This window comes from Saccopteryx leptura, chromosome 1 (assembly GCF_036850995.1).
Source record: "Saccopteryx leptura isolate mSacLep1 chromosome 1, mSacLep1_pri_phased_curated, whole genome shotgun sequence".
NCBI classification, from domain to species: Eukaryota; Metazoa; Chordata; class Mammalia; order Chiroptera; family Emballonuridae; genus Saccopteryx; species Saccopteryx leptura.
Genome location: NC_089503.1, coordinates 382,892,728 through 382,955,862, shown reverse-complemented (window position 1 = coordinate 382,955,862; position 63,135 = coordinate 382,892,728). Strand labels below are relative to the sequence as shown.

The 63,135-nt window shown below is 52.6% G+C and overlaps 1 protein-coding gene across 2 annotated transcripts; it reads left to right on the top strand.

The window, feature by feature from the left end:
• Window positions 1–2,635: 2,635 nt before the first annotated feature.
• FGD2 (FYVE, RhoGEF and PH domain containing 2) lies at window positions 2,636–30,040 on the top strand. 2 transcript variants are annotated; one of them, XM_066361435.1, is made up of 17 exons: window positions 2,636–2,671; window positions 3,201–3,337; window positions 6,443–6,674; window positions 8,564–8,644; window positions 9,312–9,460; window positions 11,119–11,275; window positions 11,435–11,573; window positions 12,127–12,185; window positions 12,396–12,542; window positions 13,239–13,331; window positions 22,896–22,975; window positions 23,056–23,086; window positions 23,568–23,660; window positions 24,202–24,333; window positions 27,601–27,747; window positions 28,975–29,121; window positions 29,472–30,040. In XM_066361435.1, the coding sequence occupies exons 2-17, from the start codon at window positions 3,270–3,272 to the stop codon at window positions 29,685–29,687; spliced, it is 1,971 nt and encodes a 656-aa protein (XP_066217532.1). In that variant the 5' UTR covers window positions 2,636–2,671; window positions 3,201–3,269; the 3' UTR covers window positions 29,688–30,040. The 2 variants fall into 2 exon arrangements, with proteins under 2 accessions (XP_066217532.1, XP_066217533.1); XM_066361436.1 differs by lacking the exon at window positions 2,636–2,671 and having other exon boundaries at window positions 3,115–3,337; window positions 8,567–8,644.
• The last annotated feature ends 33,095 nt before the right edge of the window (window positions 30,041–63,135 follow it).

Sequence of the window (63,135 nt, the reverse complement as noted above, 5' to 3'; positions counted from 1 at the left end):
CTCTGCTCAAGCTGCCATGACGAAATACCACAGACTGGGAAGCTTAAAAACAGCAGAATTTACTTCTCACAGTCCCAGAGGCTGGGAGTCCCAGACCGAGGTCTGGCAGGGCTCCGTTTCTGGGGAGGGGTCTCTTCCTGCTAGCACGCAGCCACTTATCCTCATGTGGGGGCCACCCCCCAGGGGGTGCGGTGAGAGAGATCCCTTTCACGTCTTATAGGGCCACCACTCCTATCAGATTAAGACCCCACTCTTATGACCTCATTTAACCTTAATTACCACCTAAAGACCCTATTTCCAAATACAGCCACATTGGGGGTCAGGGCTTAAATATGTGAACTGAGGGGTGTACAATTCAGTCTACAGCAGAAGACCTAGATGAAGAATTGGCTCTCTGAATGCTGACTAGGTATTTAGTCTATTGAGGAACTATTGCTAAGTATCTCTTGGGTATGATGATGGTAATACTGCTGATATACATGTACAGTCGACTCTCGAACAACGCACGGGTGAGGGGCTCCGGCTCTCCATGCAGTCGAAAACCCAGATGTAACTCAGGTCGGCCCTCCGAAAATACAGGTGAACCTTGAACAAAGCGGGCTTGATCTGTGAGAGTCAACTGAACTGCGCAGGTCAACTGAAAATATCCGTGTAAGAAGGAAATCTTACCCTTTGCAACAGCATGGATGGCCCCGGAGAGCATTCTGCTGAGAGAAATAAGCCGGTCAGAGAAAGACAAGGACCATATGATTTCACTCACATGTGGAAGCTAATGAACAAAATGAACTAACAAAAAAGCAGAAACAGACTCACAGATACAGAGAACAGACTGACAGCTGTCGGGGGGGGGGGGTTGGGGGCTGGGTGAGAAAGGTGAGGGGATTAAGGGGAAAAAAAACCACAACAATGACAAAAACCTCACAGGCACAGACAACAATGTGACGACCAGAGGGAAGGGGGGAGGTAGAAGAGGGTATGGGGGGTAAGTGGTGATGGAAGGAGACTCGATGTGGGGTGATGAACAGGCAGTACAATGTACGGATGATGTATTCTAGACTTGTACACCTGAAACCTATGTAACTCTATTAACAAACGTCACCCCAAAAATTCAATAAAAAAGGAAAAAGGGATGTAAGGAAGCTACATGGAAAAGAAAACAAGCATCGTTTCTTTTATACGCTGTTTAGAAGAGACCCACTTTCTTTTTTATTTTATTTATTTATTTATTTATTTATTTTATTCATTTTTAGAGAGGAGAGAGAGACAGAGAGGGAGAGAGAGGAGAGAGAGACAGAGAGAGAGAAGCGGGGAGGAGCTGGAAGCATCAACTCCCATATGTGCCTTGACCAGGCAAGCCCAGGGTTTCGAACTGGCAACCTCAGCATTTCTAGGTCGACGCTTTATCCATTGAGCCACCACAGGTCAGGCCAGAAGAGACCCACTTTAAATTGAAAATAAAAAAGTGTATGTATAATTGAACCAGTGCAGTTCAAACCCTCATTGTTCAAGAGGTAACTGTATATAACATGTATAAAAGATATGAATGTATGCATATATATTCATATCAATAGAATGCATATCCATTACGTGTGTGTGTGTGTGTGTGTGTCCTTATTTTTCAGGCACACAGGAAATATTTACGGGTAAAATCGCCTGATGTCTCGAATTTGCTCCAAAGGATGTGGGAAGGGGAATGAACGCAGCTGCGATGGAGAAGGACCGGCTTTCTCCATGGGTTGATGGCTGCTGGGTCTAGGTTATAGGTTCAGGGGCTGCATGATATTATTCTGTAATAAAAATTAAAAACAAAAAATGAGGAATCTGAGTAAAATTTAGGGTTGGGGGAGGAGCCAGGCATCTGCTGGCAGAAATTGCTCAGGCGAGGCGCTGAGAAAATAAGGCTGTTGGCGTGTGAAGTCCCCGGGGTTCACAGGTGCCGGAGCCTGAAGCTGGGCCAGGCACTTCAGGGACCAAGTCCCTGCGCTGCAGGACAAAGACCAGTCTCAATGGAGGGCCCTGGCTCAGGACAAGAGAGACCAGAACCCAGTGGGACAGCCCTGAGGGATTAGGAGGCTTGCAAAGAGGAGCAGAGGCAGTAGCTATTTGTTCTGGAAGGGCTGGGAGACCAGGTGGGAGAGGGGACATCAGGCAGAGACCCCCGTGCGCTAGGAGCAGGGAAGGCTGAGGATGGAGCCGTTGGAATGTCGTCATCCGGCTTCTGCCCAAAGCCTCGCTAGTATTGTAGGACATTCACCTTTGCTTTGGAAACATGACTTTGTGTTCTTACTGGGTGGCTTTGGGCAAGTTGCTTAACATCTCTGATCCTCACTATTTCCTTCTGTAAAATGGGGATAGTAATAGGACCCATCTCACAGACTATTATAGGATTAAATGAGAAAATACTTGTAAAACACTAGAAAGGGTGTGTGTTCGCTATTATTATCGTCAGTTTCAGGGAGGAAGCTGCCCTCCCCTGGGGCAATGAGGTGGAGACAGCAGAGGCAGTATGAACAACACACAGTCCTCCCTGTCAGCCCTTAACAGGTTTGAGATTTATTTTTAATTTTTGTTGTTTTTAAAAAGCTGTGTTTTTTTTTTTTAATTTATTGATTGATTTTTAGAGAAAGGAGCGCAAGAGAGAGGAGAGAGAGAGAGAAGGAGGGGCGGAGGAGTGGTAAGCATCAACTCATAGTTGTTTCTTACATATATGCCTTGACCAGACAAGCCCAGGGTTTTGAACCGGCGACCTCAGTATTGCAGGTTGAAGCTTTATCGGCTGCACCACCATTGGTCAGGCAAAAGCTGTTTCCTTACAGCCATGAGCAGGGTCAGATGCAGAGAAGAAGTTGAGAGAGGATCACACAGAATCCATTGCACCTTGTGAGAGAGTCCAGTTGACCAGAGATGCTCTGGCCAAGAGTCCAGCCAAGGGCCCAGCCCCAGAAACTACCTCTGGGTCCCCATGCCCCCTGCCCTGTGGCTTCTGGAAGTGGGGGTCTATAGGGGTGAAAGGTCAGCCCTGTGAGGGAGGGGAGGGGCGGAGCAAGCTCCGCCCTCTGCGGGGAGCATCACCCTTCCCCCTTCAGGGCTGTGGCTCTGGGACCACTTCCTCCTTCACTCTGGAGCCAGGAGTGGGCCTGCCGAGTCCTCCAGAGAGGCAGAGGCTGATTCCCGATGCCTTAGCTTCTTTGTGACCCCAGGTGCGGGTGGCTGAGTGTGCTGGCTGGCGGCCTCTCTCCCGGGCTCAGGGGACCCTGGAAGCCTGAAGCATGGAGGGGATGAGTAAGGAGAAGCTGACATCTGTGTCCAACCTGGTGACTGTGTTTGAGAACAGCAGGTATGGGGTGATGGGGACGGGAAGGGTCACCATGGCCACCTGGCAGCCTCCCTCCAGCTCTGCTGCCCACCCCTGGCCCCTAGGCAGCACAGGCCCTCCCTGCCTCCAGGTGGAGGAGCAGGACCAGGGCCACGTGGGGCCCTCTGTGGGACCCCGTCCTGGGCAGCTCCTCCCATCCGGGCAGTGGCCACGTTGTTTGGTCACGGGTTCCTCAGAGCCTGGGAGGATGTTATCAGGGGACCGAGGTTGAGAGTGTGTGCTGACATGCTGGGGAGAGTCCAGAGGTGTGTAATTGTGAGTGAGAATGTGTGCGGAGCTCTGCCACTGTCCCTCCAGCAGAAATGACAGCCGACACGTATCAAGCTCTCGCTCCTTATAACCGTATAATTTATCACACAAACCAGGACATCCTTGACACTGAACGTGAATGGCATTACATCGTTTTGGTCGGGGCCGTCAACAGGAAAAGCTGAGGCTGTGTCAGGCAGACCAGGGTGTATGGTCCGTTTGCCCACGGGGCACTGTTCTGGGTGTTCTGTTGCTCACTGAGTCATCTAACAGCCGGGGCGGGGATTCTATTCTATTCTCAGAGGTGAGACAATAAAGGCACAGAGAGACCGGGAGGCTTTAAGTGATTTAAGTTCACGGGCAAAGGGCAAAGCAGAGGCTTCCGCCTGGAGGGGAAAGACTGGGTCAGATGTGAGGATGTCATGGGTGGCCCTGACTGGTAGTGCGTGGGGGCAGGTGCGTGTGTGTGTGTGTGTGTGTGTGTGTGTGTGTGACATTAGTCCACTCCGCAGGCATGTTAGGGGCTCTCAAAGGTGGATTATCTGGAAATAGACTCTGAGGTAGAGATTACCCTCAGGAGCTTTCTGGACGAGACTGCATGCAGCACTGGACAGAGGGAGACACGGGAGGGCCACTTGCAGCCGAGGCCCCAGCCTGTCCCACGGAACTGTGGACTGGGGTGGCCCTCAGCTTGTTCCAATTGAGGCCAAGGGCTAGGTCTTTTTTACCCAAAGTGGACTAGTCACTGGATGTGGACTTGACCTTTGGGGAGGCAGGGCTCTTCCAGCGGGTGGAGGGCAGTTCGCAGGAAGGAACTGTCAGTAACCCATCAGCCGCCACGCTACCGCAGCAGCGGGGAGAGGGCCTCCGCCTGAGGGCTGTGGGTGGCGTGGCTCCGCGTCAGGCAGAGACTGTAGTAGATGCGGGAGCCTGAAGAATGAATGACCCCTGTCCAGAAGATTTTTATTTCTGGGTGCTGGGCCCATAGAGTCAGCATGATGCCAGCTCGTGGACAATAAATATCCTGGGAGGGGCCCAGACCCTGTGCTGAGGGCGCTCAGAGCAGAGGAAGCCTCGTGTGGGCTTCCCGGAGGAACTGGCATAGGTGTGGACCTAGAGGGCAGTTTAACTGCCTGAGCCGGTGACCTCACCCTGCCTCTCCCAGAGTCCTTTGCCAAGCACGCTTTGTTCAGCACCGAGGACAGCTCTAGGAGCAGCCTTGCTGGCCCACCACCCCCTTGGGGATGAGAAGATGGCTTCGCCTTACCCGGTGCTCCGGACACCCTTAGTGGAGAACTTCGTTCAGCTTGTGTGCTCTGCCCAGCAACACACCTGGCAGGAGGAGGCAGCCCTCAGACCAGAGTGCGGTCCGAGGAGACCCTGGCAAGAGGGTGGAAGTCACCCCTTATTGTGCGAGGGGGCCCCTGTCAGCTGTCTCTTGGCCTGGGCTTTCTCGTGAAGTCTTCCAACGCTGGAGCTGATCTGAAACTGAGGGGTGAAGAGGAAACAGAAGCTCGCCTGGGGCGCTTGGAGGGAAATGCAGAAGCTGAAGCCACATGAAGAACAGAAAGCCGGAGGCCCGGCCGCTGCCAAGAGCAGCAGCCCCGCAGGCTGAGCGACTGGGCATTGGGCCGGAGAGGTGTGGGAGAGCCACGAGGGACCACCGGGGACGGGCTCACCGTCCTTTCCCTGCTACGAACCAGCTGTGTAAACTGGGACAGGGCGCATTGATCTCGGGCCTATTTCCCCGGGGACTCAGATGGGGAGGTGCAGTTTGAGGCAAAGGCTCTCTTAGCAGCCAGCCAGCCGGATCTGAATCCCACCAATGCCACCCCTCGCCGGAAGTGACTTATCCTCTACCTCAGTCTCCTTAGCTGAGAAATGGGCGCAATGAAAAACTTTCTCGCCGGGCGTGGTGGCGCACGCCTGTAGTCCCAGCTACTGGGGAGGCTGAGGCAGGAGGATCGCTTGAGCCCAGGAGTTCTGGGCTGTAGTGCGCTATGCCGATCGCGTGTCCGCACTAAGTTCAGCATCAATATGGTGACCTCCCGGGAGCGGGGGACCACCAGGTTGCCTAAGGAGACTGTGCACCTGGCTGGTTGTCGGTTTCCCAGCCTTTCCTCACCGGGATGCCTTTCTGTGTTGTCGCTGCAAGCTTTTCCCGCATAGGGAATGGGGCACGGCCCAAGCTGCTGGATACAGTCAGCGAGGCTGGCCTCTGCTATTGAAAGACTCTAACTGGCTTGCCGACCCAGCAGGAAGAGGGACAAAGCTGCCCTCCAAGGCCCATCTCTGGGAGCCCAGGGGAACTGCTCCCAGACTGGCTTTCTCCCCCGGCGCCCCACTAGAGGAGTGTAGGGCGTAGACCGCCAACATCACCCTTCTTTACCGTGTTCTGTGGCTCCCACCTGCCCTCGAGATATAGTTACTAAGGTTCTAAGGCCGTTCCTGCTGTAGAGTCTAAACACAGGAGTGAGGTCCAAAGGTGAGGGTGGTTGGCAGCGGTGGGGTTTGGGGCACTTAAAAACCTCTATGTGCAGAAGAGGGGGTTCCTCGCAACATTGTAAACAGGGAAGTATGTAGTTCCCCAGAAAACAAAACACAGTCCCTGCTGACTCATTTTGAAAACTGGAGTTCCCTCCAAGAAAGTATTGGGAGGGAAGTGGATGGTTTGCTGAGCAAATGCTTCCAGGGGCCAAGGATTTGGGGGGCCATTGCACCCCGTGGTTTGCATTAATTATCCCAAAATGCCCACCAAGGAGGTGCTGTTCTCCCCACTTTACAGACAGGAAACCTTCGGGTCTGCTCTCTTCCCAGGACGCCGGGAGCAGCGCCCAGAGCCCACCCGCTGGAGGCTGAGCGGCACCTCCCTGGGTGCAGGCCTCCGTCACCCGCAGGACCGTGGGAGGCACCCAGTGTGGAGGAGGCCCCGGGGCCTGGGCCCAGGACCGTCAGTAGGCGGTACCTGAGCTCCTTGAAGAACAAGCTGTCCAGTGGGACCTGGAGGAAATCTTGCCAGCCCAGGACCTGCCCTGGAGCAGGGACACAGGTGCCCGAGGGTTGGGGTAGCAGTGGGGAGCCGGGGCCCCTTCCACTGACCCCCTCCACACACACCATCTCCCATCCAGAGACAGCACTTCCCCAGCTTGAAGCCAACTTCTCTTTAAGGGCTTTTGGTTAAGAGTCTAGTAGTGTGCATCCTGCTACTGATCCTATTTCACATTTCCCTCCTTTTTTAATTTATTATGTGAGAGGAGGGGAGATAGTGAGACTGACATCTGCCTGCACCCCGACCAGGATTCACCCGCCAACCCCCATCTGGGCTCGATGCTTGAATCAGCCCAGCTCTCTTCAGCACCTGGGCCAACACTGGAACCAATCAAGTCGCTGTCTGTGTGTGTGTGTATGTAGGGAGGTGTTGGGGAGGGGGAGGGGGGAGAAGCACATGGTTGCTTCCCCTGTGTGCCCTGACCAGGGATCGAACCCAGGACATCTGCATGCCGCACCAACACTCTATCCACCGAGCCCGCCAGCCAGGACCCATGGAGTAGTCTTTTAGGCAAGGAAATCCAAACTCAGACAGTGTAAGGAACTTGTCCCAGGCCACACAGCTTGGAACAGTCTCCACCTTGTAAACCAGGTACCCCTTCCCAGATGTGGCCTCAGTTTACCCCTGAGGGAGGCAATAGTCCCAACTAGAAATAGAAGCCTATACTAATTCCTGCCCTCAGGTTGATCCTGGGAAGGGCACCACTTTTTTTCTGGGTTTCAGTTTCCTTGTCTGTGCAATTCAAAGGCTAGGCTGTTTAACACTTGGACCTGGAGCCACACTGCCAGGGTTCACATCCCGGCTCTCCTGCGTACTGACTGTGTGACCTTGGACAAGTCCCTTTAACCTCTATGGACCTCAGTTTCCTCACTTGCAAAATGGAGATGCTGATCATAATCGTATGCTCTGGTTATTAATTGCCATATAACAAACCACCTCAAAATGCCATGGCCCAATACAACTTATTACTTCTTACAGTTTTGGGAATTGACTGGGATCCTGTTAGATGCTTTTTCTATTGCTCTCACGTGGGGTTTGTCCTAGTCAGCGAGGGCTCCCATAACAAATTACCACAGACTGGGTGACTTAAACAACAGAAATGTATTTTCTCACAGTGCTGGAGGCTGGAAGTCCACCATCGAGGTGTTGGCAGGGCTGGTTTCTGGCGAATCCTTTCTCTTTGGCTTGCAGATGGTGTCTTCTCACCGTGCCCTCACGTGGCCTTTTCTCTGTGCACTGCTGTCCTGGGGTCTCCCCTTCTTTCTTTAGAAACACCAGTGGATTAAGGGCCCACCCTTATGACTTCAGTTAACCGTAACTACCTCCCTAAAGGCCCTATCTCTAAACATAGTCACAGGCGAGGTTAGCGCTTCAACAGATGAATTTGGGGGCAGGGCACAACTTAGTCCATGACAGGGCCTCTTATGAGGCCCCAGTCAGCTGGTGGCTGGGGCCCAAATGCCCAACAAGCTCAGCTCTCCTCCCTGGGGTCTGGCCAGGGACAGCCAGAGGCTAGGCTCAGCTGGGACACAGCACAGCCAGACCCCGGCTCTCTCCCCACGGAGTCTCAGGGAGTCTCCTCTCCACGCGGTCTCTCCACCAGGACACCCAGACAGACCTCCAGCTGTGGTGGTTCAAGGCTCCCAAGGAAGCCCAGGCAGAAGTTTCCAGGCCATTTGAGGCTTCGGCCCAGACCTGGCATAGCCGCACTTTTCCTGCATTCTCTCAGTTAAAGCTACCCTGGCGTCATCCACACCCACCCCCGATACATCATGGAGGGGCACGAATGCCCGGAGATGCGTTTCACTGGGGCCTTTTTGGAGACTATGCCCCAGGTCCCATCAGAGGAGACCAAAGCCACACCTCTCCTTCTGCCCCAAACCCTGCAGGAGCCGGAGGAGAAGAGGGTCGTCCAGGAGCTGCTGGAGACGGAGCAGGCCTACGTGGCACGCCTCCACCTGCTGGACCAGGCCAGTACCCAGAGCACCCCTACCCGCGCCCCAGTGCCAGGGTCTCCTCACCCCACCCCTGCTCTCCCTGCTGACCCACCTCACCAGAGCTGACAGTCAGGACCCCTCAGTTTGCTTCTAGGAAGCCCGAGTCCACTGACCCCCTTGGCTGGAGTGGGGGCAGAAGTCAAGACTAGCCCATCAGCGCCAGTCCCAATTCCCACCTTGGCGCTGGGCGCTGCACCCGGGCAGAGCACACACCAGCGGGTCCTGCCAGGCCTCGCATAGTATCCTCATCAGCCAGCCCAGTGCAGACACCTCCCCGTCGTCACCCCTTCACAAGGAGCCCCAAGGCTGGAGGGTTAGGTCACTGAACATCAGCAGAGGAATCTTTAGCCTGGCGAAGTCTAAGACCCTGACAGACCCCGGCCCGGCCCATTTCTGACCTTCATCGGCTGTCAGCCTTCGGCCAGGTCCCTGAATCTGTAGGCCAGCATTTGCCCGTCTGCAAAGCGGCCACAATACAGTCTCCCCGGCCATGTCTTCCGGGGTCGTTCCGAGGATGAGAGATTAGGGAACGCAGTCAGGAAGCTGGGAGCTGCCCCCGCGGCTGTGCTCGTCTGCCCTGGGATGCTGTGGGTGGCTCCCTCCGGGCGCAGGCGCGGTGACCCCGGGCGGGCGGCTGCAGGTGTTCTTCCAGGAGCTGCTGGAGGAGGCCCGCCGCAGCAAGGCCTTCCCCGAGGACGTGGTCCGGCTCATCTTCTCCAACATCTCCTCCATCTACCAGTTCCACTCGCAGTTCTTCCTCCCAGAGCTGCAGCGGCGGCTGGACGACTGGTGAGGTCCCCTTGGGAGCCCCAAGTCCCCTGACTGCAGCCCTGGCCAGGTAGGGGTGCAGCCCCCAGGGCATGTGGCCGCAGTGTCCTGCTCTGGGCTCACTGTCTGCACAGCAAGGGACTTGGGTGAATGAGCCGCGTGCGCGTGCGCGCGCACGCGCGCGCCTGTGTGTCTGTCTGTGTGTCTGTCTGTGTGTGTGCGCGCGCGCATCTGTCTGTGTGTCTGTCTGTCTGTGTGTCTCTGTGTGTGTGTCTGTGTGTGTGCGCACACTCGCGCGTCCTGGGAAGAGGATGGATCAGGTCCTCACCAGACTGGGTGATTGAGGAGGTGATTCTAACTGGAGGTTTCCTATGTGCCCTGACCTTGGGCTTTACACCTGTTAATTCATTTAATCTTCAAATCAGCCCCCTGTGTGATGGAGGGATCATGGTCGTGCAAGAAACCCTCTTTGTTTTCTGAAATGACCATTCAAATATTTTAGAGGTAAAATTACTTGCTTTATGTATTTTGCCAAAGAAATGCCATGATGTCTGGGATGTCCTTTAAAATTCTTCAGCAAAAAAGAATGTTAGTAATTGTTAAATCCAGTGGTGAATCTAGAGGAGTTTGTTAGTATATTGTTTTTGCTTTATGTTTGCTTAAAAGTTTTCATTTCTGTTTGCTTATAAGGTGTTGTGTTTTTTTTTTAAGACAACCCTATGAGGTCACATACCATTATTTTCATTTTTTCAGATGGGAACATTGAAGTATAGAGTACACTTCGATTTTATATTGTATAAAAGTACAGAGAGCCCTGGCCGGTTGGCTCAGTGGTAGAGCATCGGCCTGGTGTGCAGAAGTCCCGGGTTCGATTCCCAGCCAGGGCACACAGGAGAAGCACCCATCTGCTTCTCCAGCCCCCCCTCCTTCCTCTCTGTCTCTCTCTTCCCCTCCCGCAGCCAAGGCTCCATTGGAGCAAAGATGGCCCGGGCGCTGGGGATGGTTCTGTGGCCTCTGCCCCAGGCGCTAGAGTGGCTCTGGTCTCAACAGAGCGACACCCCGGAGGGGCAGAGCATCGCCCCCTGGTGGGCGTGCCGGGTGGATCCCGCTCGGGCGCATGCGGGAGTCTGTCTCTCCCCGTTTCTAGCTTCAGAAAAATACAAAAAAAAAAAAAAAGGTACAGAGAGGCTAGCTGACTTGTCCACAAACACTCAGCTGGAGTAAGGGGCGCAGCTGGGAATCGAACTCAGGCGGGCCAGTCCCTCGCCGCTCTGTTCTAACAGTCCCCGGGCAGAATGACATTCAGACCCTACCACAGGATGATGCTGGACACGTTTTTTTTCCCCTCTGAGTCTCAATTTCCTCATCTCTAAGTTGAGCCAAGGACGATCGCCCCTGCAGGGCTGTAAGAATTAGGAGGAGACACGCAGGGCTGTAAGAATTAGGAGGAGACACGCAGGGCTGTAAGAATTAGGAGGAGACACGCAGGGCTGGGCATGTGGCCTTTGTTATTGTTACGAAAACAAGTATCCAGTGATCACTGAACACCTGCCCCGGGCCCAGCACGGTGCTGGCCATTGGGGGAGGTTCGGGGAGCTCGGACTAACCCTCCCCGGTCTGGAATCAAGAGAGGAGGTCCTCAGGCCGCGGGCAATACCTGGGTGCCCTCCTGCATGCAGGACAGCCACCCCCCGCCTCGGTGACGTGATCCAGAAACTGGCCCCCTTCCTGAAGATGTACAGCGAGTACGTCAAGAACTTTGAGCGAGCCGCTGAGCTGCTGGCCACCTGGACCGAAAAGTCTCCCCCCTTCCAGGAGGTGCTCACTCGAATTCAGGTGAGGCTGGGAAGGGGGCGGTTCAGAGCCTATACTGCCACCCCCATGTCCAGTGGCTCCGTGTCCCCAGTGATTTGGGGCACCTCCCAGGCTCAGGGCTTCCATGAATGCCTCGCCCCCTCCCCACTCTCACCACACGCCCTCTCGTCCCTCCCCAAGAGCAGCGAGGCCTCGGGCAGCCTGACCCTGCAGCACCACATGCTGGAGCCTGTGCAGAGGATCCCCCGCTACGAGCTGCTGCTCAAGGAATACGTCCAGAAGCTGCCCGACCAGGCCCCAGACCGGGCCGATGCCCAGAGTGAGGACATGGCCAGGGACCTGGGGGGGGGGCTGGGGAGGCCTAAGCAGCTCCTGTATATTTAATGAGCCCCCGCTGAAGTGGTTACAATGAGCATCGGCCATCAACACCGATGGCTGGTACTTGGTAAACACTATCTACACCATTTGCCATTTTTCACAGACGAGGACACTAAGGCCCAGAGAGGTTAAGTGACTTCCTCAAGATCACACAGCCAGAAAGGAGCAGAGCTGGGATTTGAAGCTGGGATTGTGGCAGGGGGCCAAAGCCCATGCCTGTCCAGTGCACCGTCTGGGTCTGGCTGGGTTTGGGGAGCAGTGAGAGGCCCAGAAGCCCAATGCCTAAGCCCTGCTCGCCGTGGCTTCCAGTCCCTACACTCTGGGTGGGCCATGGCCCCCTCCATCCAGACACTCCATGTGCTGGGCTGCAGGGCAGGGCGACTTCCGGAGTGCTCCCAGCAGGCCCTGAGGCTGCTTTGTCAAGCCTCAAGGCCCTCCAGCCTCAGCCCCGGGTTTTCAAGGGATAACTCTGGCTCTACCCCACTCCCCTTCAGAAGCCCTCGACATGATTTTCTCAGCCGCCCAACACTCCAATGCGGCCATCACGGAGATGGTGAGCAGCCCGGCCCTCAGGGGAGACAGCCAGGGGTTGGGGGGGTCCCCTGGGGCCCTGCCACTCTCAGCCCCCCACTACCACCACCCAGTCCCTGTCACCGGCCCCACTGCTGCCCACCCCCTCACTCCCTGTCCCTTCCACACAAGGCAAACCTGCCAGGGGGTGGGCCCTGCCTAGCCTTGGCTGAGGGTACACCTCTGTCCCCAGGAGCGGCTGCAGGACCTTTGGGAGGTGTACCAGCGCCTGGGCCTTGAAGACGACATCGTGGACCCCTCCAACACCCTGCTCCGAGAGGGCCCGGTCTTCAAGATCTCCTTCCGCCGCAGGGACCCCATGGAGCGCTACCTTTTCTTGGTAAGAGAGCGGTGGGGGGCCCGCCACCCTGGGGAGGAAGTCATGGGCTCCACGGCCCAGGTCGTGCTTGCCCGGGTCTCCCCGGCACTGCTTGAGGAACAGGGAAGGGCCTGCTTCTCTGTCCTCTGCTTTGGCACCTGGCTGACTTGGGACATGTGCAGCTTCTAGGCCTCAGGGATTTCCAGCTGAGGGGTTTTCCAGATGGCCCTCGGAAGCGACAGTCAGCCTTTGAACCCGGTCCATTTGGCTCCAAAGCCTGTGGTAGTATTTGTGCTCTAGGAGTGTACAGCAGGAGGGATTTAGGCTAGCTACTAGGAAGAACTGCCTGGGTTTGCACTGAAGAAGCCAGGGCTCTCCTGGAGATCTGGAAACTGGTCCTGCCTGGTGGTCTGGGGGAAGGAGCTACACCTCCATAAGCCCCTGCCCCCTGAGCTCCCTCCGTGCCACCCCCATGAGAAAGGCATCATGGGTTTCTGAGCTCTGTGGTGGTCCCTGCATGCCCACAGGTAGGGCAACCGTGCAGTGACATCCCAGTTGTATCGGGGGTCAGACACCCCCTTCCTCACAACCTGTGACATCCTGGGAGCTGGCTCAGAGTGTGACCAGAGGTACTGGGCCCCCGCCGGGAAGCCCGCCCGACTGCGACTGTCTTCCTGCCCCGCCACTGCCCACACGCTCCTGTTGTGTCTTCTGCAGTTCAACAACATGCTGCTCTACTGTGTGCCCAGGGTCATCCAGGTGGGCTCTCACTTCCAGGTCAGGACCCGCATCGACGTGGCCGGCATGAAGGTGAGTGTCACCCCAACCCCTGTCAGACTTCACCCCTAGAGTGGGCTCGCCTAGGTCTCAGTCCAGGAACCCAGGCCTGGCAGGGCCTGAGCCAACATGGACAGTTAGAGCTGTCCCGGCCCCCTGCCTTCCTGGCCAGGGCCCTTCTCAGCCCCCACGGGCCTTGGGGGCGCCCACCCAGCCTGGCCCACTTGGCTTTCCCTTTCCCTGCTGTCTACAACAGTGCTTCCAAAACTGGCACACGTGCCTGAGTTCCCTGGGGTCTTGTTCACGTGCGGTTCCGATTCAGTATATCTGCGAAGGGTCAGGGCTGAGATCTGGGTATCTAGCCAGCTCCAAGCGATGCTGACTGCAGGTCCAAAGGCCACACTTTGGGTAGGCAGGGTCTACACTGTCAGCTCAGCTGGGTCTACGTGTCATCTCCCCATCTAGAAGGGGCCACAGCCATCCATAACCGTGCCCACCCACCGCGCAGCACGCCCCGCATCCGCCCACCAGACCCTCCTAACAGCCCTGTGATGCAGGGGCTCTTCCTATCCCCTGCATTTGGGGTTTGTTTTTTTTAAATTTTTTATTTATTCATTTTAGAGAGGAGAGGGAGAGACAGAGAGAGAGAGAGAGAGAGAGAGAGAGAGGCGAGACAGAGAGAGAGAAGGGGGGGAGGAGCTGGAAGCATCAACTCCCATATGTGCCTTGACCAGGCAAGCCCAGGGTTTCGAACCGGCGACCTCAGCATTTCTAGGTCGACACTTTATCCACTGCGCCACCACAGGTCAGGCCTTGGGGTTTTTTTTTTAAATAATAATTTTATAACCTTGAAAATATACATAATACACATTCCAAAATCAAACACTATAAAAAGCATATACAATGCAAAGTCTCCTCCCCACCGCACCCCTTCGGTCCCCTTCCAGGAGGCAGCCCTGGTTTCCCGGGAGGCCTCCCAGAGGGTGTCTTTCCATTCCCAGACTAATACCGTATTCATCATTGCTTCCTTTCGTTTCACATAACAGTGAAACTGCTTCTCACACACCCTGTTTGGCACTTGGCTTTCCGAACGCGCTCCTGGGTCTGGAAATTGCTGCGCGCAGGCGCGTATGCGACGAGGGGCGTCTCCCTTTTGCTCAGCTGCATTTGCACGGTTTTCGTTTGTCAGTCTCTGCAAATGAGCTGAACTGTGAGATGTTGGCCTGGGGGGGTGTGTGTACCTGTAGTTAATGCTATTTTTATAAATACGGAAATAAACTCTGATACATCCACACAATGGAATATTATTCAGTGATAAAAAGAAATTGGCTGTTATCCATCAATAAAAAGCCACCGAGAAACCTTAAATGCATATCACTAAGGGATAGAAGCTAATCTGAAAAGGTTACGTACTGCATGATACCAACTCTGACATTCTGGAAAAGACAAAACTATGGCCACGTGAAAAGATCAGGAGTTGCCAGGTGTTGGGGGAAGAGAGGGATGGAGAGGCAGAGCCCGGAGGATTTTTAGGGCAGTGAAACTATTTTGTATGCTACTGTAAAGGTAGTGATACATTTGTCCAAACCCACAGAATGGATAACATTAAGCATGAGCCCTAATATACTGCTCACAAAAATTAGGGGCTATTTTATAGCTTCATTTTCATTTTGAAATATCCTCTAATTTGTGTGAGCAGTGTATATACTGTGAACCTTGGATGATGATGTGTCCGTGGAAGTTTATCAATTGTGATGAATGCTCCACTCTGCTGGGGAGTGGGAGGGTATTGATAATGGGGGAGATTGTTCATGTGTGCAGGCATAGATATATGGGAACTCCCTGTACTGCTCTAAAAAAAAAAATCATCATTAAAATAAATAAATAAATAAGGAGCCCTGGCTGGGGAGCTCAGTTGGTTAGTGTTGTCCTGATATACCAGGGGTCGGGAACCTTTTTGGCTGAGAGAGCCATGAATGCCACATATTTTAAAATGTAATTCCATGAGAGCCATACAACGACCCGTGTATGTTACGCATTACCCAATAAAAATTTGGTGTTGTCCCAGAGGACAGCTGTGATTGGCTCCAGCCACCCGCAACCATGAACATGAGCGGTAGGAAATGAATGGACTGTATGGAATACATGAGACTGTTTTATATTTTAATGTTATTAATTTTTTTATTAAAGATTTGTCTGCGAGCCAGATGCAGCCATCAAAAGAGCCACATCTGGCTCGCGAGCCATAGGTTCCCAACCCCTGTTGATACACCAAGGTTGCGGGCTCCATTCCCGATCAGGGCACATACAAGAATCAGCCGATGAGTGTGTGAATATGTGGACCATCAAATCAATGTTCTCTCTCTTCCTCTCTCTCTAAAAAAAATTAAATAAAAATAAAGGAAACTAAGGCCCAGAGAGAAAGTTTAAGTACTTTTCTTGGGGTCAAACTAGGATCGAAGATTCAGGTATAACCGAGTCCAGAACCCCTGTACCTAATCACTGTACTATACTGTCTCCTAGTGAGGCTTCAACCCAGAGGGATAGAACCCTGAGGGATTGCAGGCTCAGTGGGGGAGACGGTGGGGCCCCGGCCTGGTCACTCCTCCCTGCGTCCACCTGAGTCCAGGTGTGTCCTGAGCAGGCTGCTGCTTCTTCCCCTTCTTCTTCCTCCTCCTCCTCCTCCTCTCCTCCTCTTCCTCCTCCTCCTCCTCTTCTTTTTTTAAACTACAGTTTATATTCTATATTATTTTAGTGTTTGTATTGGTTTCAGGTGTACAGCATAGTGATTAGATAATCCCATGCTTTACAGAGTGTCTCCCTGACTTTTCAGAACCTACCTGACCCCATAGTTACTGCAGTATTATTGACTGCATTCCCTGTGCTGGCCCCCACATCTCTGTGCCTATTTTGTAACTACCAGTCTCTACTTCTTAATCCCTTCACCTTTTTCATTAAATCCCCCAAACCCCTCCCCCCTGGCAACCGTTAGGCTGTTCTCTGTATCTATGGGTCTATTTCAATTCTGTTTGTTCACTTATTTTGTTCATTAGATTCCCACATATAAGCAAAATCCTATGATATTTGTCTTTTTCTGACTGACATATTTCACTTAGTATTATACCCTCTGGGTTCATCCATGCTGTCACAAACGATAAGATTTCATTCTCTTCTGTGGATAAGTAATATTCCATTGTCTATGTACCACAACTTTTTTATCCACTCATTTATTGATGGGTACTTGGGCTGTTACCAAATTTTGGCTAGTGTACATATAACACTGCAATGAACATAGGGGAGCAGGTATTCTTCAGAATTCCTGCTTTGAATTTCTTCAGATATGTTCCCAGAAATGGAATCACTGGGTCATAGGCAGTTTCATTTTTAATTTTTTGAGGCCCCTCCATACTGTTTTCTTTATTTCAGAATTCGCTTTTTTAGAATTTTTTAAAATTGATTTTTGAGAGAGAGAGGAAGGAGAAAGTGAGAAGCATCAACTCATAGTTGCCTCACTTTAGTTCATTGATTGCTTCTTACATGTGCCTTGATTAGGGTCTCAAGCTGAGCCAGTGACGCCTTGCTCAAGCCAGTGACTTTGGGCTTCAAGCCAGTGACCTTTGGGCTCAATTCAATGACCATGGGGTCATGTCAATGATTTCACACTCCAGCTGGCAATCTCGGGGTTTCGAACCAGGCACCTTAGCATTCCAGGTCGATGCTCTATCCTCTGCGCCACCACCGGTCAGGCCTTCATACTGTTTTGATTAGTGGCTGCACCAATCTGCATTTTCACTAACAGCGCACCAGTGTTCCCTTTTCTCCACACCCTTGTCAAGACTTATTGTTCATTTATTGATGGTAGTCATTCTGACAGTGTGAGGTGATATCTCATTGTGGTTTTAATTTGCATTTCTCTGATGATGAGTGATGTTGAACATCTTTTCATATGTCTACTGGCCATCTGTATGTCCTCTTTGGAGAAGTGTCTGTTCAGGTCCTCTGCCCATTTTTTCTTTGGATTGTTTGTTTGTTTGGTGTTGAGTTGTCTGGGTTCTTTATAAATTTTGGATATAAACTCCTTATCAGGTGTATTGTTGTCAAATATCTTCTTTTCGTTTTGGTGATAATTTCCTTTGTTGTGCAAAAACTTTTTAGTTTGATGTCATTTCATTTGTTTATTTTTTCTTTTGTTTCCTTGACTGAGGAAATATATCAGAAAAAATATTGCTAAGAGAGATGTCAGAGATCTTACTGCCTATGTTTTCTTTTAGAAGTTTTATGGTTTCAAGTGTTACATTTGTCTTTAATCCATTTTGAGCTAATTCTTGTATATGGTGTGAGAAGGTGGTCTAGTTTTATTTTTTTGTATGTATCTATTCAATATTCCCAACATCATTTATTGAATAGACTCTTTTTACCCCACTGTATGTTTTTGCCTCCTTTGTCAAATATTAATTGACCATACAGGTGTGGGGTGATTTCTGGGCTCTCTAGTCTGTTATTAATTTATGTCTGTTTTTATGCCAGTACCATGCTTCCGTGATTTCTACGGCCTTGGAATATAGTTTGATATCAGGCAACATGATACCTCCAACTTTGTTCTTCTTTCTCGGGATTGTTATGGCTATTTGGTGTCTCTGGTGGTGCAATATGCAGTTTTGGATTCTTTTTTCTAGTCCTGTGAAATATGCCTTTGTTATTTTGATAGGAATAACATTGAATTTATACATTTGGGTAGTATGGACTTTTTTTTAAATTTATTGATTTTAGAAAGAGAGGCAGGGAGAGAGAGACAGAAACATCAATCTGTTCCTGTATGTGCCCTGACTGGGGATTGAACCAGCAACCTTTGCAACTCGGGATGACATTCTTAGTAACCCAGCTATCTGGCCAAGGCTAGGATGGACATATTAATGATGTTAATAATTCCTATCCATGAGCATGATATGCTTCCACTTATTTGTATCTTCAATTTCTTTCTTCAGTGTCTTATAATTTTCTGAGTACAGGTCTTTTACCTCCTTGGTTAAATTTATTCCTAGGTTTGTTTGTTTGGTTTTTGGGTTTTTTTGATGCAACTGTAAATGAGATTGTTTTGTTACTTTCCCTATCTGATAGTTCATTATCAGTGTATTAAAATGCAACTGATATCTGAATATTTATTTTGTATCCTCTTCCTTTACCAAATTCATTTTATCAGTTCTAGTAGTTTTTTTGGTTGAATCTTTAGGATTCTCTATATACAATACCATGTCATCTGCAAATAATGACAGTTTTACTTCTTCCTTTCCAATTTGAATGCCTTTTATTTCTTTTTCGTGTCTGACTGTGGCTAGGAGTTCCAAGACTGTGTTGAGTGAGTGTGGGAAGAGTGATCATCCCTGTTTTGTTCCTGATCTTAAGGGAAATGCTTTTACTTTTCCCCTGATGAGAATGATGCAAATTATGGGTTGGTCATACAGCCTTTCTTTTCTGAGGTATGCTCCCTTTATTTCTACTTTGCTGAGAGATTTTACCATGAATGGGTGCTGGATATTGTCAAATGCTTTCTCTGTATCTATTGCTATGATCACATGACTTTTATCCTTCATTTTGATTATGTGGTGTATTGCATTAATTGATTTGTGGGTATTGCACCAACCTTGCCTCCACAGAATAAATCCCAGTGTATCATGGTGCATTATCCTTTTACTGAATTGATGAATTTGGATTGCTAATATTTCGTTGAGGATTTTTTGTACCTAATGTATGTCAGGAATATTGGCCTCTAATTTTCTTTCTTTGTAGTGTCTTTATCCGGTTTGGGGATTCGGATAATGTTGGTGCATGTGCAGACTTGTATGTCTGGGAGCCTTGGTGAGTGAGACTGAGAAAGGCAGGTTGATGAGGAGTTATGTGGACAAATGGAGACAGCAGCCCTGTCCTAGGACTGGCAGAAACCCACGCAGAGAAAAGAGGAGGCAGAGATGGACAAATAGACACGCCAAGGAATAGACTGAAAAAGAGTCATCAGAAAAAATACACGGAAATGAGGCTGAGAATGTCAGACACTTAGGGTTCATAGGCCCAGGGTGTGTGCCGGTTCCAGCATCTGCCGGTCCCAAAGAGCATGTTCCCCGCAGTGTATGTACTGTGCACTCGTGGCCACACAGCGCCCTCTGCTGGATGGCACAGACCTGGCCGGTGCAGAGCGGTTCTCCCACCCAGGTCTGCATGGAAACCATTTTCTGAGTCTGAGGTTTGTAGGCAGGTCCAGCCTTTGACCACTATGATACTTCCCATTGGCCTATGACCCCCAGGCCTCCTCTTTCCGGTGTGTCAGGGAGGCTTCGTTCTCAGCAGCTGATCCTTCCACCCAACGTCCAACTTGGTCCTAATGCCGTGCTATCCTGTACCGGGCCGGCCTGGGAGGAAGCATGGGGTGTGAGACACACACCCAGGGTCTCCACGTCCCACCGTGCAGGTGTGCACCTCACGAGCACACCTCATCTAAGATGAGCACACCTCACCGGCAGCAGCAGCACAGATGGTATGGTTACCATTCTCAGTGTCCAGCAGAGGGCAGTCAAGTGTCTTGTTCCAAACCTGACTATTGTGCCCAGTGTCCAGCAGAGGGCAGTCAAGTGTCTTGTTCCAAACCTGACTATTGTGCCCGTTGGCCAACAGATGTCAGTTAAGGTGTTTTGAGCGAGGGGTCTCTTTTGCTAATTGGCATAAAGGCACTGGGTGGGCTAGCAGGGGCCTGAACTAGCCCAGACCTGGGAGTGGTTGAGACTGGACACTCGGGAAACTGTCTTCTGTTGTAGAAACCTTCATCCTGCCTGCCTGCAGAGGTAGGGGCCCTGGACCCCAGGTCAGGAGCTGCCCCGATGCTGTTTGTTAGGAGCATCATATTTCTTCCTGCCTCTGGACTCCAAACCTTAGATTTCTCCCTCTTTCCCCGCCCCGCTCTCCCTCACCCAATCAGTCATGCAGTCTTGCCAGATTTCCTGATATTGTCCGCCAGGTAGAAACCTCCTCTCCCTCCCCAGGTGCAAGCCAGGCCTCCACTGTTTAGGGTGTCACTTTCCTAACTGGCCTTTGGACCACTGGTTTGTCCCACTTTCCCCAGATCCGGCCTTCGTCCCTTACACACACCTGCAGGAACGGCTTCCCAGACTCGTGAGCTGATAAACGCAGTGAGCCTCCCCGCTGCCGAGACTGAGTCTGGATCACATCAGGCCGTAACGGAGGGGGCAGACCGGCTCCGTGGACACAGAGTGTCCACTAGGCCCAGCGTGGAGCAGGGCGTTCCCGGAGTCCACGCTCTCTCCGTGGACCCGGAGCGTCCACTAGGCCCAGCGTGGAGCCGGGCGTTCCCGGAGTCCACGCTCTCTCCGTGGACCCGGAGCGTCCACTAGGCCCAGCGTGGAGCCGGGCGTTCCCGGAGTCCACGCTCTCTCCGTGGACCCGGAGCGTCCACTAGGCCCAGCGTGGAGCCGGGCGTTCCCGGAGTCCACGCTCTCTCCGTGGACCCGGAGCGTCCACTAGGCCCAGCGTGGAGCCGGGCGTTCCCGGAGTCCACGCTCTCTCCGTGGACCCGGAGCGTCCACTAGGCCCAGCGTGGAGCAGGGCGTTCCCGGAGTCCACGCTCTCTCCGTGGACCCGGAGCGTCCACTAGGCCCAGCGTGGAGCAGGGCGTTCCCGGAGTCCACGCTCTCTGGGATGCTGCGAGCCACCCTGACAGTCGTCACACGGGGCAGATCACATGTGGCGGGGGGCCAACAGAGGGGCTCACGTGTCAGATGAATTCAATGGCGACAAAGTGCCCCCGCGCCAGGGCTCTTGGGCTCTAAGTCTGTGTCTTAGCTTCCCAGTGTGACTCTCCCCACGACCTGGGAGAAGGCTGTGCTTACAGGGCTCTGGGTGGAAATAGATGTTCTTCCATTTTACCTTTGGGGGCCAACAACCTGAGTTTGAATCCTCAGTCTGCCATTTAGATGCTGTGTGACCTCAGGCAGTTCTCTTGTTCTCTCTGAGTCTCCATGTCCTCATCTCCTAAATGAGGGTGATAATATCTGCCTCCCAAATTTGCTATGATAATTTTCTTTAACTTTTTTTTTTTAGGAACTTTTTAAACTGAGAAAACAGAAGCCTCACATACTTATCACCCGGCTTAAACAACTGCCGGCTCAAAGCCAGTCTTGTCCCCTCACCATCTTCCCTCTTGTTTCACTGGATTATTTAAGGGCAAATCCCGGTCACATAATCATTTCACCTGTAAATATGTCACCGTGTCTCTGACAGAAATGACAACTCTTTTTTTTTTTCTTCTTTGCCCTAAGAGATGACACCAGTGCAATCATCCCATCTGACAAACAGATAACAATTATTCAGTACCATTAAGATCCTTCGGGCCTGACCAGGTGGTGGCGCAGTGGATAGAATGTTGGACTGGGATACAGAGGACCCAGGTTGAAATCCCAAGGTTGCCGGCTTGAGCACGGGGTTGCTGGCTTGAGCGTGGGACCATAGACATGACCCCAGGGCCTCTGAATAGCTCAGCTGGTCCGAGCATTGGCCCCAGATGGGGTTGTCAGTCGGATCCCAGTCAGGCATATGCAGAAGTCTGTCTTACTTTCTCCCCTCTTCTCACTTAAAAAAAAAAGAAAAGAAAAAATATCTTCTCACAGCTGATGTGTTTGAATTATCTGTGACATGTTTCTTACCTCCCTTTTAATTCATTACACTTCCCACTCCCCCCTATTTTTTCTTGTTTATTTATAGAAAAACATCCGGCTATTTCCCTGTTAGAGTTTCTCATAGTCTAGATTTTGCTGACTGCACTCCTGTGGTGCCATTTAACATGTTCACGGCCTTACATATTTCTTGTAAACTGGTCGACGACCCGGAGACCTGAGCGGGTTCAGCCATGCAGGAGGCCCGTGGCTGGAGGGAGACACCACCCTGGGGGGGGGGGTCACAGAATGGCTGCTAAGTGTTGGGGTTGGTTGGTGGGGCAGTGGTTGTGCGGATCGAACGAGAGCACATACAGAGATCCCTGAACTCGGTGGCTGTTGCTCAGTAAGCTCTCTCTGGCTGGCAGCTTTCATAACGGCCTTGGGACCCTGTGGCACTCCGGGCAAGGGGACAGTGAAAGGCAAGGAGGAACTGATCGCCCAGTTCATGGATCTGTCTGAGGGTGGATCTGTGGGATCCATGAATTGGGCAATCGATTCCTTCATTCACCGTGTGGCATAGAGGGTCCGCTTCTTCTAGGCCTTAGATTTGCTCTTGCAAAAGCTGTGTCCCCAAGCCCGATGTGGGACCCGGTTTTCATTTCCGGTTAATCGTTTGTCAGGAACTGTCACCTTACCTCACATTGGGGCCAACATGGCTGCTGCTGGAATTCCAGGAGCCATGAGTGCCGCTTGCGCAGAGGGAGGCCCAGGGCGGCTGCGTGGCTCCCTGGGATCCGGGAGGTCGTGAGCAAGCGCCTCATCCCTCCCTGTCCCTGGGGTTTGAATTGTCCCTTGGGCACAGCCCATGGCCTCCCACCCGCAGCGCCTGCAGGGCGGGGGGACGAGTCTGCATGGCCTCCCTCCTGTATCCCAGCAGGTGCGGGAGCTGGCTGACGCGGAGTTCCCGCACTCCTTCCTGGTGTCTGGGAAGCAGCGTACCCTGGAGCTGCAGGCCCGGTAGGTGGCGGGCTGGGGACCGGGAGGCAGAAAGCGGGGTGCGTCTCTCTCCTCAACACCTCTGTTCCCTGTCCGCGCAGGTCCCAGGAGGAAATGATCTCCTGGATGCAGGTATCAGGCTGGCCCCGGGCCCTGGGATTCTCAGCCCACCACTCAGGCTGGGGGGGGGGGGGTAGTGCACGTGTGTGTGTGGTGGGGGTGGGGGTGGGCAGTGCGTGTGCGTGTGTGTGTGTGCGTGTGTGTGTGTGTGTGTGTGCGCGCCCAGCGGCTCCCTGCCCTTTCTCAGGAGTTGCTCTGTGGCAAAGTTTGGAGTCAGACCTGAGTTCAAATCTTACTGCCTCTCACTGTCTAGCTGAGTGGCCTGGAACAAGTCACTTAACATCTCTGAGCCTCAGTTTTCACATCTGTAATCTGGGGGCAGTGGTTTCTCTCCCTTAAGTCTTCCAATGTCTGCTTCGAACCCAGGGCCTGGCCCGCCCCCACCCAGCAGGCTTTCCGAAGTGTTTGCCGAGTGTATGGATGGAGAGAAAGATGAACAAGGTTCCCCTGCCACCCCTTAACCTCCTCCCTCTGCCCCCCCCCCCCGCCCCAGACCTGCCAAGCCGCCATTGACCAAATCGAGAAGCGGAATGAAACCTTCAAGGCTGCTGCCCAGGGCCCCGAGGGAGACGCCCAGGGGCAGGAGGTAAAGCAGGACTTTGTGTTCCTCTCTGGGCCAGCGCACGGCGCAGGGAGGGTCACCCCAGGAGTGATTTGAAGGGACCGGGAAGTCCGCGCACCCCAACATTGCCCCACTCAGAAACTCAGTGCCAGAGGCCCCCCATTAGCACATAATTCCCGTGGGGATCTCTCTACGCAGTTAGCCCCAGGAAAGCCTCCAGGTCCGCACAGCCCCGGGCCAGGCGCTGCAGGTGTGGGTCTGAAAGGGCCCGAGAAAGACAGGACCTGGGGAAGGTGGAGGGGGTCAGGTCAGGGAGACCCCGGCCTGTGACTGGAGTTCAAATCTGAGCTCCGAACTCTGAGTCGCTGGGTCTCTGCTGAGTCACTTGACTTCTCTGGGCCTCAATTTTCTCACCTGCAGAACAGGAATGATAGTAACAGACCTACCCCAGGGCCTGCACCAGTCTAATCAGCTCCACTGGGAGGCACCCCACACAGAATACCCCCACGGGGGCTCACGGGGTGGGCAAAGGAGGGTCATGAAGTGCCCGCCCCGCTGCCAACAGCTGCAGTGTGAGGAGCTGGGCCTGCGGGCGCCGCAGTGGATCCGGGACAAGATGGTGACCATGTGCATGCGTTGCCAGGAGCCCTTCAACGCCCTGATGCGCCGCCGCCACCACTGCCGGGCCTGCGGCTACGTGAGTACCCCCGTCTGCACCCATGTCAGCAGGCGCCCAGCACCTGGGCCAGTGCCCCCTCCCCACCAGCTCGGCCCGCTCTGACCAGTGCTGCCCAGAGGCGGTGGCGTGAGCTCTGTGCCAGGCGAGTGAGCTGCCTCGTCTGGACCTCATGGTGCCCACCTGTGAGGCAAGCCCCACAGTCTCCCCATTCTACAGATGGGGAAGCAAGGCGCAAGAGCTCAACGGCTTGCTCAGGACACTCCCCAAAGTGACCCTATTAATTCACCTGCTTTTTTGTGTGTGTGTGTATTTTTTCCAAAGTTAGAAGTGGGGAGGCAGTCAGACAGACTCCTGCATGCACCCGACCGGGATCCACCCTGCATGCCCACTAGGGGGCGATGCTCTACCCATCTGGGGCATTGCTCCCTTATGGCTGGAGCCATACTAGTGCCTGAGGTGGAGGATGTGAGGCCATCCTCAGTGCCCGGGCCAACTTTGCTCCAATGGAGCCTTGGCTGCAGGAGGGGAAGAGAGAGACAGAGAGGAAGGAGAGGGGGAGGGGTGGAGAAGCAGATGGGCGCTTCTCCTGTGTGCCCTGGCTGGGAATCGAACCTGGGACTTCCACATGCTGGGCCGATGCTCTACCACTGAGCCAACCAGCCAGGGCCTCACCTGCTTCCTTACCAGCATTTTCTGAGACCCAGCACTGGGAAAATGGTCTCCAGTTTCAGGGTGAGGGGCATGCGTGTCCCTCAGCTCCTCTCTGGCCTTCCGCCGCCACCTCGTCAGCCCCATGCCCCTTGTCACACCCACCCCTTGCCCTTGCTTCATGACTGATCTCGGCTAAGTGTCCTCTTGTCTTTTTCACAAGTCCTCGGCACTCCAGCCTCTGCTCAGTTCTGTTGCCAACTCTGCCTGCCGGGTTCCGGACTCAGTTTCCTCACCTGTACAATGGGGATTATAATACCTACCTCCAGGGTGGTAGCGAGGACTGGACCAAAGAAGGTGGACCCTTCCCTCTCCTCCTCCTCCTCCTCCTCCTCCTCCTCCTCCTCCTCCTCTCCCTCCCTCTCCTCAAGAGCTCAGGCAGGGCTGCTCAGAGGAGCCAGTCACCAGCTGGCTGAGGAAGGGACCTGTGCCCTGCAGGCAGAGTTTGCTCGGCTTTTGAAGCCCCTGCTGCATACACTTGAGCTGTCCTCTGCTGACACGCAACCGGCTCCGTTTACTCTGCAAACAGAGAAGCCCTTTAGGACCTCAGTCTTTCAGTGAACTCTGGGGGACAGGAGACCAGCTGGGCAGGTTGAGTCAGGGAGGTGTCCCCAAACTGTGTTAAAACACAATCTGAACACAAAGTAAAAGTCTAAGGCTGGGGACACACCTATGTTGAGATTTAAGTGACAAGTTACATCTTGGATCTGGGGATTAGCTACTACTGTTTCTGGTGATTGACATCTGTGAATAAGAGTTGAGTCCATTCATACCTGCGACTTAGTAAGTAGTTCCTAAAATATATTTAACATAGTTAAGAAATACCCACAAAACCACAAAAAAAAATAGTATAACAACCTGGAAAGTAAGTACATGGAGGAAACAAAATATTCTGAAGACTAAATGAAATGTGTGATCCTTGACTGGGTCCTGGTTCAGAAAACAAAACCAGCCACAGAGGTCGCTGTAGAGCCCATACGGAGAAACTTGATTGTGAGCCGTATGCAAACAGTAATATTGTGTCAATGTTAAACTTCCCGAGTGTGATCATGACATCGGTATTGGCAGGGGAGTGTTCTTGTTCCTAGGAGATACCAGCTCTGTGTTCAAGGATGAGGTGTCATGGTGACTATAGTATATACTCCAATGGTTCAGAAAAATAAAACACAGTACATAGAGAGAGCGAGGTAAAGAAAATATGGCAAAATGTTAACAATTGGACAATTGGGTGGTGGTGGGTATCATTATATTATTCTTTCAACTTATCTGCAGCTTCGAGATCTTTCAAAATAAAAAGTTGGTAGAGGAGAAAAGAAATACACACTAATAATATTAAAAAGTTGAATCACAATTTTATAAAAATCCTCCCAAAGCAGTTGAAGCCTCTGAGGTGAGGCGTCCTTGGCCCGATTTTGGGGTTTCTCCTGCTCGTGCACACCTTTGTCTTCTGTGAGTCATCCTTTCGGTGGTTTGGTGCCCAGTTTCTGTCTCCCGCCTGCCAGACGGGAATCCTGGCGAGGGTGGGGCAGGCCCAAGCCTTCTCCTGGGGGCCCTTCCCGGCCACCTGCTGTGCTGGACACACGGAGGAGCTCACTGATGAGCGGCCCTCTCCCCTTGTCTCTGTCCGCTGCCCACATTCCCAAGCCCACGTCCTGGACGCACAGTGACCCGCTGGTCTTCCTGGAAGCCACGTCCTGCAGCACGTGTTTCTTTCCGAGTCCTGTCTTGCCTCTTCCGCCCGGTCTCCCCAGCCCAGTCCATGGGGGCCTCCTCGGGGCCTCTCCGCGGTGAGCTAGGGGTGGCCCCACTCCACAGAGTACCCATGGCAGGTCTTCCTGGCAAAATCGGCCAGCCCGCCTGACCAGGCAGTGTGCAGTGGGTGGAGCATTGGCCTGGGACACAGAAGACCCGGATTCGAAGCCCAGAGGTTGCCAGCTTGAGTGCGGGGTCACCAGCTTGAGTGCGGGGTCACCAGCTTGAGTGCCGGCTCACCAGCTTGAGTGCAGGGTCACTGGGATCATTAACATGACCCTATGGTCACTGGCTGGAGCCCAAAGGTCGCTGGCTTGAGCAAGGGGCCCTGTGGAGGGCCAGCTGCCGCCAGTGAGCTGTGCGGCCCATGGCAAGTGGCTGCCCCCTCTGGTCCGCCCTGCGCTCACTGTGAGGCGAGGATAAAGGCCCCAGCCCTGAGCAGCTGGTAGGCTGCTGGAGAGTCAGGGGAGATAGAGCGTTTGGAGACGTGAATCAGATACGAGGGATGTGCGCAGGGCAAGGCCCCTGGGGTTAACAGCTGCCTTCACTCAGGGGGACTCCGGAGGGGGAGACGTCCGGGCACCTGTGGAGGGGGCCAGGTGGCAGCCCCCAGCTGGGGAAGCGCAGGGCGTGAGCTCGCCTCCTGCGCCCCGGCCTCCAGGCTGCGGGCTCTCCGCCAGCACAGGGCGATCCCTTCTCTGTCTGCCCCCCTCTCCTGCATCCTGCTTGTCCTTCCTCCTGTCCCTGGTTGCTCTCACACCCCCTGGCCCCCAGCCAGGGGGCCAACAGGGTCCTCCAACCCTCTCCTGTCCCCTCCCCCCTCAGGTGGTGTGCGCCCGGTGCTCCGACTACCGGGCTGAACTCAAATACGACGACAACAGGCCCAACCGGGTCTGCCTCAACTGCTACACATTCCTCACCGGAAACGTCCTGCGGGAGGACAAGGAGGACAAGAGACGGGGCATCCTGGAGGTGAGGGCCCCGTTCCTCCCTGCGCCCGTGGGTAGGGCGCCCACCAGGTGCCGGCCCTGTCCTAGGTGCTGAGGAAAAGCCAGCCGGGGCCTCACGCTGCCTCCTCTCTCCGCTCACAGACACCCCCTCAGCCCCTCCCTCCAGCCGGGGCCTCACGCTGCCTCCTCTCTCCGCTCACAGACACCCCCTCAGCCCCTCCCTCCAGCAGAGCTTGGCCTGTCACCAAAGGAAAGCCACCTTTGGCTCCAGGCTGTCGTCCAGGCTCTTGCATCTCGCCTCTGTGTCCCCTTCCAATGATCGCACAGCCTCTCTGGACAGTTGCCGTCCATGTCCTCTGCCCAACAGTCCCAGGAAGGCAAGAGAGCTGGTGTGACTGCTCCCATTTGACAGATGGGAAAACTGAGACTCCAGCTCAGGGCCCCACTGCTGGAAGGAGGCCAACTGGAGACTCCATTCTAACTGGAAGGGACTTTGGTGACCTGTCCCGTAGAGACCCAGGCCTAGAGAAGCGACCTGCCCAGGGTCACCCAGGGAGTTAGAAGCAAGCTCTCTGACCTGGCCACAGACGTCCTCTCTGCGGCCCTGGGGGCCTGGCTGAGCCGCCCACCCCCACACCCACAAGCACTTCCCAGACTCCTCTCTTGCTGCCGGTCAGCACCTATGGGACACTAGCTGTGCTCAGCTCCATGCTACAAATACAGTGTAGCCCAGCCCAGACGCTGGTTCCCACTGCCCTCTGCCCCGCCTTCATTAAATAAGGCCGCTGGACATCCCACTGCCCCTGGGCAGGGGAAGGAGACCCCAACCTATTCCTGCTGAACACGGCTCCCAGCTTTCGAGTTGGTGCCTTCTCACGGGCATCTACCTGCTTTCCAATCCTCCCCGTTATCCTAGGTCCAGCCTCTGCTCACACCCCCACTGACCATTAGGCAACACAGCCTGCTTCCGCAGGGAGAGGACGGGCAGCCCCTTCTCAGGCCCCCCGTTGTGTTCCCTGGCAGAACCTCCAGGTGATAAGTGCTCTCAGCACCTGCCCCAAGTTCAGGCTGGCCAGGGTGTGACTGCCACCCTGCCACTGGCCAGCTGTGTGACCACAGGCCTGTGATGGGACCTCTCTGAGCCTCAGGGACAAATAACCCCTCCTTGCAGGCTAGCTTGTGACGAGGATTAGAACTAGTGGTTGTCAAGCGCCCAGACCAATGCCTGTTCGTGTCCCCTCCGGTTTAGAAAGGGTCCGCAGTGGGGTCCGAGCAGAGCCTCGTGTGCGGCTTCCTGCAGCTCAGCGGAGACAAGTGGGGCAAGAGCAGCAGCCGAGGCTGGTGCGTGATCCCCCGGGACGACCCCCTTGTGCTCTATGTCTACGCTGCCCCTCAGGTAATGCCCCCAGCTGTCCCCCCAGGCCCTGGCTTTCTCTCAGCATGTGGGGGGATGGGTAGTGTTGGCCCCATATCTCAGATGCGGAAACTGAGGCCCAGTGAGGACACAGTTCTCTGGAGCCACAGGATGAGTGCCTTTTAAAGCTGGGCCCAGACTCCAGGGCACAATTGCTTTGTCTTTAAGGGGCAGCCAGTTCTCTCCCCTCATGCCCTCCTTCCAGCCATCCTGCCCCCTGGGCATGTGGGGAGCAGTGGACGTGGGTGTGGGCTGTCACCTACAGGTGGCTGTCTGAGGGGGCGAGGCCTCGGTAGCAGGACAGCAGCCCATGGCTGTCTCCTCCCTTCCAGGACATGCGGGCTCACACCTCCATCCCCCTGCTGGGCTACCAGGTGACCACGGGGCCCCAGGGGGACCCCCGGGTCTTCCAGCTGCAACAGTCAGGCCAGCTCTACACCTTCAAGGCCGAAACCGAGGAGCTGAGGGGCCGCTGGGTGAGAGCTGTGGAGCTGGCGGCCAGCGGCCGGAGCCCCGGGGAACCCAGAGACGGGGACCTATCTGACTGAGCCACGGCCGGCCACTCCCCCTCAGCGCCTGGCTCCTGCCCTGGTGACCCCTGTGACCCACCACCCCACTGAGCTTTACACAATCGATTTTCAGTCATCTGTGCCCAGACTGTGTGTCCTGACTCAGGATTCAGAAAACACAGGGCTGGTCCTTTGGGAACAGAGGGTGGTGACCGAGTATTCTGGTTTGCCCAGGGCTGAGCGGGTTCCTGGGAGGCGAGACTCTCAGTGGTAAAACCGGGGGTGTCCCAGGTCACCCAGGACTGTGGGTCACCAGTGTGGTTCTCACCCTGGGCTGCAACAGTATCAACTGTGATCTTTCAAATATACCGATGAAAAATATAAAAAAAATAAACTAAACCTTTAAAAATATCGATGCCTGTAGCCATCAACCAAAGATTTCTGATTTGACTGGTCTGGGCTGGGGGAGGTGTGGATATGGTTCGGGAGCAACCACGTGAGTCTAATCCGCAGCCCGGGTTACCGGATGAAGGAGAGAGAGCGCGACAAGTGCTGGTGGAACACCTGTCACGGGCCAGCCATGCTGGTCACGGTAATGATGACAGTAATAACAAGCACCTAGGAGGCCAGGCGCTGTGCGCGGGGCGTGACGAGGATTATCCCATTCCACTCTCCGGAGCCAGAATCCCCATTCTCCAGATGGAATACTGAGCCTCAGTGGTTTCAACGCTGGCCCCGGTCACACAGCTGGCAGATGCCAGAGCCAGGTTTCACCTGGACACTAAGGTCAGAAGTCCACCAGGTGGCAGAGCACTAGGGGAAGCAAGGAGGGGAGCTGAGTGGAAGGAAAAAAGGGGGGAAAGAGTGAAGAAAAGGGAGGAAGACAGGAGGGCAGGGTGGGGGGAGGGCAGACGTCTTCTCTTAGGCACCCTGGCTGATGGCTGAGGCTGCTTTTCCTTTATTTTTTTTTAAGTGAGAGGAAGGGAGATGGAGAGACAGACTCCCACATGCACCCTGGCTGGGATCCACCTGGCGACCCCCATCTAGGGCCAATGCTCGAATCAACCAAATCAAGAATCAACTGAGCTATCCTCAGTGCCTGGGGCAGGCAGACGCTCGAACCAATGGAGCCACTGGCTGAGGGAGGGAAAGAGAGAAGAAGGAGGGAAAGAGAGGGAGGGGGAGAGAAGCAGATGGTGGCTTCGGCACACGTGCCCTGCCCAGGAGGCCTGCCCCGTTAGCGCTGGGGTCACTGCAGCATCAGTGCCAGAGCCAGAGGCTGCGTGTCCCAGGGGCCACTGGGAAGCGCCCAGCAGCAATGGGCTCACTATCCCACGAACAAGTGTGGAGACCTGAAGATGAGAAGGGGCCCAGGCTAGAGCAGAGCCTCGGCCTGGCGGTCCCCAGGGTCTCCCAAGAGCGCTGTGGATACTGAGGCTGCTGTCCTGGAGCTCACAGGGCCTGTGTGACCCAGGGGAGCCCCCAACCTTCCCTGGTGGCACCTAACCCTTCAGTCACTCGCCCCGAAGACACTGTGCGCCCCAGGTTCAGGCTGCATCAGGCAGCAAAGACTCTAAGGGCTTCAAAGTTTTACTACTCACAGTTCTTATTGTACAAGTGGGGGGACTGCCCCTGCAGGGAGAGCTCAGGGGTGGGGGTTGGGGGGGAGGCTGGCAGGTGCCAGGGTGGGGCATCTCCGGAGGACCCACATCAGCTGAATGACCTTGGCTCTCCCTGCCATCCCTCCCGGGAAACACTCCCAGGGGCTGGTCCTGCTGCCGGCGCCCTGGGGCTCTGGGAACAACGTTGGTTCATTCATTCGTTGGTTCATTCATCTCTTCCCATGTTCATCACTCCCAACATCGACTATTTTACGCTGCAGGGAGCTCTCGGCCCACGTGACCTTGCTTCCTTCTGTCACAGCCTTTGATATCATTGCAAGGGTCCACGTTTTTTACAAATGAGAAAGGTGAACCCAAGCAAGGCTAAATAACTTCTCCGTGGTCGCCCAGCCGGGAAGTACCCAGATCCAAACCCGGGCTCGTCGGATTCCAGAGCCTGTCCCAGAAGGCACTGGGGGGCAGCACCTCCCAGTGGTTCGAGTGGATCAGCGCCACCGGGCAGCTCTGCTGCTTGACCGGCTGTGTTGTCTTGGGTAAGACTTCACTCCTCTGTGCCCAGGTTTCTTCACCTGTCCACGGGCGATAACCACACTGCCCAGCCTCCCTGGGGACTTGGGGGCGGGGACTGGGGGGCGGGACTGGGGGGCGGGGGTGGGGTCAGCCGAATGAGTACGTGCCCGGCACTCAGAACAGAGGCAGACACATGTGGTTCTTGCCCGTGTTCACCAGGCAGCTCTTTCGCACTGTTCCGTCCGCCTCCGTGTCCCCGCAGTGCGTGTTTAGGGGGGCATCAGGGGATACCAAGTTGAACGAAGAAATCCTGGTTCCCGCTCTTAGGGAACTCAGCATTGTCATTAGAATCACCTGGCATGTTTAATATCATATTTTTAATGAAAAATGTCAATTCTGTACAATAAACTTGCATTTTGTTGTTGTCGTCTCTAAAAAAAAAAAAAAAAAAAGACTCACCTGGGAAACTTTTGAAAAACTCCGCCCATACCCAGGCTGCACCCCAAGCCCATGAAATCAGAGTCCCTTATTGAGGCGGGGGCCATGGCGTCAGGATTTTACATAAAGCTCACCAGTGATTCTGATGGACAGCTCCCTCAGAAAGGGCAGGACCAGCGCTTGAACCCGGGAACCTTGGCTCTGGTCCCCAAGGGTTCCCCGGGGGGTTAGTCTGAGTGGAGGTACAGGAAAGGGTCTTACGAAGGCGGGAAAAGAGTTAGGTTTATCGAAGGATAGTTTACAATGGAGTAAAACCCACCGTGTACAGCAGGGGTTCCCAAACTACAGGCCTGCGGGCCACATGCGGCCCCCTGAGGCCATTTATCCGGCCCTCGCAGCACTTCCGGAAGGTGCACCTCTTTCATTGGTGGTCAGTGAGAAGAGCATAGTTCCCATTGAAATACTGATCAGTTTGTTGATTTAAATTTACTTGTTCTTTATTTTAAATATTGTATTTGTTCCCGTTTTGTTTTTTACTTTAAAAGAAGATATGTGCAGTGTGCATAGGGATTTGTTCATAGTTCTTTTTTATAGTCTGGCCCTCCAACGGTCTGAGGGACAGTGAACTGGCCTCCTGTGTAAAAAGTTTGGGGACCCCTGGTGTACAGTATCGTTCTCTGAGTCTGAGCAAAAGTGTACAGTCATGTAACCACCATCGCAATCGAGACATAGAACACCTCCCTCCTCTCCCCCCCTCAAGAAGTTGTCCCTGGCAACCGTTGATCTGTTCTCTCACCTAGTGTTCCTATGTCTATGGAACCGTGTGGTAGGTCATCTATACCTGTCTGTGGAATTGTGTAGCTTGTAGCGTTTCGAGTCTGGCTTCTCTTACCCAGCACCGTGTGTTTGGGGCTCGTCCACACTGTGGCAGGGACCGTACCTCGTCCCTTTGCGCTGCGGAGCAGTTCTCCCGTGTGTGGTTGCGCCACAATTTGTTTGCCCGTTTGCCACTCGAAGGACACAGGGGTTATTTCCAGGTCGGGCAATTATGAATAATGCCCCTAGGTGTGAGCCTACATTTTGACTTCTCTAGGGTAAACGTATAGAATTGGACCACTGGGTCACATGGTTAAGTGTATGATGAACGTTTCCGAAACTGCCCGTGCCATTTTGCCTTCCCATTGTCCCATTGCTCACATCCTTACCAGTGTTAGCTTGTTTTTTTAAAGATGTTCTTCTTTAAATTTTTCTTTCTTTTTTTTTTTAGAGAGATAAGAGAGAGAGAGAGAGAGAAAGGGGAGTGGGGAAGTGAGAAGCATCAACTTGTAGTAATTGCTTCTGCTATGTGCCTTGTTCAGGCAAGCCCGGGGTTTCGAACTGGCGACCTCAGCATTCCAGGCGGCTGTCTGTTTTTCACTTTAGCCATTCTGCTGAGTGTGTAGTGCTTACAAGCTTTTAAAAGTTTATGAATGGACACCTTTAACCCATACAATTTTCATTTATCTATTACACCTCAGTGAAGCCGAGAGGGAAGTTTATATATGTGTTAAAGAAAGAAGGGCCTTTAATAGTAAATATTTTCTAAACTCACAGTCACATGAGCACCTACTATGTGCCAGGCAGTACCCTGGTCCTTCTAAAGTTCCAGGGGCAGCTAGTTCGAGGGGAAGGGAACCCAAGACAATCTGAAAAGCTCGAATCCCCGCTCTGTTCTGGGCTTGCTGTGGGACCTGAGCACAGGATCCAACCCCTCTGAGCCTCAGTGTGGTTGTTGAAAACGGAAGAACTGCCCGTTCTGGGAAAAGCTAACAAGATACAGTGAGGCAGGAGAAGGTTCCGGCCCGCAGGACTGGTTGAATACCCTGGAGGTAGTTGCTATTAGCTCTGCTCTTTCTGTAGCTACATTCCTGGGATCACTTGCTCCCACAGCATCTGTGACTGCTTCTACCTTCAGGAGGTATTCCAAAGGGAGCCCTCCCTCACACCTCGCCCCTCTCACAGGCCACCACCGCCCACTCTGCCACCTCTCTCCCCTTCCTCTTCCCTCCTTTCTCACTCTTCTTCCTCCTACCACTTCCTCTTTCCCCTCCTACTCCCCCTCCCCCTCCCCTCTCTCTCCCTCTCTCCCCCTTTCCCTCTCTCTGGATTTCTGGAGCTCCTCTCCCTGCCCCCTGGGGGGTCATCCTCCAGTCAGCCCCCAAAGGAGTTGGAGTTCTTTTCCGTCCGAAACCCTAATCCAGGGACCTGTCCCCAACCCTCCAGAGCATCACGGTTACAACTCCATCTGATGCCTCCCTCCCACAATCCTCCAGGCCTTTTGTGACCTGGCCCCTGGCCGCCTCTCAGAGCTCACCCCTTCCTTGGCCTGATCTTGGCTCTCTCACTCAGGACACTCAGCCTCAGAACCTTTGCACCTGCTGTTCCTACGGCCCGAAGCACGCACTCCCTCATCTCACTCGGCTCCTGCTTGGCACCTGTCCTTGGAGAGGCTGACACCCTGCCCACCTCCCTCGTCCCTGTGCAACTTGCCACTCTGTTCCCTGCCTTGGCTTCACGTGGTCGCCATCTCACTGACGTCATACGGTGTGCCTAGTTCGTGTTTATTTGATCAGTATCTGTCTTCAATAATAAAGAAAACGTGAGTTCCTGGAGGGGAGGGGCTTGGTCTCTGCTCACCGCCTCTGCAGGCTGCAGCAGCTGGCCTGCAGTGCCCCCTCCCTGGGGAGTTCCGAGAGCCAAGGAATGAGGCGTGTGGCTCAGCGACAGGAAGGTGGTCACCTCCGACTTACCGATCAACGGCTACATTGATGAGGCCACAGAACTTCCATGCCTGCCCCTTCCCTAGCCCCGACCCTCAACTCCCACAAGAGCTGGTTGTTAATTTTTACCAGCACGCCACTGGGCACGGAGCCTGGCATTCTGAGGAAATGAAGTCAAGCCACTGAGTTTTACTTCACCTGTTCACACCTTGAGTTAGGGCCAGACCATGTGGCCCTCAAGGGTGGCCCAGGTGTCTTTCTTTCTCTTCTCTCCCCTGCTGGGCCGCACACGCTTGCCTGGACCCGCTGCACGCCAGCCCTAGGCTCAGGCAGCCAGTGCGCCTCTGCAGGTTGAAAGCCAAAGTAAGGGCGAGGGCTCCCTTCCCCCTGGTGCTCCTGACCTGACCCTGGCCTCTGCCTGGTCACCCCTCCCTGGTCTCTCTGCTGGGCAGGAGCTGGGTACGGACATGCTGGAGCCTCTGCATTCTCCCCCTCGCCCCCTTCTCTGCATGACTGTCATTTCCCATCTTTGCCGTTCTCCTTCTGTCTCTGTCTCTGGGAATAAAAATAAAAGCTAGCAGCCCTGGCCAGTTGGCTCAGTGGTAGAGCGTCAGCCTAGCGTGTGGAAGTCCTGGGTTCGATTCCCGGCCAGGGCACACAGGAGAAGTACCCATCTGCTTCTCCACCCTTCCCCCTCTGCTTCCTCTCTATCTCTCTCCTTCCTTTTTATCTCCCTCCCTCAGTCAAGGCTCCATTGGAGCAAAGTTGGCCCAGGCTCTGAGGATGGCTCCATGGCCTCTGACTCAGGTGCTAGAATGGCTCTGGTTGCAACGGAGCAACGCCCCAGATGGGCAGAGCATCGCCCCCTAGTGGGCATGCTGGGTAGATCCTGGTCAGACGCATGCAGGTGGATCCCAGTCCAGCGCATGCAGGAGTCTATCTCTCTGCCTCCCTGCTTCTAACTTCAGAAAAATACAAAAAAAAAAAAAAAAGGCGCTAGCTTTTAATGAGCACTTACTATGTGCTCTCATTTCATCTTCCCACCAGCTCTATTGTACAGATGAGACTAAGGAGGCCCAGAGGCCCAGGGACCTGTGCCCAACCGCACAGCCGGGACATGGGGGATACCAGGGCTGGCTCTAGATGCCCCGTGACTTCTCTGGGAAGTGGCAACCAATGCATTCGGGCTCAGAATTTTAAAAACCCGGCTTTGAGTCCTGGTTCTGTCACCCCCTTGTGACTTGACTCTCTAGGCCCCAGCTTCCTTCCTCATTCATAAAACGGGATGAGCAACACGTGCCCTGTCCATTCACGGGGTTTCTCGGGTCAAACGGCACGACACAGAGGATGCAAAAGGGCTTTGAGAACAGTAAAATGCTGAGCGAATGAGCGGATTGTCCGTACACGGTTTTGTTTCCCAATCTTACTGTCTCTCTTGCTTCTCGGAAAGGTTTTCCGTCTGCCTCAGTTGTACCAGTATGTGTAGCGCACAGCGGGCTCCCCGTCGCAGAGGGCTCAGTGTGGCTCCTCTGCCTCTGTCCTCCATGAGGTTCTTATTTCTCAGGCTTTCAGGGAGACCGGTCACCTGTCCCGTTCTGTCACTCTCCCCAGGCCCAGACGCGGGGGGGGGGGGGGGGGGGGGGGGGGGCTCCCACCCACTCCCCGCCCACCCCCCGCCCACTCCCCGCCCACTCCCCGCCCAGCAGGCTTCTACCGCTCAGAGTCAGACCAACCGGGCAGTAAGCTCGTTATAATGGAGGCCAACTGGAAATTATGCTTCACGTTACAGACACGGGCTTAAGTAAACTTTTCAGAAACACATCTACTCTTGTGGAGCGAGGCAATAAATCCCGGGCTGACTTTTTCTTTTGAAAACATTATTTTTTTATGATATTTAATTTTTTTTTCATTAAAAGACATCACGTTCTGCCAGAACACGTAGTTAAGTTTAGCATATGGTTTCATAAATATTTAGGCCCTAATTCAAACATGATGTAAGTCGTTTAAAAATCTATTTGTTGAGGGGGGAAAAAAATCATATTTTATGTTTATATAATTAACTTAAAATTAATTAAGCATTTTATGTTACTTGTTAAATGGTGAAACGGTGACTGTTTTCCTTGATTTATTATAAATATTAAATGCAGTAATAAAAATCTTAATTGATACAAAACAAGACAGCACTTTCTTGAAAGTGTAACGGAGTCACAGGTCTCAAGCGTGTGGTTTGATGATGTTTCGTATGTGTTCACACACATGGCTACCACTCGGACCCAGACCCAGAACATTTCCAGCGCCCTGGAGGGCTCCCTGTGCCCCACAGTATTGGTTTATTGTTGGCACTGTTAGGTTCGGGTCCAGGGCCCCTTACCAATAAGCCTCACTAGCCAGGTTGAGCTTTAAGGTGACCCAGGGCCAGGGAAGTTCCCATGACTCTCCATCTGAGCCATCCTGATTGGTATCTTACCTCCACCCGACCCTGGGGGCATCAACTCCCATCACTTATCTGAATATTCCTTACTTAGCACCACCCACCCCATCCCCCTAGTTTAAACCACAGGGGTAACAGACATTCCCCCCTGCAGCGAGGAATAACACCCAAGCTCACATAGGCTGAGGCTTCTCACCCTCTCGCGGCTGACGCCACTGGTCTCAGCCCATCTGTGCACAAACACATAAATGCACTTCTGATCAAATTCACCGGGCCTTGCGCGTCCCTCCTTTGGGGACCTCAGAGCTACAAAAAATAAACTGAAAAGTCATCCTCCCATTCTGCTGTCAGACATCCATTATTTTCTCCCAGGGTCTTTATGACTGCCTTCTTATAGATACTTCTAAAGAAAGGAGATACATATATACACACACACCATGTGTCGCACATACCATGTGTTACACATACACCATGTATTGCTCACACACCCCAGGTGTTACACACACCATGTGTTGCACGTAACACCATGTGTGGCACACACACCATGTGTTCTGTTGTATTCTATATTCTCTTCCCTTTCTATTTTTTAATTTTAATTTTTAAAGATTTTATCTATTGATTTTAGAGAGAGGAAAGAGAGGAAAGGGGGAGGAGCGGGAAGCAGCAACTCGTAGTTGTTGCTTCTTGTATGTGTCTTGACCAGGCAAGTCCGAGGTTTCAAACTGGCGACCTCAGCATTCCAAGCCACCATAGGTCAAGCTATTCTCTCCCCTTTTTAATCAAAAGGTACTTATCTATGTAATTATTCTACCTTTTTTTTTTTACTTAATACATTTTAAAACAATAGAATTATTGTAATGATTAGTAAATTCAGATCTTTACCAAAAAGCTGCTCCCTTTACAGAAAACTTGGTTTATAAAATAATCCAATTTTATTACCAAACAATTCTATGCTCTGCCCTACAGACCTCCGAGATTCCTTAGGCAGCAAGTTCTGCTGCTTATCAATAGATACAACTCAGCCTTGGCCAGGTAGCTCAGGTGGTTAGAGCACTGTCCTGATACACCAAGGTTGCAGGCTCACTCCCCAGTCAGGGCACACACAAGAATCAACCAATGAGTGCACAAATAGGTGGAATGACAAATCTATGTTTCTCTCTCTTTCTCCCGTCTTCAATCTCTTAAAAAAAAAAATCAATAATAAAAAAAAATGTTTGGTGCAGTAGATATGCATCCACTTGGAGTGCTGAGGTCACTGGTTCGAAACCCTGGGTGTGCCCGGTCCAGGCACATGCAACAAGCAAACACTAAAGTGAAGCAACTATGAGTTGATACTTCTTGCTCTCCCCACTCTCTCTAAAATCAATAAATACAATCTTTTTTTTCTTGTGGCAGAGACAGAAAGAGTCAGAGAGAGGGACAGACAGACAGGGAGGGAGAGAGATGAGAAGCATCAATTCTTCGTTGCAACTCCTTAGTTGTTCATTGATTGCTTTCTCATATGTGCCTTGACTGGGGGGCTCCAGCAGACCGAGTGACCCCTTGCTCAAGCCAGCGACCTTGGATCCAAGCTGGTGAGCCTTGCTCAAACCAGATGAGATGGCGCTCAAGCTGGCAACCTCGGGGTCTCGAACCTGGGTCCTCCACATCTCAGTCCAATGCTCTATCCACTGCGCCACCGCCTGGTCAGGCAATAAATAAAATCTTTAAAAAAAAAGTGTTTGGGGGCCATGCCATTTTATCTTAAAAAGAAAACAAATTAGGAAAATGGGATTCTTGTAACTTCTAGACAGCCCACCTTACAGCATTCCGTGGGAGTCTACCTTGTTGGTATTATTATCTTTTCCTTTTCTAGCTCTTATCAATAACAACATCATAAGTTGATTTTCTCAATAACTCATGAGCTTTAAATGACAGGTGTGAGAGACCAAAAAAAAAAAAGAAAAAGAGTGACTAAAATTTAGAACATAAGTTGTAGGATTTCTCAAAGGCCGAATCACTGGAGCTTATTAGGTTGGGATGAATAAAAGGAGACAGAAATATTTCATGCTTTCAGGTGAACTAAGCAGTTTTCTTGGGAAATCAGTCAATAAATATGAACTTCCCCAAAGGGAGGGCAGGCAACCGAGAGGGCCGGGCAGCGAACTGCAGGAAGCCGGGGAGAGGCCGGCAGCAGCGGGAAGGCTGCAGGGCCATCCAGGCCGGAGTCCTCAGAGCCAGCGGCAAGGACAAAGGGCAGACACAGGGCCCCAGCCAGAGACGGGGCCAGCCTCACCGAGCTGCCGGGCCCCGCTGGAGGAGAATGGGGTCGGGAACCCACCGGGAGGGGCCAGGGCATTTCCGAGAATCAAATCGAAGTTCATTGATCTCTGGGTGGAGGTGTGGGGCCCGCTGGAGGAGAATGGGGTCGGGAACCCACCGGGAGGGGCCAGGGCATTTCCGAGAATCAAATCGAAGTTCATTGATCTCTGGGTGGAGGTGTGGGGCCTGCTGACCCGGCACATTGACCTTGTACACCGTCCTTCCGGACGATTGTTACAATAATGACCCCCAACAGACTTACCCCCAGTCCTGCGTCCTTGCCCCTTTGCTGTGGGCTTTGCTGTTTCTGCTGTCACAAGGTGGAATCTGTGTCACCTCCCCTGGAGTCTGAGTTGGCTTTGTGACTTGCTTTTACCCATAGGAGGTGGCAGAAGTGATGTTGTGCAACTTCTGAGGCTGGGCTGTCTTTTGGAATGGTCCTGTCATCAGGTAAAGAAGCCCAGCATGGAGGTCGCAGGGAGAGGGAGGCCGCGGCCTCCCAGGGAGAGAAAGGCCTCGGCATCTCAGCCAAGCCTCGCTGCCCGCAGACTGCAGCGACATGAATAAGACAAGCAGAGCGACCGCCCAGCCGACCCACAGACCTGCGAGAAGGAACGCATCAGCCTTGGCTGATGGCACAGTGGATGGAGTGTTGTCCTGGAGCTCCGAGTTCTCCAGTTCAATCCAGGGGTCGCCAGCTCGATCCCCCGGGATCACCAGCTCCATCTAGAGGTGCAGGTTCGAGTCCCGGTCCGGGCACATAAGAGAAGTAATCAATGGGTGCACAACTAAGCGGAACAACAAGTTGATGTTTCCTTCTCTCTTCTCTCCCTTCTTCTGTCTCAAATCAAAGGGGGGAAAAAACACCCACAATAGATCATTGTGTAAGTCATTAAATTTGGGGATGGTTTATTACACAACAACAGATAATTGATATATCCCTCTACCCTATACAGTCTACTGCCCAGTCTACAAAGGGTCTTCCATGGTAAGCAAACTCAGAATTGTGAGACCTACAATTGTGAGACTACAAATATCTTATGTTTGTTGATAATTATATTCTCTTTCACATGTACTATCTAATTTAATTATCATGACACCTCAGTAAGGAAGAGGAAGAGGGAATGTGGCCTATTTCCCTTAAACAGATGAGGAAACTGAGACCCAGAAAGATCTGGGACTGCCCCCAAAACTGCTCATCAACATCCAATCAGCAGAGATGCTCTTACAACTAAATCATATCCCTCAGAATTCATGTGGTGAAGCCCTAAGCCCCCCCACCCACCCCCCCACCCCACCACGTTACTGTATTTGGAGACAGGGCCCTTAAAGAGGTAATTAAGGTTAAATGAGGTCATAGGCCTTAACCTAAGAGATCTCACTCTAAGAGGAAAGGATGTGTGAGGACACAGCAAGAAGGTGGCTGTCTGCAAGCCAAGGGGAGAGGCCTCAGGAGAAACCACATCTGTTCACACCTGGGCTTCCCGGCTCCAGAACGCTGAGAAAATGTCTTCCTGTTGTTTCAGCCCCAGTTTGTGGTGCTTTGTTACAGCCGCCCCAGCCAACACACACAGAGGCTGAGAGTCAAATGCAGGTCTTCCACTTTCTTAGAAGGAATGTTCTTAAGACAATGAGATACCATTTCTTGCCTAACAAACTGGCAAAGATTCTTGAAAGATAAACTTGGTAGTAGTAACAACGTGGGGAAATGGGCTTTCTCAATCACCACCACCGGTGGGAGTCTACACTGGTACAGCTCTCTGAAGGGAATTTGGTAATACATATCAAAGGTCTTAAACGTGTACTTCCCATCCTTTTCTCGTAATAGCGAAATACTGGCGATGACCCAGGGCAGGTTGTACTTTCTAAAGATGGAAGCTCCGGTATATCCCATTTCCCATGCTCTCCTTACGATGTGATGTTGGCACTCCTCCATGGAGAGGTAGGATCTGTCCCGTCCCCTTGAACCTGTACAGACCTTTGTAGTTGCCACAACCGGTTAAATACAGTGAAAGTCAAGGCGTGTGACTAGCTTTCACCTAGGCCTCTGGGCTCCCCACCTCCACTGTGAAATCCGCCTCTCAGCCAGGAGGGCGCCTACGCGGTTATGCGGGGAGTTCCACAGGGAGTGACTGAGGCTCCTCGCCCAAGGCCAGCGCCGACAGGCGGGCTCTGTGCGTGAGTAACCTTGGAAACTGATCCTTCAGTCCCAGATGACAGCAGCCCCGTAGAGTCTCCAAATGAGAACTGCCCAGTGGACACCTTTGTAAATTTCTGACTAACAGAAACATAAGAAAAAATACAATTTAGTTGTTTTATGTCACTACATTTCAGGGTAATTTGTTATACAGCCATATATAATTAATATACAACCTATATGCCCATCAATAAGGAACTGTTTAAATATTTAAAAAATAAAACAGTATGTGCATATAATGAAAACACTGAGCGTCTGTTAAGAAAAGATTGTACCGACATGGAAAGTACTTCTATATAATTTGTTAAGTGGAAAATGCTAAGTTCAGAATAGCATATAGAAGCTGTTTGGCTCAGTGGTAGAGCATAGCCCCAGTGGGTGGAAGTCCTGGGTTCAATTCCCAGTCAGGGCACACAGGAGAAGCGACCATCTGCTTCTCTTCCCCCTTCCATCTCTCTATCTCTCTCTCTCTCTCTTCCCCTCCCACAGCCGTGGCTTGGATGGTTACAGCAAAGTTGGCCCCAGGCTCTGAGGATGGCTCTATGGCCTCAGGTTCAGGTGCTGAAATAGCTCAGTTGCCGAGTAATGGAGCTGCAGCCCAGCTGAGCAGAGCATTGCCTGGTAAAGGGCTTACAGGGTGGATCTCAGTCAGGGCGCATGTGCGAGTTTGTCTCTGCCTCTCCACCTCTTACTTAATACAAAAAAAATAAAGAAAGAAAAACTTATGTGTATGCATAAAACAAATATAGGTACATATGCACAGTTATAGAGAATACACACATTATATACATATGTATTATATATGTATATATATGCATATATATATATGCAAAATGTCTCTGGGAAGAACATAAAACATTGGTAATAGTGATTGCCTCTGGTGAGGAAATCACAGGTGGGGAAATGCCTTTGAAATTTTGAACCTCAGGAATATATTTTCCAATCAAAAATAAAGTTTAAACTTTTTAAATAGTGCTTTCTTTTCAATTCAGATATTTTACTTATAGAGGAGTATAACTAGTAAACAATCATGACAAAGATTTAGCTATGAGACGTTATGAAACAGTATGGTATGATCTTATCTTTAAAGTAAACTTTACCATATAAACGTAGGTGGAGATGAAGACTAAGACAGAAATACTGAGCGATAGAGAAACCGAAATGTTAATAGTGATTATCTCTGCCAGGTCAGATCATCTTTAACTTTGTTTCCTTCTGTTTCATTTTCAACAATAAATGTGTTACTTTTGCAAAAACAGAAACCCTAAAGGTTTGTCTCTTTTTTTGAAAAACATTCATGGATTCTATAAATAGCAGCTCCAGGTAGAAAACTTGAAACTTTGTTCTTAAAGACAACAGTTTTTTCAAGGACAAAGATGACCAGACCTTTGTTGTTGGGTAGAGAGAGCTGCCCGCCCTGCATTTTGGACACAGCGCTGAGCCCACTGGTGGGAGGGATGAAGTCCAGAGGCAGCACCCCCAGATTAGCCTTGATCAAAACTGGTAGGCAGGGGAGGCTGCAGGATTTCTAGAGGAAGGTGGCCGGCTCTGGGGAGTGGTCTCGGGACCGTTTCCAACCTGCATTTCCGAAGCAGGCACACTGTTGAACCTTCCACTTGGTTAAAAATCACTAAGTGTGCCTGACCAGGCGGTGGTGCAGTGGATGGAGCATTGGACTGGGACGTGGAGGACCCGGGTTCGAGACCCCAAGCTCGCTAGCTTGAGCGCAGGCTCATCTGGTTTGAGCAAGGCTCACCAGCTTGGGCCCAAGGTCTCTGGCTTGAGCAAGGGTTCACTTGGTCTGCTGAAGGCCTGCGGTCAAGGCACATGTGAGAAAGCAATCAATGAACAGCTAAGGTGCCTCAACAAAGAACTGATGCTTCTCATTTCTCTCCCTTCCTGTCTGTCGGTGTCTGTCAGAAAAATAAATAAATAAGTGCTACGGGTTGAATTGCGTTCCCCCAAATTGACATCCCCAGCACCTCAAAATGTGACCTATTTGGAGATAGGGCCTCTAAAGAGGTAATTAAGGTAAAATGAAGTCACTAAAGTGGGCCCTCGTCCAACATGTCCTTATAAGAAGAGGAAATTAGGACACAGGTAGGCACAGGGGAAGGACCACGTGAAGGCAAAGAGGAGAGAAGCCTCAGAGGAAACAAACCCGGCCAACACCTTGATATCAGACCTCCAGCCTCCAGCCCGGTGAGAAAATAAATACATTTCTGTTGTTGAAGCCACCCAGATGGTGGCACTCCATTACGGCAGCCCAAACAAACCAACACGCCCGTTTCCCCGAGATACACTTCTACAGAAAATTGAGAAAATGTTTCCTGTCCGCAGCAAAGGCTCTGAGATGTGGGGCTGGCGATGATGATGGGGCCTCGGGCAGCCTTACCCGGGTCTCGCCAGTGCCCTCTCCAGGGACTCTGACATCCTTCTCAGAGGGGGCCTCGCCTGCCTCCCAGACCACCCCCATCTCTATCCTCAGGGACTCTGGCTGCTAAACTCCGCCCCTGTCCACCTTCAGCCTCCGGAGGGCACTGGCTATCTCCACAGCCCCCTGCATGGCCCTTTCTGGGGCTGAGAGGCCCTGGACATTCTTACTCTTAGAGACCACATCCCTCAGGTACATTTAAATGGACCTACATACCGCATCCCGTATCATTTACATAAACTGTCAGAGCTGACGACTCACAGTGGTCTCGTCAGCGTGGTGCAGAGGTTTGATCATTTCATCCGGACACTAGTATACGTTTCCAATCTTGGAGCGAATAGTGATCCCCACCGTGGCTCAGGTGTTTCCATGGGTGTCTGAGAGCTGGCAGGCTCTAGGCACTGCAGCCCTGGGCCCAGCTGTGAGTCACCCCCAGGGCCCCTTCCCAAGGAGGTCCAGTGTGTGCTGGGTGTGCCTGACCCGGGAGCAGCCCACCAAGACCCAGCTCCCTTTGGGTGCTGTGGGGGGGGTGGGGGGAGGTGGGACTTTTGTCAGCACAGCTGCCCCCTCTTCCTCTAAGCTTGCCATTCGGCTCGTTCATACCTCCTCTTGCTTTAAAGAGATTTCCCACCAGACCAGAGAAGCCAAAGGCTAGAAAGTCCATATCCATCATAGAACCCAAACCTCCTCCCCACTACAGAGATGAGAAAACTGAGGCCCAGGTAAGGGAGGTCTCCTTCAGGAACACGCATGCATTGTGTGTGTGTGTGTGTGTGTGTGTGTGTGTGTGTGTGTGTGTGTGTGGAATTTGAATGCAGAACTCTGCCCTCAGTTGAGACTGAGATTTTGAGATTGCTGAGGGGGGGGACCCTTGAAGCAGAGTGTCTCACCCTTCTCTGACTGAACATGCCCCCCCAGGTTTATTGTGGCTCGAGCCCCACACCAGTCACCCTCCGGCCTCGCTGCTCTGTGACACCCCTCTGGGACCTAGGGGAAGGCTGACGCTTTGCCCCAGGTGCCGAGGGTCCGGGGCTGCCAGATACAAAACAGGATGTCCAGTTAAATTTGCATTGCAGAAAAACAACAATTTTTTTTTTTTAAATATTAGGATATCCTAAATCTTGCTTATCTGCCATTCAAATTTAACTGGTGTCTTGTGTGTTTATTGACTATAAACCTGGCCGCCCTCTTGAGTGTCTGTCCCCTGTCCCCAGCCCCCAACCTCACAGCTGTGAGGTTCCTGGCCGCCTCCACAGTGCGTGAGTCACACCATGGTGGACCTCTCGACAAATGTTTTTGAATGGAACAGCATCACAGTATAGGGAAATCCCCCTATTGTCCCCGTCACACATGTGTCGGCAGAGCAGAAACCCTCCAACAATGCTTGCGAGAGGAAAACAGGAGAAGCAGGGAGCTCCTAACGCTTCGGGGAGGCTTCAGCTTGCCTGCTCCCCGTCCCACCCAGGGCGGCCCGGAGGCTCTGAGATGGTGGGGATATCAGAGGCCAGGCCTTCCCAAGCGCTCCTCTGCGGGGCAGATAGTCTTCCTTCCCTGCCCTTCCGAGAAACAGCCTACTGGGAAGAAGGGGTTGGCGGGCGGGCAGGGTGAGCTGGCAGGGTGCTTGCTTGCCAAGGGGGATGCGATTGTATCTTTGTCGTGGCATCACTGTGACGATTATAGGAGGAAACTAGTGCGAAGCGCTCGGCAGGGAGCCCGGTGCCCTGGAACACCTCCCATCAGGGGTGGCCGTTGTTGTTATCACACGAGGACCTTCTCCAGCTCCGAGCCAGTGGGTTTCTTAAGAAGGCATGTTCCCAGTTCTCCGGGCTCCCGAAACTTGTCCTCAGGAAGCATCGGGCTTCCAAAACGGGCACGTCCCCGGGGCAGGAATCTGCACGAGGCCGGTGTCGCCCATCAGCCCCTCATCTGGGTTAGGTTTCCGGTCACCCGGCAGAGCCCAGAGGAGCAGGGCTTGGCAGAGAGTGGCTCTGAGGCCTGAGGACGCATGCTTCCCACCTGGGGCATCCCTGGGAGTGGGAGGGGCGCATTTCTGTGCAGGTGCATGCGGTGGGGCTGGTGGGCGTGGGAAAGGGCCCACGCCAGGCACACATCTCATTTCCCCACCCCACCCCCGGACCGAGCTCCGGCGGGAACCGAGATGGGACAGCCCCTGAAGTCACAGCCTTGCCCCCTAAACCCCGGGCTCTGCCAGGGCCCTGGGGTTGGGACACTCCAGCTTCGTAGAAAGAAACTGAAAGGCCTTAGGAGAAACTCCACCACTTCCCCTTCCTCGATAAGAGGAACCTGGAGTTGCCCGGACAGGAAAGTCTTGGTGGGGTTTCTCGGAAGTGGCCACCACAGCTTTACTGAGGAAAACCGCAGGCCGGAGGCCGGGCCAGGGGCCGGCTGGCAGGAACCGGGTCCTGCCGCTCAGGCCTTCCGCTCCGCACGCACGGAGCTGCCGAGCTGCCAACGTTCTTGCCAGCTCCACTCCCCGCCACCCCGTCTTCGGGAAGTCTTCACGCTGCTCGCCGCCCCCTCCCCTGGCTGCCCCTGGCTGCCCGGGGTGCCCTCTCCCCCACCGGGCCCCTAACCAGGCCCCCCAGGATCAGCCTTGTGTCAGCGCCTAGAACCCCGACTCTACTCAGCGCCCACCAACATCACCTGTCCACCTCCCACCCCTGCAGAGAGGCACTGACCCTCTGGGGCACCTGCTGGGCACAGGGAGCTCTGTTTTGGAGCAGGTGCCATCCTCTGAGCTGTCTCGGATGGCCTAGTGAGTTGAAAAGAGGGCATCTTCTGGGCATCCCGGGATGCCTGACTGAATGGGCGCTGCTGTGTACTTTATTCATTACCAGACTGGACACAGGCTTCTTTCTCCCTGGGGCCGGGGGTGCCTGTCCCCGTCCCAGATACAACCGTGGGCAGCTGCCACAGCAAGAGGACAGCGCACAGAGACAAACCACACACAAGGTCAGCCCCAGAAGAGGCCGAGACACTCAGGTCCCAAGCCTGAGTACCATGTGTCAGTGTGGCGTGGTACTAGCCCTGGTCACGGCACTCCTCTGCTGAAGACTTTCCGTGGCTCCCTGCTGCCTTCAGGGACTCTGCGGTCTGGGTGTAACATAACACCCTCTGCAGTGGGTCCCCGTCCTCTCCAGCTCCTCCGGGCTTTGCTCTGGGGAGCCTCCTCCACCCAGCCATCTCCTGCTTATATGACAAGACCCAGTGGGGCATGCATCTTTTGGGGGCGTCTTCCCTGCTCCCAATTCCAGTCCAGGTGGCTTACAGGCTGCCCCGTGACCTCACTGAGTGCACCTCTTATCTACCTCACATTGTGATTCCTAGTCTCTTGACCATCACCCAGTCTGGAGGCACTCACCAACTGTGTAGGGACAACAACTGTGGACTTGGGTGGGCATAGCTCAATGATCGTTTGGTGAAGAAATAAATGAGTGAATTGAGTTCCATCTGCCCGGCCATGTGGCTGAGAGCCCCACATGTCCACAGACCCAGACATCCACGTGTAGATGTGTATGCCCATGTGATGTGCAGTGGGAGGAGACACGTGCAAGGTTGTCATGGTGTTCCTGAGATGTGTCTGTGGGTCCTTGCCTTTACCCACCGGCGTCACTGACTATTTTGGACAGCAGGTGGCGCTGCACCACTCCTCTGTGCCGTAAGTCCATTATCCTGTGGGTCGGCTGTCAATAGTGGAGGGGGTCCCCGGCAAGCACACAGAGCCTGCCTCCCTCACACAGGGGGATAGGCGCTGCCTGGGTCTCATGGAGAATCAGTCTGGTCTTCTGATTGAGCAGCCACGACTCTGACCCTGAAGTACCCAAACCACGGTTTAGCCCATGCCCATGGCACTCTGTATACCAAGCACCCAACTGCACCCTACAGGAGAGCCTAACGTCCAGGCAGCTGCAGGGCACAGAGGTTAAAATAAAAACATGTGCTCAGAGCTCTAGCTCTGAGCTAGCTGCATGACCTTAAGCTCCCCAAGTTCATTTCTATGTTAAATGGGAACTGTGGCAATCTGTACAAAGAAATAGCCCATGTAAAACATGGCCCACAGTGGGGCTGCACCGTAAGGCAGTGGTCCTCAAACTGAAGCCCTGCGGCGCTCATTACAACCCCGGGTTGCTGGGCCCCGCCCACCTCCAGAGTTTCAGATTCAGTAGCTCAGGTGGGGGCCTGTGAATGTGCATTTCTATCCAATTCCTGGGTGCTGTCGATGCTGCCAGTCTGGGGACCACGCTTTGAGACCCACTGGTTATAAGACGGCCCTAGTCGTCAGGGGAGACGCGCGAGGTTAGACACACGGCACAGGAGCGGCAGGATTCCAGCGAGATCTAACAGAAGCAGAGGCCCTGTAAGCGTTCTCTGAGGGCTGCAGGGGCCCAAGGCGGGGAACACAGCCCGTGGGCTGGGGAGAGAGAGAGGCCTCTGCTCTCTCCCGCCACCGCTCCCAGCCCCGCCCACTGGGCAGCCCTGCGGCAGGAGGTGAGCCCAGGGCTGGCTGGCAGGGCACCAGGCCTGCCTCCCTCCACGTGGCCTCTGACTTTCCCGGGAAGGGATGGGTCGCTGGTCTTCCTCTCTGGCTTGGCCTGGGCTGGGCTTCCTCAGTTTCTGGGAACTCACATTTACTTTCTCTTTCTTTTTTTAATACAGCCGTTAATCAGATTATAAGGGTAACGCGCCTTTGTCTCAGTGTGTTAACACAGGCAGCAAAGGGCAAAGAAGAAGCTGGAAAGAGCAATCCAAGAGTCAGCCACTCAGAGACCATCGCGGTCTGCTCCTTCCCTCACAGATGTGCCCCATGCACAATAGGGCACCCACGTGACATTGCAGCGTAAGTGCTGTCATCTGAACGGTTCGGAGGCAGGCACCGAAGGGCAGCACAAGAAACCCAAAGGAAGGTTTTGATGCAGGAAGCAAGCACGTTTGCATTGCAGGTGACTTCCTAGAAAAGGACTCACTGGGTCAAAGGGTATGAAAAGTAAACACATGTGGAAATAGTAACAAAATAAGAGTACAGGGAAAGCTTTAAAGCAGTGTTTTTAAAAGATCTGAATAAACCAGAAACATATCATGCTCATAGGTTAGAAAACTCAATATTCTTTTTTTCTTTTATTTATGATTTATTTTATTCAGTGAGAAGAAGAGAGGCAGAGACAGACTCCTGCATGTGCCTGGACCAGGATCCACCCAGCAAACCCCCTATGGAGCAATGCTCTGCCCATCTGGGTGTTGCTCTGTTGCTCAGCAATTGAGCTCTTCTTAGCACCTGAGGCAGAGGCCATGGACCCATCCTCAGTGCCTGGGGCCAACTCCCTCCAATAGAGCCATGGCTGCAGGAGGAGAAGAGAGAGGGAGAGCAAGAGAAGCAAAAGAAGAAAAGATGGAGAATAAGATGGTCGCTTCTCCTGTGTGCCCTGACTGGGAATTGAACCCAGGTCATCCACCCCCGCAGGGCCAATGCTCTACCACTGAGCCAACCGGCCAAGGCCTCAATATTCTTAAGTTGGCAGTTCTACCCAAATTAATCTATAGATTTAGATGCAATCCTTATAAAAACTCAAGCAGGATTGTTTTAGTAGAAATTAGCAAGTTAATACGTATGGTGTCAGATGGGGACTAGACTTACCAGGGTGATCACTTCATAAGTCATATAAATGTCTGATTACTATATATATTGTACACTCAAAACTAATGTAATATTGTATGTCAAATGTAATTGAAAAAAATGTTTTAATCTTTTTAGAAAAGAAATTAGCAGCTTAATCCTAAAATGTACATAAAAATGCAAAAGATCTAGAATAGCCAACATCAGTTTGAAAAAAACAAAAAACAAATTGAAAGATTTACATTCCCTTATTTAAAAATTTACTATAAAAAACAGTAATGAGGAAAAGTGTGCTATTGGTATAAAGGATAGACAGATTGCTCAGTGGGACAGAATAAAGACTACAGAAATATATAGACTTAAAAAGAGATTCTTAATACATATGGACAAACTGTTTTCCTAAAGGGTTGTGTGGGTTGAAGGTCCCACCCATGATGGAAGGGTCACGGCAGCAGCTGGACCCAACGAACTCACAACATCTCAGGTGGACAACGGTGGCTCAAGTGGCCACGAGGAGAGAAGGACGGCCCAGCACTCTGCCACCACCACGCCCTCCCAGGCGGCTTAGCCCCTGCCGTGCTCCGGACAAAGGATGTAAAACTCAGACCGGATGGGACCCGGGCAGAGCTGCCCCCCTGTTCTTGGAGCCAGGATCGTTTTCATCCCTCACTTGCCCTCATACCTCATGTCTGTCTGTCTGTCTGTCTGCAAATGCTGGTTTACTACCTTCAAACCACGTCTCAAATATGACCGCCCCTCTGCCAGCCACCTGGCCCATCTCTGCCTGGGTGAGGCCGCAGCCCCTCAGCACCGCCCTGCCTCCCCCGTTCTCCACCCCAGGAGAGTCTGTTCTCCACAGCTAGAGAGACCCTTTTTCTTTTAAGATTTTATTTATTTATTTTATTTTAGAGAGAGGAGAGAGAAAGAAAGAAAGACCCAGGCGGGGGGTTGGAGCATCCACTCGAAGTTGCGTCTCGCATGTGCCTTGACCCAACAAACCTGGGGTTTCGAACCAGTGACCCCAGCATTCCAGGTGGGCGCTCTATCCACTGTGCCACCACAGGCCAGGCTAGAGAGACCCCTCAGCCCTGGACAAGTCATTCAGTTAGTTAGAGTATCATCCTGATTCACCAAGTTTGAGGAATTCAATCCCTGGTCAGGATACACACAAGAATCAATCAATGAATGCATAAATAAGCGGAACTGCAAATCGATGTTTCTTTCTCTCTCTCCCTCTCCCTTCCTCTCTCTGCAATCAATCAATAAATTAAAAAGTTGAACTCACCATGCAAACAAAAAAACAACATAGGTCAAATCAGGTTAGTCCCCAGCTCAAAGCTCTCCACTGGCTTTCATCTCACTTGGGATAAAAGCAAAGATCTTGCTATGACCTACAAGGCCCTTAAGATATGCGTCACCCCTGACCTCACTTTCTACTACTTCCTCTCTTACCTACTCAGCTCCCTGATGCTCCTCAGAACATTCAAGCACACTCCTGCCTCAGGGCCTTTGAACTTGCTGTTCCCTCTGCCTGGCATAGTTCCTCAGATATCCAGAGCCTCATCTACTCAGATGTCATCACAAAAACAACCACAAGCAAATATGACCTAGTTTGGAAAGGTATGTCCCTTGACCACTCTGTCTAAAATAGCACCCTGGCCACTCTTCATTCCCTCACCGGGCGTCATGTTCCTCCAGGAGCACTGATTATTGTCTGCCTTCCCGCTAGACCACAGCCTCCCCTCCGTGAGGGCCAGGCTCCGCCTGCTTTGTTCACTGTGGCATCCCCAGCACCCGACGGCTGGCTGCTGCACAGCAGGTGCTCCGTGAACCTGTCGATGGGTAATTGAATGAAAGGTGTCACCACTTGGGTATGTGTGAGGTTTCTCCTCTAGACTGCACCTGTCTCCAGCTTGTGGACGGAACCCAGCACCCAGCAAGTACCGGTCCGGTGTATGAAGACATGACGGGGGGGGAGGAGCCCGAGAGACCGCTGATCGGGAGACTGGAGCCCCAGATGTGCCTCTGGGCCGCTCTCCCTCACCGAGGCCTGGACAAGTCACTTCCCCGCTTTGAACTTTGGTTCTGTCATCCGTAAAATGGGCGTGATGACACCTGTGCTGCCAGCTCTACGGGGCTGCAGTGAGGACTAAATGACAACGTAGGTCAGCAAAGCACAAAGACAGCCCTGCTCAGGCTGCGGCTCCTCTCTGCAGCTCGGCCCCGAACCCGGCCTCCCCCCACCCCCCACCCCCTCTCTCAGCACCCTAGACGGTGCCCTCGAGCGGAGACCGGGCCTCGCCACCTCTGCACCCACCCACTGGCCACTGCGCCTGGCAGCTGGGCAGTGCCCCTTGGACAGCGGACGACTGATCAACGAATGCATTTGTTAAAAGCTATATAGATGGTTACCATGACACGAATAAATAAGGGTGGGGACCTCAGAGCCGGACAGAGGGCTGGAGCGAGGCCGCCCAGCGGGGGGCTCTTTGGGCCCTGGGCAGAAGGACCTGCTGAGGCGTCCGGTGCACTGACCGGAGAGGCAGGGACGGAGGGATGGGGGAGCCGGCCTCGCCCACTCTGGAACAGGACCGGGCCAGCTTCCTCCCCGACATCGGCCACAGCTTCTGGGCTGAGGGGCGGCGGCCTGACTACCCACCTGCATTCCTCACTGTGTCTGCCTATGACCTCATCCCAGCCCTGCAGCCGCCCACAGGGCGGGAGGCTTTGCCCGCTCTGCAGATGAGGAGATGGAGGCTCCCCGATATCAGTGCCCTGTCCTGATGGCGCTCTGGTGGGCCAAGACCCCAGTGGGGCAGGTAGAATGTGGTTGTGGAGGCCGTTTCATGCTGTCCGATTGGGCTTAAAGAGCCCACTTGATCCTATCCCCACATTTAATGTAACTCTGGTAGCCTGGCCCACCGGCTCTCTGGGGGTGCCCGGGGGTTGGCCGGGCGCAGCTGCCTTCCCCACAGGCTGAGTGACCCAGACAGGGCTCGCTGTCACATAGGCCCTGCCCGGGAGGGGCGTGGGACCCAGTGAGTGAAACTCCTTTTCGGAAGGAACTCTTCTCAGAGCCAAGGCTGAGAAACCAGCATCTTGCCAAGACTTGGGGGTGGGGGAGCCCCAGGTGAGCCGACTCAGTCCTCAGGAATGGGTGGGGTCCGGAGGGGAGGCAGGCACTTCCTCCCGCCCCAGCCCAGGGTCCTGTTCAATCCTTATTGAGGAGTTTCCTGGCGACAGGCAGTGACCTGTCGGCCGCCCGCCCGTGTGGGAAGCCGCTTGGCGTGGCCCTCACTGTCTCATTAGCGGTGATTCACCAAGACTCACCTGGCTGTCAGGAACCTGTCCCACTGCCCCCCAGAACCAGCTCCGCCGGCATCCTCGGAGGGGCAGAGACCTCTCTTCTTCAGCTCTCCATCCTCCCCGGCACCCAGGGCACAGCCTTCCTGGCACGCAGTCAGAACGCAGAATTCATTCATTCAACCAACCAGGATTTACTGAGCATCAACCATATGCCAGGCACTGTGTGAGGTGCTGGAGTTACAGCGTGAACCAGGCAGACCCAAACCCCCGACCTCCTGCAACAGACAATCTCATGGGGAAAGACAGACAATAAACAAACAAGTGAATCATACAAGCTCTTGAAGGTGGTGAGTGCAATGGAGAAAAAGCAAGAAAGAGCATGAGATAAGGGTTGCAATTTTATTTTTAATTTTTTTAATCTATGGATTTGAGAGAGAGAGAGAAACATCAATTTGTTGTCCCACTAACTTATGCATTCATTGGTTGCTTCTTGTATGTGCTCTGCCTCAGGATCGAACCCACAACCTTGGTGTATCAGGACGATGCTCTAAGCAACTGAACTACCCGACCAGGGCAAGAGTAGCAATTCTTTTTTTTTTTTACAGAGACAGAGAGAGAGTCAGAGAGAGGAATAGACAGGGACAGACAGACAGGAATGGAGAGAGATGAGAAATATCAATCATTAGTTTTTTGCTTTGTGACACCTTAGTTGTTCATTGATTGCTTTCTCATATGTGCCTTGACTGTGGGGCTGCAGCAGACTGAGTAACCCCTTGCTCGAGCTAGTGACCTTGAGTCCAAGCTGGTGAGCTTTTGCTCAAACCAGATGAGCCCATGCTAAAGCTGGTGACCTTGAGGTCTCAAACCTAGGTCCTCCGCATCCCACTCTGACGCTCTATCTACTGCGCCACTGCCCGGTCAGGCAAGAGTTGCAATTTTAAATAAGATGTTCGGGTAGACATCTCTGAGGTGATACTTGAGCAAAAGCTGATGAAGATAAAGAAGGGAGCTATGCAGAGAAGGGAGGGAAAAGATGTACCAGGAACAGCAAGTGCAAAGGACCTGGGGTAGGAAGGCAGGGAGTGGATTTTAAGGAGCAGCAAGGAGACCAGTGGAGCAGCAGCACAGCTGACAAAGGGGAACATAGGGTTAAAGAGGTGTGTGTGTGGGGGGGGTCTAAGTGCAGGATCTTAAAGGCCTTTGTAAAAACTTTGGCTGTCACTTAGCTGAATTTTGTCAAAATGCTCCCAAATCCCCCTGTTGAACTTGAGACTGGTTCCCCAGGATTCTTCTGCCTGGCTCAGAGCTCAGAGAGCTAAGTCAAAGGTCGGGGGTGTTTTCGCTGGGGAGGGTCGGCAAGGGTGCGTTTGCGGAGCAAAAGATGCGGGAAGAGGAAGACGCCTGCTTGGGAAACACGTTCCTACTGTACAGGGATGTTGTGGGGAGAAGAAGAGAAGGGAGTAGAGGACAAACAAGGAAGGTGGGACCACCCGTGAGAGAGCTTGCTCAGCTGTCCCTCACCCCCCAAGCCTGTCCTTCCAGACTCATGGGGGACACATCTCATCTGATACTCTGCCCCAACCTCTCTCAACTCTGGGCCTTTGCACATGCTGTTCCCTCTGCCCGGAAATCCCTGCTTTTCTCTGCCTGGTGAATTCGCACTCATCCTCCACGAAGTGGTCTCTGAGTCTGCAGAGCAGGCGCTCCTCCCATGGGCCCAGCAGGCCCCCAGGGAAGCATTTTCACACTGGCTCACACATGGCCACTGAGAAGTCTCGCTTCCCCACGAGACCATGGCTGTGGGCCACGGCGGGCTTTGCTCCCCGTTGCACCCTCAGAACCTGCCCCAGAGCAGGCGCTGACACCGGCGAGTGCGGAACAAACGCTTGCTAGGATTTGGACCCCCTCAGAAGTCTGGAACAGAGGAACGAGATCAGATTCACATTTCAGGAAGACGATTCTCACTCAGGATGTGTTGAGGTTGGGGGTGGGGTGGGGATTGGAAGAGGGTACAGCTCAGAGGCTACTGCAATGGTCCAAGCAGGAGCGAGAGGGAAGGGAGGAAGGACAGAGCCACGGAGCCAGCTGCTGGGAATAGGAGGAGGAGCGAGAGCAAGAAGCAGTTTTTGGAAGAAGCACCAACAGGACCTCAGCACCGGAACTGGGTGGGGGGGAGGGGTGACGAGGAAGAGGGAACGGAGGGTGAGGTCCAGCTTTCCTTCTTTTATTTTGTGTCCTCCCTTTGTCCTGCCCGTGGACAGATATCACTCACACCAGACAGACAGCACAGCGGTGACGAGCACAGGCTTTGGAGCCCAACTCTGGGCTTCCAATGCCATTTCCCCCACATACATACCTGCTGGTGACACAGGGACAGGTTTACTCGGCTTTCCTGTTCCCCAGTTCACCCATCAGTAAGGCCAGGGCGCCACCTGAGAATTAGTTCCTGCGTTTTATTGACTCTAAGGTTCCTGTTTCAACAGTTCTCAAATCAGGATGAGTCGTAAAATCAACGCCATGCCCTGCGTCCTGCAGTGGTACGTAAATGATGGTCGATCTGAAGGCTGATGGCAGAGCCTGCCATTGGTTGCAACACAAAACACCCGGGAAACCAGTACCTGGCCCGTCACGAAGGGCCGAGAGTAACATTAGCGACTGTTATTAGACTGCCATTATTTGCTCTCTGGAGCGCAGGGTAGCCAATGCCCCATCAGGAAAAAAGAGATAGACTTTGGAGCTAAAAGAGAAAAGGAGTTAATTCATAAACAGAGATAAAGATGAAAAATTTTTAGTAATCCCGCCCCCCCAAAAAAAGAACCCACCCAAAGCCTAATACTTCCTCTGAAAGATCCCGTCGAATTCTGCCAAAGTTCCAGGGAAAACTTTAGAAATTCCTCCTTTAGAATGGAGCCCAGAACTCCTGGCTCCCTGGCCAGCAGGGGGAACCAGGGCATGTCCCCGGATGACTTCGGGGGTGGGGGCGGGGGGGGGGGGTGTTCCCTGTGTCCTTGCGAGAATTTCCCTGAGTCACCATTACTCACTGCCCACAATCAGGGCTCTGCTACCTTCTGACCAGGAGACCGATGCCCTGGGATCAAGGGCCGTCCTCAAACAAAAGTGTGATTATAACGTGTTCAGCACGGGCTGTAAACGTCTCGGGCTCGGGAGAGGAGGGTGACCCTCCGCGGCGGCCGTGGCGGCAGCTTATTTTTGGCCTCCTTCCTGGGTTGCGTTCCTGCCTACTGATTTGGCAAATCCTGGGCGACTCGCCTTGTTTTCTCTCCTCACTTAAATACATGTCTGGAAAAAGCCTCCACCCCCACAGACCCTGCTGTGTGTGGAAATGGTGACAGGCTCCGAGGAGGAGGAGAAACTGGGTGGCTGGTGCACGGAGCCTCCCTCTGGATGAAGGAAGAAGAGGTGTTGGCCCCAGGCGGGAGCTCTCAGAGACAGACAGCTGCTGGGATGGGTGACACTCCCAGGGGCCAGGCCTGCGTCCCTTTGGGCTCAGCCAGGGCACCCACCCCTGCTCTTATTCTCTCCTGCTCTGACTGTGTTGACAAGAGACCATCCTAGCCACCCTTGCCCTGCCAGGCTCTCACGTGTCTCTGGCGACAGCAGCGGGTTCAGTCCCGGGGTTGGGAGGCTGTGAGCCCGAACACAGAGGCATGTGACCACGCGCAGGCAAGGGGCACGTGTGGGACTGGCTTGGGGAGGGGATGGTGGGAAGGGGGCGGGGTGGTGGTGAAAGCAGCTCTGCCAACGTGCCTCTTCCCCTGAGCTCTCTGCCTGGCAGGAGGCAGGAGGGTGCCCAGGACACACTTGCAGGGAAAATGAGGGGCCCAGAGTCAGCAGTGGGTCTTTTGGGAGCCTTTTGGGCAGGACAACTGCCCCAGTGGTGGGATTCAACCGGTTTGCCCCGGTTCAGGACAACCAATACCTCATTTTATTTTATTTTATTTTTCTTGACAGAGAGGGAGAACAGACAGACAGGAAGGGAGAGAGACAAGAAGCATCAATTCTTTGTTGCGGCACCTTAGTTTCTCAGTGATTGCTTTCTCATATGTGCCTTGACCGGGGGAGGGGGGGGCTACAGCAGACCGAGTGACCCCTTGCTCGAGCCAGCAACCTTGGGCTCAAGCTGGTGAGCCTTGCTTAAACCAGATGAGCCCGTGCTCAAGCTGGCACCCTGGGTGTTTTGAACCTGGTCCTCCGCACCCCAGTCCGACACTCTATCCACTGCGTCACCTCTTGGTCAGGCAATATACCTAATTTTTTGTTGAGTTTGGCGAACTTGTTGTTAAAATGGCACCTGTCCTCAGGGTTCTCTCTAAGGTGGGCACCTGGATAGCCACCCAATGTGGAAATCACAAATTAACATTCCTGACTTCTTTTTAATGTTCATCTGCGCAACAGCGTATTCTAAGTGCCCGTAGTGATGTTCATTCCGTCCATAGGTGAAAAAAAATTGCAAGTGAGGACGCCAATCAAGAAACAAGATGGAAATATCTTCAATAAGTTTTATTGTGTGTTTTTTGTCAGGTATTATTTAATATTTTTTCATTAATATTTTAAAACTCTTACAATCTAGTTTTGTGTACCTCTTTTATTGTTCTTATTTAAGTATTACGTGTGTGAAATAATAAACTACCTTTCAGTGTATCTTTTTTTATATACGTAAAACAGTCATTAGGGCAGAGAACCGGTTGTTAAGTCATTTGAATCCCACCACTGAACTCCCCTCTCTCCTGGCCCCCAGAGGTCCGCGTTCTTCCAGAGCCACGGCTGCCCTCCGTTCCGGAGTGCTAAACCCCCTGAAGGTCTGTCCACTCACGAGCTGCCCGGAGACAACTCTCTGAACTGGGGTAGACACCGAGATGAGTTCAAAGCCTCAGGACACCCCCTGCCACCCTCCCACCTGCGCTGGGAGGATGGAACTGACAGAACGCAGGGCTCAAGCCCAAGAGCCTTGGGAGTCCAGAAAACAGGTGACATCAAGAGGGGGCAGGAAACAACGCCCGCTCCCCGCCAGCTCCGCCGCCCTTGGCTCAGAACCACCTTTACTTGCGTGAGGGCACTTTGCAAATGCAGCTGCAAGCCTCTAACTCTGTGGACAGCACTGCTCCCCAACCTTCCGCACCTCGGAATTGAAATAAGCTGTTTTCTTGTCTGTTTCCTTATCCATTAAAGATGACTTCCTACTGGCAGGGGTTGGTCTAATTCACCCTTGACCTCCTGCATGCCCTGTCCCTCCCAGCTCATAGAAGGCATGTCACACACATGTGTGGTGTGAAAGCGCTGGGTGATACCTTACTGATGCCTGTGTCAACCTGGGGAGATAGGCATTATCACTCTCATTTATCACCCTCACTTTAAAGATGAGCTGACTGAGGCCCAGGGAGGTTAACAGCCTTGTCTGTGGTCCGACAGTTAACAAGTAGCAGATCTGGGTTTTTAACCAAGGTCTGTCAAACCTGAGAGCCTTCACTCTTGACCCTTATATGAGACTGAGTGCTTACTTGGGGTTCTTAATGAACGACAGCTGTTTGATAAACAATAGTGATTCACAAGGATCCATTGGGGCTGCAGGAAACGGAGGCTCAGAGAGTTTCCATAGCTTACCCAAGACCACACAGTGGTGGAGGCTGGTTGGGTTTGTACCTAAGTCTTTTTTTATTATTATTAAGTGAGAGTCAGGGAGGCAGACAGACAGGCTGCCGCATGTGCCCTGACTGGGATCCACCCGGCAAATTTCCTACAGGGCGTTGCTCTGCCCATCTGGGGCCACTGCTCCATTGCTCAGGCAACCGAGCTATTTTAGCACCTGAGGCAAGGCCACGGAGCCATCCTCAGCGGCCAGGGCCAACTTACTCAAACCATTTGAGCTATGACTGCAGGAGAGGAAGAAAGAGAGAAAGAACGGGGAGGAGAAGGGGTGGAGAAGCAGATGGGCGCTTCTCCTGTGTGCCCTGACCAGTCATTGAACCCGGGACTTCCACATACCTGGCTGACACTCTACCACTGAGCCAACTGGCCAGGGCCTGTACCTGAGTCTTCTGACTTTACAAACCATGACCTAACCACTGTCTCCTTTTGGGAAACACTATGAGCCCCGCTCAACTGCACCCCTAAAGTCAGCTGGCAGGCACCCTTTTTCTGCAGAGCCTCCTATCTGAAATTTTCTCTTGCTCATCCCTGTCTCCTGGGCAGCAAACGAGCTTTCCATCCAGCTTTTCAAGTGCAAAGACCTCCCCTAGCTGTGCAGCACACAATGCAGGTCACCTCTTCCCCTGGCCCTCCATCATGCCTTGAGGTCCTTCTCCCAAAGTTCATTCAACAAAAGCCAAACAGTCCTGCCTTTCAACTTGTCAACAATTTCTTTACCTTGGGAGAGAGGTCAGGAACAAGACAGTAGCAGTGACAGTAGCCACACAGATCCTCTGGCCACCCTGAGGAGTGCCTCATTTCCTTGGTGGCAGACCTGGCCTGCCTCTGCCACTCACGTGTGCCCTTCTCCAGCCACAGGCCAAGGGGGACAGCTCTCAGAGGCTCGAAGGCGCTGGTATTCTGCTCAACTTGGCTTGGCTCTCCAAGGATCACAGCAAAAACACTCCTTTGCCCAAATGCTGAGTCGATCCTCTAATCAGACTCATTAGAAACATTACTTGGGGTGGTGAGAAGAAATTTCAACAGTTTTGCAAAAAGAAACCTTGTTTACCTCACCCCAATTAAGATGGCTAGTCTTTAAAAAAAAAAAAAGCCTGACCAGGCAGTGGCGCAGTGGATAGAGCGTTGGACTGGGATGTGGAAGGACCCGGGTTCGAGACCCCGAGGTTGCCAGCTTGAGCGCGGGCTCATCTGGCTTGAGCAAAAAAAGCTCACCAGCTTGGACCCAGGGTCGCTGGCTCCAGCAAAGGGTTACTCAGTCTGCTGAAGCCCCACAGTCAAGGCACATATGAGAAAGCAATCAATGAACAACTAAGAAGTTGCAACACGCAACGAAAAACTAATGATTGATGCTTTTTCATCTATCTCCACTCCTGTCTGTCTGTCCCTGTCTATCCTTCTGACTCTCTCTCTCTGTCTCTGTAAAAAAAATAAATAAAAATAAAAATAACTGTTTAAAAAAAAAAAAAAAAAAAAAAGGTAGCAAGTGTCGACGAGAATGTAGAGAAATTGGAACTACTGTGCACCATTGGTGGGATTCTAAGACAATGCAACTGGAAAACAGCATGGAAATTCCTCAAAAAATAAAAGCTAGAGCTACATATGAGCCAGCAATCCCACTTCTAGATACATCTATATCCAGAAGAATTAAAAGCAGAATCTCAAAGAGATACTTGCATTGTTCATTGCTGCGTTACTCACAATTCCGCCGAGGTGGAAGCAATCCAAATGTCCATTGTAGAGGAATAAATAAACAAAATGTGGTCTGTATTTACAATGGACTATTACTCAGCCTTAAAAAGGAAGGAAATCCTGTCACATGCCACAACATAGAGGGACCTTGAGGACATTATGTTAAGTGAAATACACGAGATGCAAGAGGACAAATCCGGCATGATCTGACCCCACTCACAGGAGGCAAGTAACGTGCTCAAGTTCATAGAAACAGAAAGTGGAAACAGAAATGGTGGTTGCTAAGAACTTGAAGGAAGGGGAAAATGGGGAATAATTATTTAGTGAGTATAGTGTTTCAGTTTTGCAACATGACAAAAGTTCTATTTATTGCACAGCAATGGGAAAATACTTAACACTGCTGAACTGCATGCACTTAAAAATGGGTAAGATGGGAAATTTTATGTTTTTTTCCAGTATTAAAAATAAAATTTTTAAAAAAGGGGGGAACTTTTGTTAATTTCCTCACTTTAGAAGTGTTTATAATATTGTCAAAGGTAGTCACTCTTATGCAGTTTTTCTTAAATGGAATACTATGTAGTAGTTTATTTTTTTTTAGTTTATTGATTTTAGAGAGAGGAGAGAGGGGAAGGGTCAGGGGGAGGAGCAGGAAGCATCAACTTGTAGTAGTTGCTTCTGGTTATGTGCCTTGACCGGGCAAGCCCGGGGTTTTGAACCCATGACCACAGTCCTCCAGGTTGACACTACATCCACTGCGCCACCACAGGACAGGCTATGCACTGTTGTCTTGAATTCTCACCACAACTTGACGTGGTAGGCATCACTATTTCTTTTTCATGGCCTGGGAAACCAAGACCCCCTGAGAAAATTCGACTTGCCCACAGTCTCAGGAACCCTAGTGAGAGGAAGAGCTCCAATGTGGACTGAGGTCAGTCTACCTCCAAACCAGGGGCTCCTGCCCGCACCCGTCCCCCGACCTCGCCAGCTGACGCTGCCAATCACCGACAGAAAGAAAATGAACCTTTAACGTGCATGCTCGCTCTGCCTAGTTGAGCTTGAGTCCCCTGCCACGTGCACCTCCTGTTCCTTGACCGGCTAGGAGGGGAACCAAGCTGAGCGCTGAGCACGTGTAGTTAGAGGATAAGAAACACTTGAGCACTAGTTGGGTTTTTTACAAACTTCTCAAAGTGCCAGAATGGGGTTTTCACACAAAATACAATTTAAGCATCTTCAGCTCACAAAGCGTCTGCACATACATTCACCTATTTGCTCCTGGCGGAGTCCCTGGATGAGTCATCATGATCATCTCCATCTCACGGAAGAGGGACGTGCAGCTCAGAGGGGCGTGTCCTGCCCCCCCTCCCCCCCCCCCCCCCCGCAGCTGGGGCTACACTTCCAGGAGGCTGACCTGACAGGTGTCTTGCGCCCCGGAAGTCTGCGATGCTTTGGCAGGTAGCCTCATAAAGTGAGGGCCGGGCACCCTCTCCTGCGCAGGGTTCTCCGTGGATCTCGTGCTGTGCTCACCTCCTGAGATGGTGAGCGTTGATCTATGTCCAAGGTCAAGTAAACTCTGGACAGTTCGTGCGAAGGCTGGAGACGCCTCGCCTGAGATTGCCATTGCAAACTTAACTGCTCAGCCAAGTCCCATGTGGCCGTGAGTGAAGTGTCTGGGCAATCCCAGCCCCAGGACAGGGCTGACCAGAAGGGGTCAGGCTGGCAGCTAAGCAGGGAGGCACTGATGAGGTCAAGGTTGGGGAGACAGGTAAGATGGTGCTTTCGAAATGAGCCGACAGGGTCTGCTGCCCAGGGGTCCGAGATCTGCCCAGGGGGGCCAGCGTGGGCAGAGTGGAGGACCAAGGCTGCTTGCTGTCTGTCCTATTTCCCGCTGCCTGCCGAGCACCAGCAGCTTCAAGCCCGAGGGTTCTGAGCCCGGAGTGAGGGTGGTCGGCGGCCTGCAGGTGGGGACAGCAGGATGGCCACCCAGTGGCCAACCACATGTTCCGTCCTTTCATTATGACATTTTTGCACTGATTACAAAGGTATCTTGTGTTCACAATAAAAAAATTGAAGACTACCAAAAACCCACACATAGCAGTGATGTTCCCTTTTTTAACTGTCTAAAAGACAAGTTTAAGAGGTAAATGCCAAAAAAGAAAAAAATTAGTAAGAAAAAAGGAAAATTAAAAACAAAAAAATAAATTTAAAAGGAACACAAGAAAGAAAAAAGGAAGAAAAGTAAAAAAAAGGGAAATGCCCTCATCTCTCCCCTCCCCCACACTCCCCCGGGTAATCAGTGGGGACAGTGTGATAACCTTTGTTAAGCTTTCCTCCCTCCCCTTTAGAGGAAAAGGGCAGAGATTTTTCCCTAAAGGGAAACAGTAACTCTTGACAACATAAATGTCCATTTCACTCTAATTCCTTTTAAATATGTTGGTGACAAGGCAATCTGTCTGGGAGGTCTCCTGGCTCTGTCCAGTCTGGACGCTTCTACCTCCCCA

Bases quoted from the DNA above. Each gene is read 5' to 3' on its own strand.
- FGD2 (XM_066361435.1), top strand. From the start codon at position 3,270: ATGGAGGGGATGAGTAAGGAGAAGCTGACATCTGTGTCCAACCTGGTG. The intron at 11,574-12,126 runs GTGAGGACATGG...ACTCCCCTTCAG, and splicing joins AGACCGGGCCGATGCCCAGA to AAGCCCTCGACATGATTTTC. The intron at 23,087-23,567 runs GTATCAGGCTGG...CCCCCGCCCCAG, and splicing joins AAATGATCTCCTGGATGCAG to ACCTGCCAAGCCGCCATTGA.